The following is a 72,089-nucleotide window of genomic DNA, read 5'->3' as shown; positions in this document are numbered from 1 at the left end:
AAGATCACCTCATTCATTTGTACGCAGCATACGACCTACGTACGGACTCAACCCAACTAGTGACAAAATGCTTCCATTAATATGCAAAAGGGACAACTATGGTAATTTATCTTCATCAGATTACATGACATCAGCGGGAGAGTCTGCACCGACCTGAAAGAGAGGACCGATGTCGACGTCAAAGCCGAGGTCGGCGAAGCTGGTAGCGACCACCTTGGCCCCTCGGTCGTGGCCATCCTGTCCCATCTTGGCCACCAGGATGCGTGGCCTTCTACCCTCCTTCTCCTGGAAGTCCTGCCAAAGGGACAGAATTAGAGAATTGTTATCCTGTTACATTACATCTTTCACACTTTTGGGATTCTTCTCCCTTGTCGTCTCCAAAATATGCACAGTCATCGGAGCATAACAGCCCTGATAAAAGAGAAAAACCAGGCTACATCAACTCATTATATGCTGGTGATTGTCATTGGTATGGGGACAGCTATGGGGGTAAAGGTAAGTAAATACAAAATCATCATGGCAAAGTAGCCTCAATTCTCATTCCCTAACCCCTCCAGAAAATAAAACCACCCCACAACTACAACAAAGAAAGATATTCTTCAAACATACCTCCATTCTCTAATGTCCCTCCCCCCCCCCCCCCGATTCTCCATGTCCGTACATTTGTTCCCCCCCCCCCAATATATCATAATCATGCAGGTGATCATCAGTGTAATTGGGACAGGAAAGTGGCTAAAGAAGATGTGGAACATCATTCTTGAATCTTTTCCCGTTGCTCCTCCTTACAACTCATCCCCACTCTCCTAATGCCGGCTTGAGTTTTTCACAATATTTGCTGCCCCTGTTGCTGATGCACTGGTAACATCTGCCATCACCCAAGGGGACAGGAAAGGGCTGAGAAGGGGGTGGGGGGGAGAGGATGACTACCTACTCTAAACACCTCCCCCTCATTCCCCAACACCTTTATCTAACCATGGACCTAATACACATGGACATTCATCGTATCGTTAATTAATTCACGCACCCGTACATCTCAAAAGCGCCACAAAGACATTTTTAGCATGCTTCACTGCTTTGATCCCATGATCATCACCGCCAGCAAGCCGGGAGAAGAACAAGACGGAGATTTGAGAAATCTAAAATTATATGCGCAGAAGAAAATAACTCACAAAAATCAAGTAAAGTGAATGTGCAGTTGTGGTGTATGTTAGGAAATCTTACCTCAAACAATTTCGCTTCGGAGAAGCATGCAGTTTTTAAAAGAAAGCTAACATTTTGGCAGAATGATTGTCATTTGTGATCTCAATATTTCACTTTTCTCCAGCATATTCCAGAGCAAAAAGGTACGGTGATGGTAGAGAACAGATATATCTTGCCATTAGGCAAGGTCTTATGCGTGGGCGAAAATGTGCGAATCAGCAATTACCCATCTTTTGACACAAAATTTGTAATGATCTCAGGTTTGCTGCTCCTCATCATCTGTATTTATTCTAAGACATTTCCGTCTGAAAAAGGCACATCAGCGAAACAAGACTGAAATGAGGGAAATGATTCTTTTCTTAGTAATGATACATGATTACACAATCGTTATTGTCAAGACACCTGAATGTCCTCATTAAGATGCACATAATCATGTGTAGGTGACGATCATTACATCAAAGAAAGACTGCCGTGAATAGTCCATGTGTATTAGGTCCATGATTTAACCTACCTCCACTCTCTTGATACAAACTCTAGTTTTTCACTATGTTTGCTGCCCCCATTGTTGAGGGGCTAGTGATAACTACCAGCATCAAATGGGACAGGAAATTGGTAAGGGGGAGGAGGAGAGGAAGAGCTAGGGGAGGGGTATAGAGTATGTATACCTTTGCCCCCTCCCCCATTTCATTTAACTTACCTCCACTCTCCTGATGCATGCCTGAATCTCTTCATTCTCGCCGTACTCTGACTTGTAGGCTCCGCTCACCATCCTGTCGCTGGCCACATGGCGGGTAAAGACAGCCTCCATGGCCGAGGAGATCTCCTCCACAGTGCATCGGGCCCGAGCAGCCTGGGGTCATGGGGGTCAGTCATAAAGGTAACTTTGGACAAGGGGGGAGCTACAACGGCCACAAGTAGCATATGGCTCCATATTTACGCACCCTTATTAGACCCAACGAATACTTTTTAGATGTGCAAGACAATTTTATTCACAATATCTGTGTAATTTGCTTCAGAGATCATACTAAATGGGAATTTTTATGAAGTTTTCCTTGTGTTTTGTTGATCAATGGCATCTCATCTCATCTCAAATCTAACTGCAATTTTCATGAGTGAATGGAGTCTTGTAGCAGGAATGATAATCATACATCCTGATTTTTTAATATCTTATTGTTATAGTCTCAAACATACCCTTTCATTTCACTAGTATTTCAGTCTAATTAGTTACAATGTACCGTTTGGTGATGTGTCGAATTGTTAATTGATTATCATGTATTTATATGTGCATGTGCATTTATATGTGATCTGTTTGTTATTCTTGTGTGTTATGCTCTGTTATCTTGCCAGTGGAGGAAGATTTTCTGTATTTTTTAAATCAGACAATAACTGATTGAATCTTGAATCTTGAATCTTGATTAGGGGACATAAGGTCATTACACTGACAACGCTCATGGTCACACAGCTGCACTTCTCACTACATGACAAAAAGGGTGAAATGTTCTTCATCTGTGCACTATGCAAGTGCCAGAAGACCTCTTGAAACTAGACACGAACTGTACATGCAGGGAAGGATGTCGAAAGTCAAGGTTAGTGCATACTGTAAAACCAGAAACATTATTTGCGAATTGGAGCTCACAGCCATTTTTTGCGGCATACCAATAAACTTTCGCAAACTGGCGAGTGGTACTCAATGCAAAGTGTAGACAAAACTTTCATGTGCATTTTCCTTTCCTGAATCTTGGCTCCTTGCAAAATTTGTGAAATTTTCATGCATTGGAAAATTTCTGGTTTTACAGTAATACACTGGTTCCTTAGATTTGAAATTATCAAGTAGTTGCAACCCTGACTAAAGACTATAATGACAAGCATGGCCTTTTGTAAATCACAATGCATACATACTAATGCTGAATGCAAATTGTCAGAGCTCAACCAGCAGAGACACCTCCATCACATCCGTACTGACCTGCACACAGCGATCCAGAAGGTTCTCATCTCCTTCGCTGGCCTCCGTGATTGCAGACAGTGCCGCCTCGACCTACAGAACGAAACAAGCAAAGTGCACATGTGCAATTCAAAGACACCACCTAAAGAAGACTTCATGAAAGTTCCAGATCTATTCTTGGCCAATGCTTTGCCAGGCTCTTTATGCATCTTACTGTGGTATGGCAGAAAGGTCTATGCTGGTAGAAAATATCATTGCCTTCATTTATCATCTAATCACACAAAGGAATATATTTCTTCTGCTTAGAGTTTGTGTTCATTTGTGAAATCGTTGGTTGTACTTTCAGACCCTGAGGGATGTGCAGCATTTTTCTGCTTTGATGTAATTCGTGACGTTCTCCTTGTGTATGTAGAGGGTGAGAAGAATTTACTTAAGGTGGTGTTAGTACCATATTTATGGTATAAGGTTGTGGTGATGTTATTGATAATAATGATGAAGATGGTGATAAAGATGAAGATGATGATTGTGGTGACTGATGAAGACAATGGTGATGGTGATGACGATGATGATGATGGTATTTGGCAATGCATGGCAAGAGACTGGCCAGGATACAAAGCTGAACCTCCTGTAGTGGTAAATTACAAACCTTTCCCCAAAAGCATACCTTTTACTACCAAACCTGAGTAATGCTTTTTAATCATCTCAGTAACACAATCCCACAATGCTAGTGACATTGCCAACAGTAGTAAAAGGATTAAGGAAACATTGTCTCACTGCTTGAGGGTCTCTTGTTTCCCTGATGCGCTTCAACTTGTCGATCTGTTTCTCTCTGACCTCTGTGTTATCAATGGACAGAACTTCCACTGGCTCCTCCACTTCTAGCTTGTACTTGTTGACTCCAACAATCACTTCTGCATGGCATAAAAGATATGAAAAAGTTACAGTGTACAGAGAATGAGGAAAAGAAGTGGTGTTTCAGGAAACATAGGTTATCATTGAGAGGAATATTACACACAATAAGTAGTGATTTTTGTATTTCGATATAGAAATTGGAAATACAGATGTTGAGGTGCTGTTTCTACTACAACCAGAAGTACAGCTACTTCTACTATGTACTTACTACAGCTCCAACAACTACTGTTACTAACTTTTATTGCCAATGCTACTATCTCTTCTACCACAGCCAGGGGGTGGATGGATGGGGGGGGGGGGGGGGGAGTGGCTGGAATCAATCTCTGAGCAGAAACCTTAGAGAGTCATGAGTTTTGTTGTGATAGTTTATTTATATTTCTCTTTTTTTTTATTTGACAAACCCCAAGTGTTCTATGGCCTCTGACTGCTACTACCAAGATTATCTCTTCTCCACATTCTTGAATGTTGGCATATCTCAACCATGGCCGACTATTAATACTGATTTCCATCATGTATATACACTGATTTTGAACACGGCCCAAGAAGAGCAGCTATCAAACCAGGCATTCCCAGTGTAGCTAGTCACTGAAGAGAAAGAAAAAGAAAGAACGTACCTTTGCCCGAGTCAATCCTGGCCTGTCGCTTGGCGGCGCATTCCTCAATCTTCAGTTTGCAGAAGCCCTCGGCCACTGCTTTGGCCATACCGCCCATATCCTCGATCTGCGATCCAACAGGATAGGTAAGAACAAACAAGAAAAAGTTAATGGAGTAACACTGATCAATTCAGTGCTTATTCACGTTGATGTAGGGCAATTTGTTAATCAACTGCAGTAAAAACATCTTGATGGAAGAATTTCATGAATTTGAAGTAGCCGCTGCAAACTACAAGGATTAGAACCAGCACTTGCTGTCGGGCGGTGGATAAGACGCCTGTCCGAAGATCAGGAGGTCGTAGGCTTGAATCCTGCCCGAGTTATGTATGCCCATGATTTCTTTTGTCATGGCTACCACTAAAACACTAATTACTGTAAAACATGATATATTCGCAGCAGGAATTTTTTGCGAATTGGAGCCGACGGCCTTTTTTGCGGCATGAAATTTTTGCGAACTGCCACTGGCATGCAATGCATATAGTGTGCAAAAGAACTGTAGCGTGCATTTTAATTTCGCTAATCTTCACGCTCGCAAAATTAAAATGCACGCGAACATTTCTCGTTTTACAGTAATTCAGTGCTTATTTATGTTGATGTAGGGCAATTTGTTAATCAATTGTGATAAAAACAATCAAAGGAAGAGTTTCAGGGATTGGAATAAAAACAGGACAAAGTTTAATCATTAAATGGAGTACATGATACAGAGTGTATTGGAGTTGTTTCTTTCTCATTCCAGAGAAGACCTCATCCAGAAAAAGTTGTGTGCTTAAATGGTGACAAACTACTGGGACTCTGGTCATGAAAAAACATGAACTGTAAGGGTGGAAAATTCCGTGGTGTTGAAATTTTGAAAACCAGAAAAAAGTGAAAAAACAAAAGCACGCATATATTTTTGCTTGCCATATGTTCCAGTATTTGATGTCTTGATTCCGCGGAATTAGAAACACGCCAAACTCTTGTTACCTGGCCGAATGCAAAAAATTGGTCACGCGAAAATATCCACTTTTTCAGTACTTACAGAGCCAAAATCACAAACCAAATAATAAACATGACAAAGGTGATGATGAGGTATAGGGATAGGAAGATCTAGTGACTACTTCAAGAGGAAATAATGTCTGCAGTAGTGGACATTATCATGGGGGATTTATCATCATCATTTGTATAGGCCTGATAGAAAGCAGTGCATCAAGTTTGTTGGAAAGAAATTTTCCCAGGGATGCTAATGATGGACATGTTATCCTGCCCCCTTCATCAACGATTCCCACACTTTCTTTGGGTTGTCAAAAAGTTTGCAGCATCCTGTTGCTATGGTAACCAACATGCTTTGCTTCTTTCTCCTACCAAAGGAGACAAAGTGGGTGTGAAGTGGCCTACCTCTTGAATGAGCTTGTCTGCAGCCTCGTAGATTTCATCTGTGAGACATTCCATCATGTGGGACCCACCCCATGGATCAACGATCTGGAGAGATGAGGAGAGTTCAAGGAAGACAGGTACATAGATGATCACCACAGTGTAGTAGATTATTCTAAACAAGCCTATCTCCATCTGATCCTACCAAATGTTATCAGAAACTCTTTTCAACATGACTGCAATCCAGTCCTTCCACTGGCACAGCACTTCAAAGCATGCAGCCGTTGTTATTTCTTTTGGAAATATATACTGTCGCCATCATCGCAACATACTCTGTCAGAGCATACCATCCCTTACCGCAGCATGGTAGAAACATCTGTTCCGAGCCATTCTAGTAGCTTTCTCCATGGCACCAAACACCTCTCACTATTCTGTTCCATCTATGTCTTAGTCTCCCTCTACTGTGCTTCCCAGGAAAATGGGCCGCAAGGACTCTTTTTTTTTTCCATTTCGTCATGCCTCATAACATGTCCAAAGTATCCCAATTCCTGTTTCTTTACAAACTTCAATAGCCAGTCAGTACGTCGCTCCCCCACCCCCTCACCCCCCCCCCCCCATGGGACTCTCAAAATCCTGCGGCAACATTTGTTTTCAAATGCAGTGATTCTCTGTTCATCTGCCTTCTGTAGAACCCAAGCTTGGGAGGAGTACGTGGCAATTGGGAAAATGCAGGCTCTGAGGACTCTTCAGTTTCATCTCCTTGTCTTGTCTTTGCTAAAGCTTCTTTATATCACTCAGTGCTTTTAATATACCCATGATATTCATGAATGGGACACCCATGTCGCCTTTATTTTGCCTTCTTATGTCGGAGTGCAGTGCTCAGCTTTACAGGAGGCCATTACAATTGTACAAGTGGTACAGCTGTATATTCTGTTACTTTTATTTCTATGAATTAAATGAGTTCCCAATAATCGCAAAAATTAACAATAAATGCAAATATTAGCAGTTAATAGTATGTGCTGCATCCAAGGTGGAAAACGGCTATTTTTTCACTTGAAAACTATAATACTTTTTTTTCATCATTCCATTAATTGTAGCCCTTGATCGTAAAGCCAACCAATTGCGAAATTGCCCCACAAGACCCAATTTGCAAAATATCACATTTGCAAAATAAATGCTGTAATAGCTGAAATTCTTATGCAGTCGGAAGTGTGATACAGTTAACCAGTAAGTACTAGGAGGTAGGAGCAATGCAGAATGCTAACATGGTGCATGCTGGAACTGCACTCATCTATACAATGACCTTTCAACCATCAATCCCTGCAGTGGCATCAGTTAAGCATGACAAATGAAAGGATATGTGCTAGACTCAATAGAAGCTCTTTGTTTTCCTATAGCAAAAAATCCAGTCTAGACTAAACAGGTAATAATTTTGTCCTTTCTTCACCTTTGGAAGACCACTCTCCTCCTGGAGAATGATCTGGGTGTTCCTGGCGATGCGGGCACTGGTGACCGTGGGAAGGCCCAGGGCCTCGTCGTACGAGTTGGTGTGCAGTGACTGGGTGCCTCCAAAGACTGCTGCCATGGCCTCGATTGTTGTTCGTATCACATTGTTGTAGGGGTCCTGGCAGAGACAAGCAGGAGTGAAGACTTTATTTCCAAGGGTAATAAATACAGAAAACAGAAGGCCACAAATGATAGTAGTAGTAGTAGTATAAATAGTTGTGGCAGCAGTACACTAGTTGTGGTAGTAGAGTGGGAGAAGTGATAAAAGATTAGTAGCAGCAGTAGTAGCAGTGGTGGTAGCAGAAGTGGTTGTACTAGCAGTAGCACTAGAAGTAGTAGTAGTAGTAGTAACAGTGATGGTAGTGGTTGTGATGGTAGTAGCAGTAGAGTTGTTGTAGTAGTATAAGTAGGAGTAAGAGTAGAAGAAGTAGTAGTAGTACAAATTGTATTAGTAGTAGTAGAAGTAGTAGTAGTAGTAGTAGTAGTAGTAGTAGTAGTAGTAGTAATAGTAGTAGAATTTGTAGTAGAAGTAGTAGAATTTGTTGTAGTAGTATAAGTAGGAGTAAGAGTAGAAGAAGTAGTAGTAGTAGTGGTAGTAGTAGTAGTAGTAGTAGTAGTAGTAGTAGTAGTAGTAGTAGTAGTAGTAGTAGTAGTAGTAGTAGTAGTAGTAGTAGTAGTAGTAGTAGTAGTAGTAGTAGTAGTAGTACAGTTGTTGGTTATGACAACTTCGCACTTCTACACAGAGGCACGTTAGCAGAGATTTGAAGAGATTTAAATCTGTATCTGACACAGTTTTTCCTACATCAAAGTACAGATGTCCATTAGAATTTTTAAAGCCGAGTGTTGCTGTGTCTTATTAATTACAATAATTAGCTCACCTGCTCAGTGAGAGACCAGCCAGAGGTCTGGGAGTGGCATCGAAGCATCATGGAGTTGGGCTTGGAGGGGTTAAAGTGCTTCTTCATCAGGTGCGCCCAGAGGCGGCGGGCTGCCCTCAGCTTGGCGATCTCAAAGTAGAAGTTCATCCCGATGCCCCAGAAGAAGGAGAGGCGGGGTGCAAACTTGTCGATGTCCATACCAGCTTTCAGACCTGGATGTCAGCATGACAGAAAGCACAAAGAATGGAAAACAAATTCTAAAATTCATTCATGCACTGGTGACATTATAGCTTGATTTCCTTTCAATGTCACTCAACACGAGATGGAATCAAAATATCCAACCCTTTGCATGCATAGTTTGTTTGTTTGTTTGTTTTTAAACCAGTTTGAAATGCCACTACTTTAGGATGGGGGGGGGGTGGGGAGTATACATAAGCTTGAAAGTATTGCTTACCATTGGGAGCAGTGATTTAAAAAATGTTCAGATTATCACACTTCATTCACTTGTATCACAAAACATCCTACCATATAAAAAATTTGCAATAAAGCCTAGAATATAAGAAAATGAATATTTTTCTCAATAAACCATAACTGTGGATGGTTTACTCTAGAAACAATTTTATTACAACTATTGTTCACATTTTGTATATCTAACAATACTTAACATTGAATATACTGATTGACATTTTTACATTGGATGTTTCTATCCTGACCTCAAATTTTAGAACTATTTTACAGCACTAAAGCTGGGTTGTTGTTTCATCTGGAAATGGTAAATAATGCCTTTAAAAATGGTTAATATCAACTTGACTGCTGGGGTATGCTGGCTTGTAGCCAAACAACTCCAACAATTATTTTGAATTCAAAGAACATGAACTATAGAGTCTATCACTTTGAACCTTACTGAGTCCTGTCAGACTATCGAAGAAAAGAACAATAATAGATAAAGACCGTGTAAAACCAGTCCCCCTTGTCAGTAACACACCTGTCCTGCAGTACTCCAGGCCATCTGCTATGGTGAAGGCGAGCTCCAGAATGGTGTCCGCTCCCGCTTCTTGCATGTGATAGCCCGAAATGGAGATGGAGTTGAACTTTGGCATGTGCTGATGGAGATAGGCATGGGATGGAGGTGTGTGAGAAATCAAGCGCATATAATTATATTAGTGGAATCAGTTCTGTTTTCCATTGCAAATGATTGTGAAAGGATGTTGAGTTAAAAAAGAAAGTTAGTTTAGTAATTTTCTGACAAATTCACTATTATCTCATGATGCAAAGGTTCAAAATTATCTTATAGGAGTCTGCCAACTTGATGAAAGAAAGTTTCAGCATAACCTGTCCCTCATTGAATCAAACATTCACCAAAATTTTAATTATCAACTACCATGGCACTTGTAACCTATATGAAGTTTTGTTTTGCTTTGTTTTCTTTTCAAAGTTATGATGGTAACTATAACAATGCATATATTGCATCACAAAGCCTTGAAGTACAAACAAATATATCACCCCAAAAATGACTTCTCTTTGGTAGTCCTAAATTGTTTAATTTTGCTTGGCTTTATTTCCCCCTTTCTTTTTAGGTCTTGAAAGGTGCCCTTACCTGTGATGTGTAGGCAAAGATGTCCCCAATGATTCTCATGGAGGGTGCCGGAGGGTAGATGTATGTATTGCGCACCATAAACTCTTTGAGGATGTCATTCTGGATGGTCCCTGTGAGCTGCTCTTGTCTGACCCCCTGCAGGAGGGAAGGAGGGCTTAAGGCTTCAAAACTCTGGGAATAGCATACATCATGGTCTTTAACTCATTCCAACAAAACACATCTTTGACTTTTCATGATGATTCTGAAATAAACTAGAGAAGCACTCTGAGAGTGCAGACCTCCGCCAAGCAGCTAATTTCCACCAATGATCTTGTTCTTCCGTAGAGATCAGTGATTTCCACCCATACATATGCATGCTGAAAATCGCCTGAATTCTCAATATAGAAGCCTTTTGTTACATCATCAACCCTCAGTTGCGTGGTGCGCCCTGCCCTAGCAGAAACTAGAGCATGCACTTTAGTGCACGTATGAAAACCTCAAAAATGGGCAGCTCGAACTCCCAAGTTCATGGACACTACCTGTCAAAATATTGCAAATCCTTCATAAAATCTATAAAAATATCTAGAACACTACAAAAATTTAATCATCTGTTCTTTGCGTCCTTCTCAACCTTTCCTGCAAATTTCATCCAAATCTGTGCAGAACTTTTTGAGTTATTTTGCACACGGACAAACAAACAAACAAACAAACAAACCTCAGTGGAGGTGATGATACTGCTCAACATGCCACAGAACCAAAAATACCTTTGATAATGCTGCTCAGTCAGTCAGTGCATAATCCCAAGAGCAAATCCAACTGCAATGGAAATGCCATGCACAGGTCTAAACTGAATACAAGCATCATCAAAATTAATATGACAACATTGAAATTAAAAAAATCATCTATAAATCATATAAGCAGAAAGAGATGGTTTATCTCACCTGCTCCTCAGCTGCGACAATGAACATTGCCATGACTGGCAGGACAGCTCCATTCATCGTCATGGAAACAGACATCTTGTCCAATGGGATGTCATCAAACAGAACCTTTATGAAGAAAATTGAAGGAAAAATTCAAGTTACAGCAAAGTAAAAATTCAGGCCGCGACATTATCCACTCTCTGTATTCTTATTGTTTATTTGTTCTGTTGTAATGAAATTTCGATATAACGAACGAAAATTGTCGGTCCTGAGGACTTCGTTATAATGGGAGTCCACTGTATATTCAAGCTGGACCAGCCTTCTCACTCCATGGTGTCCCCACATTACTGGGTCTTTAACTATACTTTTAATATGTTTTTCTGTGAATGGCAACTCATCTCACCTTCATGTCTTCCACACTGTCAATAGCTACACCAGCCATTCCTACATCACCATGAACTCTGGGATTGTCGGAATCATAGCTGCACAGAACAAGGAAAACAAAACTAAACAATGGAAGGACATAACGATCAAATGACTTGTGGTTCACAACGTTCACTCCACTATCACTGACTGCCTCATTTGCACACAATCTTTGGGAACATGGTGGTATACCATAAACTTCTCATCACTGAAGAGATGTAGCGGATAGAGAGGATTCAACATCATAATTTATGTACTATGTAAATTATGAAGGCCATTGTGATACAACAGATAATGAGGATTACCTGATAGGTAAATACTACAGAGTGACATTTACTCTCAGGATATGTGTGTTAATTGGAGCACAAAGCATTACAATACAGTAAAAAGATAGGTAGTTACTAGTACTACCTCTACTGACATTACTTTCACGACATTTGTGCTGATCGGAGCATACAGCATGAGAACAGAGTAAAAAGTAACAGTAAATGTTAGGGGAAAAAAAACAACAACTTGAAGACTATCATATTACTAGGGACAAACAGAGCCTTACCCTCTATGGGTGGCCAGGTCAAAGGCTACACTCAACCCTTGCTGGCCAGCCTTGATGTTCTGCTTGTAGAACTCATTGCTAGCTTCCACTGTACTGAAACCTGCATACTGGTATCAAAAAGAGAAAGTGGGCGGGGTGAGAAGATGAGGTAACAAATATTCACATCTGCTGCACATCCAACCCAGTGAAAGCAATCTTTACATAATGTCTCTACATTTTCTGTCAGCTAAAAAATAATTAACTTGTTGATTCATGTGTTACTTGATGACCAGCAGAATGTATCAGCCTAATTATTGTCTTGGAAAGTACAAAATTAGTGTAACAGAGACAACAAAACATTATAGCAAATGTAAGACTGAAATGGGCTGACTGAAGATATATGAATAAGAGACCTATGGAAGAGCCAAAAGTATGTTTTAGTGGGCATTAGAAAAAAGTACAAAGATATATGTACCAGTATGCAAGAACAATGGTAGAAAGCAGGGCTTAAGTTGTAACAGATCCATGATTACAAGCTCAACAAGAGACCCGCGGGTCTAGCGCTCACCTGAGTATCGCAAGTTCACCTTTCACGCAGTCACTAATCTAAATTATTCACAGCTCTACCAAAATTTGACCAGGCATTCTCAAGTAGAAGACGAAAATGTATAATAATGGCCCAATTTTTTTAAGATTCCTTAATGTGTGTGTGTGGGGGGGGGGGGGGGGGGATTGGGGCCCCTGGGGCCCTCTGGGTGGGGCATGGTGCCCATATTGATAAATTGAGATCCTGACCCCCTAGGGATGCTACATGTACCTACCAAGTTTGACGAAAATCCATCATGAGGTTTTCAGGAAGAAGATGAAAATTTACAATTCAGGCCCCCATTTGGACCTTCCCAACCCCCCACCCCCAAGAGGGGCACCCCTGGATCTGCTATGAACAAACTTGAAACTACAGTCATCAATGTACTAACTCATAGTATTAACTTAGCTCTATCACTTTTGGTTCTAGAGAAGAAGATTTTTACAAATTCCTTAATTTTGGGGAGTTTGGGGCCCCCTGGGGCCCCCTGGGTGGGGCATGGTGCCCATTTTAACAAATTGAGTTCCTAACCCTCTAGGGATGCTACCTGCCAAGTTTGATGAAAATCGGTCTTGGGGTTTTCAAGAAGAAGATGAAAATGTAAAAAGTTTACGCACGACGGACGCCGGACGCCGGACGCCGGACGCCGGACGCCGGACGCCGGACGCCGGACGAAGAGCGATCGCAATAGCTCACTTGAGCCTTTGGCTCAGGTGAGCTAATAAAAAGAGAATGCAAGACTGGGTAAGCAGACAATGTGAAGAGAATAGAAATGGATGACAGAAGGGGGAGGGGTGTTAAAGAGTAGTCATAACAGTGACTGCAGAGCAGGAAGGTGTGGAATGGATATAGGTGTGACAGAGACATAAGAGCATGCTAGACAAAGGAACATTGAGGTGCACAGAGGTACCTGAGATACACTGAAAACAAAATGCAAGATGGAGCAAAGTAAGCACACAAAGTGTAAGGAAATCGTACAGAAAATGTAATCTTATGAACGGGTAAAGAGATGCGACATATTTAGAAATGAGTACATGAAAACACCAACACCCTACACAGACTAGCAGAAGATTATATGGTGTGCTGAGGCACCTGACACAGACCAGCAGAAGAAAAAACAAGGCATACTGAGGCACCTGACTTACCTGTCTGATTGTCCAGGGTCTCTGTGAGTACATGGTGGGGTACGGCCCCCTGGTGAAGGGATACTGGCCTGGAAGATCATCAGGGTGGTTGGCGGTGTCCTGTTTGGTGTACAGAGGCTTCAAGGAGATGCCCTGGGAAAAATGAAGACCAAATATTTAACTCAATGAATACACTAAAATCAGATGAACAGAATAGTAGAAATTTAATCTAAACTGGAATTAAAGATGATATCTTGTTGGCCTAAAACTAGGTGGTGACGTGGTGTCGACTTGACTAGCTGGGTCTCCATGGAGTAACAAGAGAGTCAGACATGCTCGATTTTCTTGGAGACTTGTTCCAGTGTCCAGACTGGTCTCCAAGACTTCTCTGCCAAGTCTCTAAAATGTCTCCACAACTGAGAAGATGTCTCAGAGAAGTCCCTGCAACTGCCAGAGACGTTGAAATGACGTCCCCAGGACTTAAGGCCGAATATGTTGTCATCTTGTTTGGAGATGTCACGGATGTTGCACTGGAGCCACTTTCCCAGTGGCAAACCATTTTTGGTCTTTCAAGTCGCAGGAGTTGCACTGCAACTGGTCAGTTGCGGCAATCGCTGTGAGATACGCCATTTAGATATATTATCAAAATTATTCAATCAAAAGATTCACGTTTTCACCAAATAGTGGTATTGGTCATAACCACACACTCAAAGTACAGGAGGCGGTAATGTCATCCCCTCACTACTCACCCATTGGTTTCTAGAAATCACAAGCTGTTATTACAGAATATCATGTTTTGGTCAATAACCTGGCAACGACAACCCACTTTTTCCTGAAAGGGTACAACTTATCATTACTGCTTTTGTTTCTAAAAAGAAAATCCAGTGATAATTCATATGCAGGTCAACTGGAGACTTGTTAAACTGTGTTGGCATCATCACCTTTCTCCAATGTGTACATGTAGTTGTAGGAGACTGATATCAGTGCTTTGTAAACTATGTGAAATATGAAAATTTCTGAAAATTTGCTAATTACATCTGACTGACTAAATCTATCGAGTGATTCACAAAGCTCCCACCCCCCCCCCCCCCTCCCTTCCTCCCTTCTGTATAGTCATTGTGAAACAAACCTCTGGTGTGTGCCACATGAGCTTCTCTTCCGGATCTCCTCCTTTAAGCTGCTTCTGCGCCAGTTTGGCCCACTCTGGGTGCAGCGGTTCTCTGTGCAGATGACTCACACAGGTCACTGTTGGCGTGCCAACCTGCAAAATGATGGGTCAGGGGTTACTAAACAAACTGGGGGTATTGGGTAACTCTGACACATTCCTTTAAGATAGTTGATTTTAATCGAACTAATAATGAGACTTTGAGATTTTATTTGTGCATTGAGGTTTTAGTTCTAGCAACATGGTTAAAGGCGCTGCTTCTGGTGCCAGAGACGTAAGTTTGGACACCAGTAGGTTTGAATCCCACAGGATACAGTTCTTGTCCTTAAATAACTGACAAAACTGCACAATTTCTTTATGTATTGCTTTATTCTGACAGCCTGATTTATGTATTGCTTTATTCTGACAGCCTGATTACACAATAATCACCCTTTTTGTGTGTGAGTGTGTGTGTGTGTGTTTGTTTCACATTTATCGTACCTTTTAAACAAGCACAGAAAATATCTTTATTATGAAATGAAGCAGTCCAGCATTATTTGATTTAAATGGTATGACAGTAATGAAATAAGATTGTTAAAGTATGTAACATGAAACACAATTCCTTCATCATTGTCATTCTCCTCATTTGCATCATTGATCTTGTTATCATGGCATCATTGTTACTACAGTTGAACCTCTATTATCTGGCCTCCCTTTATCCGGATCTCTCTATTATACGGACGCAATCTCGCAGTGATTTTAAAAAAATTTTTTTTTTAATAATTACGGGAGGAAAGGCGGATTCCCAACTCCTTGAGAACTCCTACACAAACACACATGAATTACATATTACTTCCAACATGATCAACATACATTACATCAAATTTCCTTCCATATTGCTTACCCTCACACATCCAAACATCCCCAAACATCCCCAAATGTAACAATGAAAAGGTTGCAGTATACACATTACTACATGTGGTACTACAATGGGCTACATCAATACATGTATATGTATATGTACATGTATAAAGCATTGAGTCTCCCGTATCCGGCCAATAAATCCCTTATCCGGATGAGCCCCGGTCCCGACTTGTCCGGATACGAGAGGTTCAACTGTAGCATCAATGTTGTTATTAGCTAATTATTGTTTCTTTATTAGCATCACCATCATCTCCATCATTATTTTCATCACTATCATCTTCAACAGTAATCATTATCACCACATAATTCATATTCCTGTTCCTGACTCACCTTGCAGAGGTGTGCCAAGGAGTACCATCTCCCTCCTTGAGCTGAGACAGCTCTAAGTCGCCACATCCTGGTCCTGCCATGGGAGGAGTTTAGAGTGAACATTGATCACCATAGCACTCTTCAGCACAGTATACTGTACAAGCTGTTATTGTCACATTTTTACAGATATTTTCGTGAATGAGGAGATCATGGATATTTTCGCGAGATCTTGTTTTCACGAATTGACACCAATGCTATCATAAGTGCATTATTATTCTAGCGCAGGGCGACAATTTTTGCTTGTTGTTAAATTCGCAGTCCAACAGTGATTCGAGAAATTTGTGAAAATTAAACCCTCACGAAAATAACAGCTTATATAGTAAATCAAATTAAACATGCCAACATTCATGACTTCATGAAACATTGCTGAAAGATGAGAACGCATATAATGTAAGCTGCCCATAATTTGACCACAACGCTGTCCAAAATTGACCGCCTGCTACATGTAGAAACCTCTGCTTTTACACGAGGTTGAACCTTGGTGCAGATGCCGATAATCTCTCAGAAGCATCAGAGCAAACATTTGATTTTGGGAACCAAGTGATACGGTAGGTAGTGTTTGATAGAAATCATGTAACAAGCACATATATTTCTGAATGATTGATTTATATTCCTTCTCTTACCTACAGCTCCAGGAAGAGCAGCATTTGGTAGACTAGCAGTGAATGAATGTAACATCATTAATCCTTTAAAAAGGCACTATCTATAGCTAGCAGCACAAATGTGTGCCTACAACGTGTATGTGGGACCATACAGGACAGTCTACATGCAATGCCCGACGTCCCTTGCAGAAGGGGCCCAGCTGTACAGTTTGTATAGACATCTAGAACTAAGTCTAGATGCTATCTGGTGCATGGTGTGCTGTTTAAAGCCTTAACATAACACATGGGAGAAGCCAGAGTCTAGAGAGGGAAAAATTTAAACAGAAGCCTGCAAGAGATGCAAGAATATAGGGAAATGGCCGCAAAGCCAGAGAGGTCACGGTCAGAGCTCTCTCCTCTCGATGGCATGACAGACCTTGTTTGAAGAAAGACATGTTTCTGTTTCATATCGTGAGAGCCTAGTTGCAGGTGAGCACTGGTGAGTAAAAATACCTTCTCTTTTAGATCCTATAATACTAATTTAATAGCCAATTGGTTCATATTCATTTCTGGTCAGTTTCCTTCTGTTTGTGTTTAACAATAGAACTCATTCTAACGTTAGGTTCTATTATCAATGATTATAAATTCAAAATTAACGTTGGATAGACAACCAAGGCTAGACTCTTACCACACCAGCAACCCCAACACGTACCGTACAAGCACTCCGCGCCAGGGTTAGGCCGGCTAGACTCTCGACATATCTAACGTTAGACCCCTAGCCTAAGCCCTAGAACCTCTGCTCTAGTAAGTAGACCATTCTACCCTACCCTGTATTTCTACTCAACACAACAGGTCCCAGGGATGAACACCAAGATCTATTGCCCCACTGATAGTTTCTACTTTGTGAAAGTGCGCTGAAGCAGAGTCATGTCATTTGAACCCACAGTCCGTCCTGATCCTGGTGGCCTGCCCGATGGCCTGGCACAGCGCAGCGCAGCACAGGCCACAGCCACAGTCACTCGCAGCGAAATCTCGCTGAACACTTCGCTAACTAACGATGGCTGATTGCCCCGCCGTAACTCCGGGGAGCGATGCGGGCAAAGTGCGGCCGGTTCAATTCTAACGTTACACTCTTCCTCGAACCTCTCGATCCTCTCACGGAACTCACACTCATGACGACAATTTTAGACCATAAAATGTTTTGAATACAGCTACTAACTTATCTACCCATTGTGTAATACTCGTTATATTCAACTACCGATAATGAAAATAAACTTACACGCTTAATCAAGCTTCGTCAACAGTGGTGTTCATTCCCCGTGGCGTAGATCGACGACGTGTTTTTTGCCTTGCGTAATCATATGTGTGTATCGCAGTTGCTGTGATTATTGATCGCAAAATTCAGCTTGATACCAAGGTCCGACCGAGTGTTGAATAGCATGAAATATGCCGACTTATGCATTGCCAGTACTGCGTCGTCAAATACGTAAAATAAATCGTGATTCCTGTTGACAGTTGGCAGTGGAGATACAATCATACAAAAGGTCTGACATGAGAGCAGCTTAGCTTGAGATTTGAGGAGGAAGCGACCGAGCCGAGTCCCTGGTTATATACCAAGGAGGGAAGAGATCAGTGGTTCAAGATGTAAATCATGCTATCTTGAGCATTCTAGTAATAAATATTCGGCCTTATTTTTTGAATAAAATGTTTCCAAATATGACCGTTTTGGAGGTTGGAAAGCCATATTTTGTTTTGTTTTGTTTTGTTTTTGAAAGGTAAAAGAGTCAATGCCCCCCATGATTTAACACCGGTATTTAGGTTTTAACATTTTTAAGCTTATAATTGCGTGATTTAGTGGATCATAGATATTCTGACTTATTTTTGTAAATAGAAATGTTTCAAAATATGACGGCTTTAGAGGTTAGAATGCTGTATTTTGCTTTGTTTTGATTCATTTTTTTAAAACAGCTTATTGGGCATGTGAGTGTCATAAGACCTCAGAGGCAAAAGCCCCACACCTAATGTGTGAGCCTTGATAAGTCTGGACTGGCGTAGTCCTAGATAAAACTAAAAATTTTATTTCCCCCCCCCCCCCCTTTCTCCTTGGGTTATCCCAATTTCGCAGAGCTTCTACAGGAATACATTTGTGTGAATGTGTATGAGATTACTTCCTACTTCACTGAATAGTATTGTCATAAATCATAACTACCATGTGTTGGCAATCTAGGAAACAATGTAGGGTAAAATCTTATTGGATTTCTTGGCATGAGTAGGTGTGAATTTATCCTCATTTATTTCTGATTTTTTTTTTTTTTTTTTGGGGGGGGGGGGGGGTAGCAGCCCTCAAGCCCCTCCCACTCATATTCTTCCCTCACTCGTATTGGTGTATACTCATCACACAAAGCTCATTAACCAGAGAGATGTACAAACAAATCCTGTGTACTTATGGAAGTCATGGTCATAGCCTCGATCTTCCATCCTTCATTACCATGTTCTCATTGTTGTAACTGCCACCATCATCATCATTGTCATCGTCATCATCATTGTCATCATCATCATCATCATAATCATCCCCACTTGACTTTGGTTTGTTTGGTCATAGGCAATTTCATTCAAAAAGTTTTGAACAGGTTTAGACAAAATTTGCTGGGAAGGTTAGAAAATGGACAGAGGAAAATGGTCAAGGTAGTTTTTTGTGGAAGTGAGATGCCTTGGCAGGGGCTTTTATAATGCTTTCTCAGCACTATAATCATCATAATCATCATCACCATTATCACCATACTCATAATCATCTTAATCATTATCATCATCATCATCATCATCATAGTCATAATCATCATCACCATTATCACCATACTCATAATCATCTTAATCATCATTATTATCATCATCATCACCATTATCACTATCATCATCATCATCATCACCATTATCACTATCATCATCATCATCATCATCATCACCATTATCACTATCATCATCATCATCATCATCACCATTATCACTATCATCGTCATCATCATCATCATCATCATTTAAGCACACTGGTCTATCTTTCACTTATATTGACACACAAATAGAAGAAATGAGACAAACTGACAATAATTATTTCATGTTTCATATGGCATAAATGTATTTCTTTGACAAGTATACCTTCAAACCTATTAAAATCTGTGTATTGCAAATACATCAATCAGGCCTTTCCATTCAAAGGTAAACAAAAACTCAAAGAATGTCAGCGAAAGTGAGGCAGCGAAAATGAACAGATCATAGCAATATCACTGGAGAAGTTGGACTGCATTCAAATATCTATTGTCTATCAAATTTAGAAAAGAATGTCAGGTGAATTTGAAATGGCATTGGCAGAGATGAGGGTTGCTTCATTCCAGGTAGTAAAAAATTCAATGATTTCATCAGGTGGCTCTAGAATGGTTTACTTACTGGCAAGAAAAAAAATACACACACAAAAAAAAATGAACTGGTCCCAAACAGATGCAAAATATTTCCAGAGTGACAGTAATAATTGCATAATTTGCTCAACTTTTTTTTTTTTTTAGCAAAAACCTTGAACTGAAATTGATATAAATTTGGTAATCTCTCTTTGATGCAAGGAATTCTGGATGAATTCAAGAAATAATTACATTTTGTGGAACTTAATTTTTCTTGTTGTTTCATCTGAATCAATTTGAATTTGGAAAAGAAAATCATTTTGACTGGATTGTTCATCCTTATACTTCATCAAGTAGGCCTACATGTAAAAGCAAATTGGGATTCAATATTGCAAAAGTACTGCAATAACTGCTATGTTTGAAATGCTAAATGTTGAAAAAAACATGTAATCAATAGTTCAAGGGACAAATTCACAGAAATCATGTGGTTTAACTGGCCCAAACATAACTTTCCCAATCTGGATGAATTTTGAACATCTCTTGAAATGAAATTTTTAAAAAGAGACAAAAGGTCATTGATTTTTTTCTTTTTTGCAACAAAGTGCAAGTATTAGTAATCAAATCTTCCCTAATCTTTAATTCCTCAACAATGTTGTTCACAACATTATTGCAAACAGAATCAAAAGCTGAAGAATCAAATTACACACTTACAAAACTGATAATGATTAAAGGAGAACAAGTCCTGTGGAAGTGGCTTGGCTCAGATTTGGGAGCACAACGAGATCTTTCTTCATTGGATCTTGAATACCGTCCAAGTCGTAGAGTATGTTTGCCACTCTGAAAATATTTTTGACCTGTATCAATATATGGCAAAATACATGTGTATTGGGGGAAAAATCTGTAATCATCTAATACTCCAGAAATAAAGGGATGTATTAAAGGAAGCAGTCCAATATAATCAAGCTCCTCAAATGTGTCTGCATGTCTGCCAAAGTACAGAGCCTCCTGCCTCCTGCAAACTTGCCAGAAATGATCAGACATTCTTTGTGTTATAAGTTTGGGGAAGGCTACAAATAAGATTTTACACTTAAGAAACTCATCATGTGCAAATGCATTCATAGAACAAAAGAAATAATTGCACGAAAAAAGAAATGAATGAATACTTCTGTTCATCAAATGTGCGTGGCACAGCACTTCAGCAATACATATGGAAGAAAGTCATTGAGAGTGGTGTACATGTATTTTCTCTTGTTTTTTTTTTTTTTTGGGGGGGGGGGGGGCAGATGGGAGGTTTATTCACATATTTGACATCTACAAATCTAACACATCCAAAGAAATGAATGAGCTAAGTTTTGGCTTATTTTATTGACGCATATACACATCTACCAATAGTTGTTTGGAAGCGATGCATAGGATGGGTAATACACATGAATAAACTCTTGATAATGGGAGGAATACTTATTGCTAGGGAATACACAACTTCAAAATGATTTCCTCCCCCCTCCCCAATCAGATCTGAATTCTCAATTGACAAATGGATTGGGGGGAGCTGTTTTTACTGATTGTGCTTAACTTTCACTGCAAATGGAATGAATATTAGCAGTCACGACTCAATAAAGCACAACTATGTTCAGCACGCGAAAATAATACCGAGCAAGAATGAGGCGGGCAGAGTGACAGAAAAGGGGGAATGTAAATAATCAGACAGGCATGTGAAGTTGGATCTGAAATAGACTGTATAGTGAGGGAGGAAAGGGGTGATGAAAATAGAAATGCAAATACATATTTGGTCTCTCCAAATAACCCAACATATAACTTTGTTGTTCTTTGGAACTTAATGATTAAATTGAATTGAACTGAATTAAATTGAATTAGAAATTAAATTGATTTAAACTGTATTAAAAATTGAATTGAACTGAATTGAACTGAATTAAATTAAAAATTCAATTGAACTGAAATCAGATTAAATTAATTGAATTGAACTGAGTTGAACTGAATTAAATTAAAAATTCAATTGAACTGAAATCAGATTAAATTAATTGAATTGAATCAAACTGAATTAAACTGAATTGAAAAATTGAATGAATTGAATTAAATTGAATTGAAATAAAATTAATTGCATTGAACTGAACTAAACTGAAATGAATTGCCTTGAATTGAATTGAATCAAGTTAAATGAAATTGAATTGAACTAGATTGAAGTGAATTGAATTGAAGTAAAAGAAAAGTTAGTAAATTTTAGGGTGAATGAGAAAGGAGTGACATCAAACCGGAAAGACTGGATGGACAAATTCTGCTGGCCTTTTGGATGAAGTGATTTCTGGAAGAAGTTAAGACAGCTCCAGTGTAATAACAGCTGACTTGTGTTTCAGCATTTCTTAAGGACTGAAGTTAGTGTTTGTCGTTTCTCTCATCGAGCTGAAAGGAAAGAGTGAAAAGGCTTCAATGCAGGTCAACAATAACAGAGTCAACACAATGCCAGAAATGATATCAAGGGTGGGGCACCTTCAGTTTCCATGACTATATAACAATAAAAATGACTGGCTAGGTCATTGTTTTTTCTTTTTCATGAGAATTTCACTCCAATCTCAAAATTGTGAATGAAGACAAAAAGAGATGAAGAGAAGAAGAAAAGGTAGATGACGAAAAAAGAAGAGAACAAAGAGAAACGAAGAAGAGGACAAAGAAGGAAAGGAAAAATGAAGACACAGAAAAAGTAGAAGATGAAGGACAAAAATGTGAACGATGAAAAAGGTTTAAAAAAACAAAACAGCATCAGAAGTAAAGGTTGATGCAGTAGCAATGAAAGCACACTTACATAGCACTGACATTGTAGTAACAAAAGAGAAGCAGCAACTGTATAAACTGAGAGCCCAGATAGCTCACATGTGAATTTGAGGTACTACATAGCAACTGCTGAAATGCTGGCCACACACAAAAACATATTGGTGTATAATCCTCAAAAGTGGAATACAATGACCATATCTTCCACTGTTAAAAAAAAGAAACCTGCACAGGAATCAGTAATTACATGGGCAAGATATAAAACATCCAGAAAATAGTAAATTGCATCTACTATGTCTCAATTAAAGTACTGATCAATATGCATCACACATTAAAAGCACTGTAGTGTTTTGCCTTCAGAAAAATAGAAAAGCAAATATGCACATGTAAAAAGTGAGATCATAAATCAATCAATGAGACATATCTAATGCATTAGCAAACTGTAGATTACCCATCCAAATTTAGACACTCGCACTGATTTTGCCAACAATTTCATCATCTTTTCAGACGACATGATACTTTCATAAAAATTCACTTTGCATTCAACATATGACGATGAAGGGACAAAATTCACACCATGAGGCGTGAAACTTTGCAAACCATGCATCTTCCACTTTCTACAACAAAGCAAAATATATGAGAGCCATACTGGCTCAACACTGCCTCGTCATGTTTTGTCAGATGAGAAAAAGAAACATATTACGGAATAGAAAGACCAACAGAGGATGAAATCCAGTTAAATGTTTCCAGATCAAATTCTCTACAAAGCTGAGAACACCTGTACCAGTAAATAAGTACATTCTGTTATCTACAGGATTCACTTGGAAGTTCAAGGCCTATCATCACACAAAATCATACAATATAATCAAAGTGAATAGAATTTTGTAGAAGAAGGTATTGCTGTCCATGTCAATCTTGAAATCAGAACCTCACCAAAAACTGAAAATACTGATACAAAAACATATCACTGGGAATCCACTTATTTTACAAGGCATGTTGGCAATTTGAAGACATATTCTAAAGAAATCAAGATACATACTCCACTTCTGTCTTCCCCTTCACTTTAATAGTTCTAGTTAGTACTGGAATGGGGGTGGTAAACCACATAATTATAACAGAAAGTAAGCCTCAGGCTTTGCAGCAGTGCCTACAGTGCATGTGTATCAGAAAGTTAAACATTACATTCAGATTGCAGAGTTTGCAATTTTGTTTTGAAGTTGTCTTTACTTCTTTTCATGCCTCAGTCTGTCAGTTTATATACTCAGTATTCATTGTCTTTTTCTCTCTTTTGCAAAATTTAGTGTTCTTGAGGCCAAGAATTGTTCTGATCTGAGTGATATGAAGAGCTATACCTTCTTCTTTAACCTGTGGAGAAACGATAGTAGTTAAAATAAAAGGTCTTCAGAAGCCCCATGGTCCTGTAACCCCTACTTGTAATTTTCTCACATAAATCTATCTTCTGATCCCATCAGAAAAATTGAAATTTGAAAAGCCACTTCTCATAAACTGTAAATAGGAAACCTTACATGTGCTACTGTGTTTGTAGTGCACATTCTTTGTAATCATAGTTATAATGCCATTTTATTTTTTTTTTCAAAATCAATTCTATTTCAAAACTTCCCCAATTCTTCCAAAAAGAAAATAAAAAAAATCCAGTACTATTAGGGCAATGTGCAAGACATCTGTCATGGAAGCAGCATTTTATAAAAGACAATTGCACAGTTATTCTACATTCCAAAGGCAGTAAAAAATGGATTGGGAAATGGAGAAAACAGGCCCTCACAAGTAGTGTCTGTATTGGCAGAGAAAACATGTCATCTACGGAGACACTCTTTTTACCACACTCGAAAAAACGTGAACCCTGATTTGTTGCCTTTGCGGACAAGACACTGGCACATTATCACCTATTCTACACATACAAACACAAAATCGCATCATTTCATAATGGAGAGCACAATACATTCTGGGAACAAACACTTGCAACAAATATCTATGGACTACCACAGGGCTTTTTTTTTTTCTCAGCACTTTGGAAGGTTACATTACTCTACGCAAGGTTTGGCAATACAGTATTGCAGCTGGAAATGATTAGTTTGGTTAAACCGGAATTGGTCAAAATGACTTTGGCAACACAAATAAGAACTATATTGGGAAAACCTGTGATTTTTACAAAGGCAAGGTGGTAGGAGAACAACTCAATATCAGCTATGTTTCATCATTAAAAAAAAATTAGAACAACACACAAAAATGCAAGATTCTATGATTGCTCTAGGAACACACAGAGGAGAGTCAACACAGCCAGAAACTCAGGAAATATTAATGGTCCCACTAGCCATCAAAACGCATTGGTTTTTACACCAGAGAAAATAGTGCCCGGCTTGTCAGCACAGTGGCTTGTTTTATGAACTTTCTGAATAAAGGATTAGGTGATGTGATGATTGCTGTTGCATCCTACTTATCTTCAAATTTGTGAATTGAGGACACTGTAACGATATTCAAGTTCCAGCTACATTGTACATTTCATTTTCCATTACAGTTCATATAATGTAGGATTGTAGCAAATGTACATTGATCACTTTGAGAGTGTCTTTGGTTTCCATCCCTCCCTCATGAGCCTATTAGATTAAAGGCATAAAAACACTGGCCTGATTACACACGAACTGTACCACAGCCCACCCCCCCCCCCCCACCCCCCAAAAATGTTTTATGACATGTGGTGTCTAGAAATGATATGAAAACTATTCTTTCTGCTAAAGGCAATGAGGCAATGACCTTCACTGGCCGCCAACACTGATATGGGTATGTGGGGTGCATTGCCGGGTGTTATCTATTTCTTTGTTTTTGGTTGCAGAAAGATGTCCAAAGTCCTTGGCACAAAAAGGGTTAAGATGCTTCCATCTAATCTTCATCCTTTATGCAGGGCTCAACATTAACTTTTTCTCTAGTGGCCTATTTGAAAACCCAGCCACTCGAAACATCCTTACATCTGAAATTTTGGTGGCCTGAAATACACAGAAACATAAAAACCCTTTTTAAATCTTCAATGCCCAACTGGGGCATCAAAAAGGAAGCCTCTTTGGAAATTTGGCAGCCTGACATCAATTTTCAGTGGTCCTGGGTCACAAGGCCACCGCTGATATCGAGCCCCACTATATGATACAGTGCATATGCAGGGACAGTCAGCGGTGGCAATCAAATGATGACAGGATGAACATTCCTGTGATGAAATGTTCTTAGGACTCGATGTGCTAAAATATGCTCTATTGCTCATGTGATCATGCTCCCACAGAGTAATGTTTGAATTTGTATTGTAAAGTTCCTACAGGCATAAATATTTGACAAGTGCAGGAAATACATTAAAGAAAAAAAACACACCCACATATGACATGAAAAGAAGGAAATCACACCATGTTGACTCAGCTCTGCGCCTATTCCAGCAAATAAACATATATAATCATTAAGATTCAACACAAACAGTCATTTTTACTAAGGCAACAACTGAACAATACAAACAAACAGAAGAAAAATTGTGACATTCAAAGAGACTACTCCATTACATCAGCAGGGATTGGGTGACTATCACCAATATGGGTCTATCAGGGGTGTGAGAGTACTTGCAGAAAAACACATAAAAAAGCATTTGAAACTTATGAAAAAAGGTCTGGCATGCATAAAACTGTGAACATTTCACTGAATGACACACGACAGATGCCAGACAGCGAGTGATCACAATTTAGCTCAATTGAGCCTTGGCTCGGGTGAGCTGAAAAGCCAGAAAAGTGGGTGTGGAGCAGAATAAAAAGGTATGAATTCAGATAAAACTCTTAACTCTCACATCCCCGGTCCACACCAGGTACTGTATTTCTAAATAGTATGGAATGTTTCTATTGGTCCTCCTAAATTGCAACTAAACGGTCATTTTGAATAAAAACATGAAGTGAACTGAAATGAAATTGACAAATTATAAAACAAATTATAAAATTACAAAACAAATTCAATTATGAACAAAGAGAAAGAAGACACATAGGAGATGACATAAAGAGAAGAAATAAAAATGAGTAAATGAAGAAGAGACAGAAAAAGACAGAAAGAACAGGAGTATTGGAGAAAGGCAATGAATGAGACAGGGAAGGAAAGACATATAGAAAGAGAGAGCGAGAAACAGAGTGAGAAAACAGAAAGATAGACAGAAACAGAGACAGAGGAGAAAAGAAAAGAGAGAGAGAGAGAGAAACAGAGAGGAGAGATAGAAGAGAAAGAAAAGAGAAAGAGAATAAAAGGTGTGTGTTGCTGTGAGCAAAAGAAAGGGGAAAACATAAATGACACCTGTTCAACTAAAATTAAAAAAAAAAAAAAAACACACCACAAAAACATTTTCAGCACACTATAGAAAGCACAAGATGGATCTGCAGGTGCACAAAAGAAAAATTAGTGAATATTTTAAAAAAAATTAAACAACACACCAACCAAACTATATCCTGCTACACAAGAGGATTAAGTTATAATGTCTGTGTTGACATTGGTGCCGAAGATAATACCCAGTCAGTGTATTAAAAGATAGTACCCATGTTTGGCGATGTAGCTACCTGGAAAGTCACCACTTGGCATATACATGTATAACTTCACAAAACAGATATTACATGTACCACAGAATTGTACACAATGGCCAATCATTGCATACAGTGGCAAGGATGCTGCATACAGTAATACTTGTTGACTGAATTCATCTAACCTCATGGGTATCAAATTGGCAACCCTTTACGTCAGCACATGAAAAACGGCTTGCATACGAGTACTTCAGTCTGAGAATTTCTTTCATGTTAGTACTGGAAACGCGATTATACATATCGCCAAGGCAAGTTGGAATAAACAAATATTACATCTGAACATATGAATATGAAAAAACACCTCAATATACAAATTTGTGTTCAAAATTTGTGCGCCTCGGCTGTACAAAAAATAAAAATGCAAATCTAGAATGACGGCAAATTTCAACTGAAAGTGAACACAATGCTTCTATACAAATAACTAGCAATTCAACCAATTTCAGCGCGTACATTTGCTTTGGCATACATGTCTAATATAAGCATTCAATCCACAATATCTGCTTGTTGTCAACACATCCATTTAAAACACACTATGAATATTTCAGCACCTTCCCATCAGGAATATTTCCTTGATGACTACTTACAAGTACAATGGTAACTTCCTGTAAAGTTTAGAACACTGTTATTTAATCAATGTCAAATGTAAGAGCCAGAGGTTCTACCATAGTTAGGCAGATATTAATGTGGAAGTCAATGGACAATTGATTCCCTTAAAGACAAAATTCATTCACACAGAGTCATACTGTTAGAGAATTCAGAACAGTTTATCAAAAGCATCTGCATGAAACCAATTGTTTTGCAAGATAAAAATAGAAAGAAATTCATTGATTACTTCAATATTGCTCTTCCGCACTCACTGGCAGCTTGTAGGTAGACTTTGACATATGCCATTCTAGTAAAAAAAAAATGGCATACCATGGAAGAAAACTTAGACACACACAAAAAAATGCTGTCTTTTCACATCAACAGCATGTAAAATGGAAATAAAAAATGTGTTTCAGGAATGTCTTGCCTTGTTCCCAATAGAAAAAGCATGGCCGAGTAGAAGGAAGATAATAGATAAAGATAAGAAGACATCTAGACATGTTACTATGATCATGGACTAGGAAAAAAAAAAATGGCTATCAAGAATATGAGATGGCTGCTATTCATGTAATATAGTGTTCCAGACATGATCTGTACATCTCACAGAGCTTAAATTGGAGATTAATTTTATACCAGCATGATGATGAATACTGTGAATGGTGTTTTTTTTTTTTCTGAAAGATATTTTCTAGCATCTTAAATTGCACTTCTCTCTTTCATACATCATACAGACTTCACACAGACTTTACACCTCCAACATACCTCTTCCACAAAGGAGCAGGCACAGAATGTTTCATCATGCACAACACTATTTGGCTACAGTAGTACGGTACATACTGATCTTCCAACATACTGTAAATACACACAGTACTTCACAATGTCTCCTGGACATAAAATCAGTTTACCCATGTCCTTCTAAGAACAGGAGAAAATAGTAACTAAAAACTGCTCTATCTGAAGTAGATTTTAAAGCTGTGTGTTCATTGACATTTGTGAAATAATATTGAGATGTGGTAAGTTTTACCCCTACTGTACTAGTAAGTCAAACACAGCCTAAGTTGGTGGTCAGCAAATCACAAATTCTCTTTGGTACTACAAATACAGATTACTGGTAACTAGTGAAGAGGTAAAAGTTTATGTACATGGAAGTGCCTTTCTCAAATTGATTGATTTACACAATGCTGATCATTTCAGATACTAAGAGCACTTCTTGCGGAAGATCATTGGTAAAGACACAAAATACTTTGATAGCAAAATACACTAGTCCTCCTACCATAGAGAACTACACTGTCTTATGTACATCTTCCCTTGAATTGAGAATTATTCCAATGATATATTAAATTTCATTTCATTGTTTATCTATGATTTTCTTTTCCCCAGCACAGCCCAGTGAAGTTTGCCAAAATTTTGCATCACAATGCAACCTCACCGTAATCACCAAAGCCGAAGAAAATGTTTCACTTGTGACAAGTGCTGAAGTGGCTTGGCTACCAAATATTCTATTGGCCAAAGACTGCTAGCTAACTACTCACCTAAAGCCACTCTTGTCTTAAACTGTCTCTTAAAAAAAAAAAGCAAACAACTCTAGAACAAGCCACATGTGACTATCTGCCTCGCTATCAGGTTGGTCAATTTGTATGCACGAAATTTACCCCTAGATATTTTCACATTCTCACATAGAGCTAAGCATTTGTTTTTACCTTTTCAATTAAACAGGAGTGATCACACTCATTTTTTTTTCTCTGCATGTATCAAAAAATGTTTCGAAATGCCTTTCACATACATTTCTGTAGTTCTAGAATATTGACCGTATTGGGTATGAGATCACTCATGACATCACTGAACATTTTCAGATCGGTAGGTACTGACAATGGATCATTGAATTTGCAAGTAACATTATGGTTTCTTTGAACAGATTAGTGTTAGTACTAACTAAATCATTTTTCTGAAATGTAGAGAAATGACATCATTCATATCATGATTAAAGATTAATTTTTCACCTTTTCATACCATGTATTATATTTCAGAAACTGGAAACCTTGAAGAAAAAAAAATGTGTGTTTAGCACACAAACAGCTTGACTTCTATCAACAAACAGAAGAAAACTATCACCTTGCACACTTTAACTGGTTGTGAACAAAGTCTGGGTACCAGTTAACTAGTCTGGGCTTCAAAACTACCTTCCATGTCAACATTACACTGTCACAGGTAAGACATTTCCTTCAGCTTGGCAAAAGTTGAGGGAAGGGGTTGGGGCATGGGCTGGGATGTGAGGTGCTGTACACCTGCAATACTTCCAGGATGTCTGTTTTCAGTAGCAGCTAGACACATCGCAGCTTTATACTGAGTAGATAGCTGTCAATGCAACGTTACACTGCAGTAAATAATACCAGTATTCAAGTTGTATCTGTGGCCAGGTGACACCCTGATATGATATTGCCATCAGATATTAGCCATACCACATCACAGAAAAATAGTACTGCAGTGTTTTCTAAAGTTAAGTTGGCATAGCACCAATACGCTGCACTGAATTACCAACACATGGCATGCAAGTCGGCCCACTTCATTGTGATGTCTACGAACCAATCTTCCTTTACGTTAAAATAGCACTGTCATTTGTAAACATATCACATCAGACAATGTGAGCAAGGATATTTCTCAATCACAACCATACCGCTGCATATCTGGATAAAAAGGCACGTGAATTCATTGTGCATCTATCTAATTCATACAATATTCTTCAAGAGATGTCAATTTCTTACATTTTTAATTTGTAATCATCCCTCAATATGTGGCAAAGAAGAGCTATCGCTACGATGCATATAACTGGGCAAGAAGTATGCACTAAACACGTCTCTTATACACACTCAAGTTATCATGATATTCACAAACTCTTGTGAAATTTTAATTTCAAAATATGCACAAACATCATAAACAGGGACATCATCCATTCTTCTCAAACAAGTTAATAAGAAAACCTGATCATACCTACCAACTTTACATACCAGCATGTACAAGATTGTACTCTAGTTTTCACCTCTTGTACAACTCTCAACATAATCTTCCACGGTTGCATAATTTACTAGTATTATACAAATGCAATTTTTTTTTGCATTTACTTTACTGATATAAAAACCCCATTATTACCAGAGAAGTTTGCAAACTCACTCTTTTCCCTAAACTTGAAATAAAGTCTAGATTCTTTTTTCTTTTTTCTTTTTTGCATATCAAAGGTGGACTTTGAACACATCAAAAAATTTTATGAAGGATATTAGAGTATTACTTGGGGCCCGAACATTAGGATTTGAAATTAATTGTAAAATTGTCCGAAATTCTATATTGGACTGTGATTGATAACAGCCTTACAATTAATTGCAATCATTAATCATGCAGGTTCTTGGAAGGATACATTAGCGTACCACTTTGCTACTAGCTTAGCATTGGAAACGTGATTCATTCCATTTTTCCAAACATTTGATTAAAATTTTGATTGATATGACAGGAGGCCCATATGCATTCTAAATTCACCTGGCTGTTGGAAAAACATTCAAATAACTCTCCACAACAATAGGGGAGAAGTTAGAAAGAAAAAAGAAATCCTCTCTATTTCTCATTATCATCTAGACAGATTTTTGCAATTTCTGATGACCACAATACAATCATTAAAAAAGGTAACAGAACGAGAGACTTGGTAACAAATACGCTCAATTAAAAGCATCTAAAAAGGTCAAAAGAGCAAATACTGGAATCAAATGACTAAAACACAACATCTGACAAAATCATCAAATAGCGATTAAGAATCAACAATTGAAAGTCATAAGCTACGTCTGAAGTCTCTAAAATCTCACCTAATGCTTTCTTGAGCCCACAGCATCTACCCTTATCAAAGTACAACAAAGATACCCTTCTATATTACAGTTTAACACCTGATGCACATAGAAGAAAGGACAGCTCTAGATCTGCAAAGGAATATATGAAACACCCTCCAATAATTTAAAGCATTCTGAGTATGAAGTGTTTTGCAAGCACATTTTGTTCAACCTTCACCCTGCCTTGGTTTTCAGTCTGTGTGTTTAATATCTGGCTACTTAAATTGAACAATGATTTTGTTGTTACATTCAAAAATTTATGTAGCGACAATGGATTAAAAAAAAAAAATGCCCTGTAGTATCATAATTGGTATAAAGGATTATTTACTATATCATGCATGCACTATAGGTGAGGATTTAATTGGTACTGAAGGTCATACCTACCTGACAGTTTGACAGATTTGCAAAAAACTTAATCTAATGATACACGCCAGCATATATTCCACTGAGCATGCCCTAGTTTGATCAAAATGTACCATGGGCATATTGTAATGACCATGATCCTTTAGGAAAAAGAATACCAACCAAAACATCATATAGAAATTGAATCCTAGCAAACTGGTCATTAAAATTCATGCATTCAGAATTTAATTTGGAAAAAAAAAATGTCAGCTCTTCAATTACTAAGATATCAGTTGAAGAAAGTGTAAACTCCTTTTTCCCAGGCAACCAAGAGATCTACTCTTGTAGACTGCAATTTTGAAGTTTTGATAAGGACAGCGAGAATTCTTGTTGTATCACTTTCTGTGCTGTCTTTCAGGAAACCGAAAACAGAGTGAAGGAGATTCCAAATGTGCAGTAGAGTTTGCAAATATACATCATCAAAATCATCATATCATTACAAATTCAAGAATTTTTCCTTCAATTCCATCAATGTCTTTTCTCAGTCAGTAATGAGAAATTTAATCTATTGAAGTTGAAGATGATGTTAATATTTTTATGCAACCTGTTTATATACAACTGAAACACCATCCACTCAAGGCATGAAACCTCAAACATTTTGAGAACAAAATTGTCAGTTGTGAGTAATTCATATTTTCAGGGTCAATGCCCCTATTTCATATAGTGGCAGATTGGCATAAATGTAAAAGTTTCATTATGCTGAAATATAAAGCACAACCAAATGATACAGACACTTTGGCAATTAGATATTTGAAGGTAAACAGTGTAATGATGAACCAGAATAATTATGATAATTGCATTGACGCCAATGATGAAATAGAATATCAGTGGCCTCATGAGTACGAGTAGATACATTTACAATATAATTATCAAGCCCTGAATTTGGAGGACACATGTATTTCAGTCGGGTGAATTCTTTTGGTATGCAATGACATGCTCTTTTCTTCTATTCACTTCTTAACTACATGTAGTTCGAGTGTACCCCTTTAAATCACAAAATAGGAGAATGTGGTATTCACAAACATGTGACATTCCTCTAAGACTGACTGAAAAAAGAAAAAGACATGATACTACAGTGCACTCCCGTTATAAAGAACGCGATTATAATGAATTTCTGGTTATAACAAAGTAAAAATTTGGGCTGCAATGTTATCCACTCTCTGTATTTTTATTGTTTCTTTGTTCAGTTATAACAAAATTTCGATATAACGAAAGAAAACTGCCGATCCTGAGGACTTTGTTATACCAGGAGTCCACTGTATTTGACATACAGTTCGATCTCGATTATCTGGCCATGTTGGGACCGGCACTCATCCGGATAAGCGAATTGGCCGGATATGGGAGACACAATATTAATGTATATACTTGTAGCTGCCGTCCAAGCTGCTGTCCCAGTGCACTGGCAGGTAGGCAGGTAGCGTACCCCGCAACGGTGGGGTAATCTATGCTTGCCTGCGTAAAATTGTAGTCCCCTCTTCACAAAAATAAAGTATATCTTTATGTGAAAATCATACATGTTTTACCTCGTTAAATATTGAGAAAGCTATCATGCACATCTTATGAAATTAGTAACACAGATCCATGAAAAGATGTTAAAGTCACTGTTTTTTCTCAATTTTTGGATGAAAAAATAAGTCCTTCACTGCGTGAACGCGTCCGGATAATAGAGATTTCCGTATAAAAGGAGGCCGGATAATCAAGGTCGAACAGTAGCTCTAGTAGTCTTTTTGACCAAGTGACAGAGTATTGTGAAGGGTATTCCTTGCATAAGCTATACAAGCTACAGAATTGCACTTCAACTCAGTCACCATGCAAAACCACAGCTACCTGCTTTTGTGGAAATGTACATACACAGTAGCACAATTTAGACCTAGCCCTAAACAGCTGAGCCCTGTATTACAAATAGAGAATGCAAATAATTGTAAGTTCTCCAAATACTGTATATGGCATATATTTCCTAGTGGTTTTTAAATTCACAAATTCCATACGTTTGACAACATGGCCAAATATTGCCTCTCATACTACAAATGCCAAGTATATGACCTCCGGATGTGGAAAATTGCTAACTTTGCTCCTTGAAAAGAGATTAATGTTTATTTCTCATTCCGCAACGGTGGTTCTCAATCATGAATTTAACCACTTGGTAAAATTATCTTGCAAATTCTGATCTTATCTTATAATCAACTGCCATTCTTGATAACACAGGGCTCTCCTAGAAAAGGTCTGAACACTTCACATACAGAGTACTTAGAATATTGAAAGTGACTACATTACTAAACAGTAGGTAATAATGATATGCATTTTGAAAAAAGGGCTCTGACCAGAATCCTAAAACTAGTACTTTCACAAATACATACAATAATGTAACGATTGAGTATACCGTTTGTATGGAACATTTTAGAGATTCATCTTGACAGTCTCTTGAAAGTTCTCTTGAAGGTGGCAATCATCTGTTTAAAGCCACGCTATTTTCCATCAAAGTTGGCATGAAGAGATATCATGAGGAAAGAAACTAATAGTACCTGTTTGTAATCTCACTGGTGGTGTGAAATGCTGGAAGTGAAAGTATTGGGCAAATTTTCTGAAGTCTTTCGAGTTGTACAGCATCTTCACAGTGATTAGTATTATAGTATTGTTAAGAAGGAACAAATGAATTCAAATGTAATTAATTTCTTCCCTCAATCACATAAATTTTCTTCTCGACGTCTCAGATTGTATGTGAATTGGGAGTCCCACCTGCATATCACTCCACTACAGCTGTATTCAAGGACTGGAGGAATATTCTTATATCTCTAATCCCTCCTGCTCAACACTGAAACTGAATTCTTCCCAAATCTTGTTGCCTTCAACACTGAGGATTTTAGTAAGAGATCGGTGAAAAGAAATCGATTCAATTAAGTGTATCATCAATCTTTGATTACCAAGAATCTGTCTCGTCCTTATAATTTGGCAAAAATTTATGTCAGTGTTTGTGCATGGATTGCTTTTATGGGCAAATGTGTTTGTGCCTTGTCAGTTAGATTTCTACTTGTGTATTCAATGATGAGTGCAAAAATCTCATTAACTGAATACTGAACATCAGCCGTAACCCTCACAAAATATAAACAGGAAAATAGCTGAAAAAAGAACGAACGGCAAAAATGGAAGGCATGCGTGAATGTGCAATCATATGTTTAATTACTGTATTACAAAACATTTGATATGATAGTTTGATAATTGCAGGACTTGTCTGAAAAAACCCCCCACAAAAAACACCATTACCATTAAGTAAGAAGTTTAATCATGTGTCAATTTGTATTTCCTCCAGTAGGAGGATGCTTAAAGGGATGGTACAGTATTGGTTGAAATGAGAATTGGGCTTTTAACTTTTTGCGAGATACCAAGAAAGCATTTATGATATAGTACAAAGCCTACCATTTTAAGAGAAATTCAAAGTTTATTTGATGAAAATCTGGTTTGGAATGACTGAAACATCCAAAAACAAAGTAAAACAAAGCGACCGTAACAAAGTGTGGGTCCCACACTTTCTTAGAATCGCTCTTTTTTGGATATCTCAGCCATTTCGAAACCAATTTTCATCGACTAAACGTTGAATTCCTCATAGAATTACATACTCTTTCATATTTCATAAGAGGTTTCTCATTATCTCACCAAAAAATGTTGGAAACCTGAAATTAGGTCTCAACCAAAACTATACAATCCCTTTAATACTTCTATTCTCTCAATTCTTATTGAAGATCACTACCAGTTTCCAATTAACTGATATTTCACACAGATACAATGTACATGTAAGGTTAATTCTTGTATCAGAACTGGCTGTGTGGAGATATTTCATGATCTGCTAATATTTTGTCCCATGTACATTCAAACTGCATCAGAAGTTATCAGTGTGAACTGTAATGACACAATTATGGACAAGGTTATGTTCATCTTACCTTTAAAATTGGACATGATGTGATCTTGTACTTATGTGCTTGATAAGTGGATTTGTAGCCATACAGATGTTCAGACACTCATTCAAAAAAAAAAAAATTGTCAAATTTCTCTGTTGCAGCTTCCACAGAAATATTCAATTAAAAATGTGCACATTGGCCTACAGTCCTCTTTTTTCATCTCTTCAATGTTTTTTCTATGGCAAAGAATCTGCAGAAGCGATACTCGTAAACCGGAATCGCAACTCAGTTTTACTATTAAATCTCAAAATCTCTTTGGGTTACGAAAAAATACCAGCAAGGCTGATCTTGCTTTGTGGTAAATGTCTATGTGTGTTGAGCAAATTACTCAAAACCAAAAGCTTTAGTTTTTCAATGTTTCTTGCCCGAGAACTGACCATGTGTGGTGATTATATCACTTGCGTTCTAAAAATTGAAAATTGAAATTAAAAAGGGACAAAAACCATTACCAAATAGGAACGAAAACTTTCATGAGACTGTCAAGGTGTATCCCTGCCTCTTTAAATTTCAGAGAAAACCTTTTTTCTACATTCTGTTTTTGGCTCATAAGATGCTGTGGGACTTGGACTGTATCACTGAAATGGTACATTTCTAAACTTACACTTCTTGTAATGGAATAGTAGCTTACTACGCCTCTCTCTCTATGATATAATCAACTAAATACTTACTGCAGTGGTCTGTAGTACAAATACTGAAATGTCCCTCTTGTCAAATGCAAGAGTGTCTTTTGATATATTCTAATGTCTTTTCAAAGTCTTTCTTGTCTTTTCACAGTCTATGTAAATTTTCAGGGGTAAAAAGTTACATGATCCACTTTCTGGCAGAACTGTCAAGATTCCTTGAGGAGCGAAATGAACAGCATCCATTCATGACTGGTCATCCTTGCGTAGAATACTTCCAATTTTCCCGATCACAAGGTTGAAATTCAAACGTTTTTGTTTGTTTCTGTTTTACAGACATTATGCCGAAACAGCAAAAATACATGTTGGAACCCTGCCCTCCACATAGCACTTAGACTGGAGCAGTCAGGGCAGGGTTAACAATGGAAATTCAAGCCTCCAATCTTATATCATGGGTGCATCACATGCCCAAGCCCTTTGGTACAACTTCTCTCTGTCAACAGTCTTCAAGGGCATGATCTTTGGAGGTGGTAACAACAATCTGCTGCTACAGTGACATCATCAATGACAGTACCTCTTATTTACACTCTTAACATCACAACTCTTTACAATCATTCAGTGGGTAGAGCACAGTGGCAGGGACTCCGTGGAAGAGTTCACACAAAATATCCTCACACTGACCAACCCACAAGCGATAGCATGTTTGATGGACATACATCTCATACTTGGGCAAGATGCATCCTACTTTGCATCACCATGGCAAGTACTTGAACAGCAAACTGCTAGCCCTGCTGTCTCGAGAGAGTGAGCATTTGTTACATGCATGCAACACACTGGTCGTCCTTTTCGTGCAGAACTGATGCGAGGCGACTGCTTGTTGTTGCCAAGGGTATGATGGTGCTTTGCTGAGATGAGGAGGCGGTCTTGATGATGATGATGGGCACTTGTTGTCATGGCGATTTGAAGTGCTGGGTGAGATGAGGCCACTCATTGGGTAACATGCACTGACGGACAGACAGAGGCGTATTGAGCAGCACCATCCCTTCATCACAAACTGTGCTCGCACATGTACATTGTATTTACACCAATTCTAAAAATGCACACCACTGTACACGAGTACCATTGACAAGCAAACACCGTATCTTGCTCATGGCATTTTTTACATTCTGCATAAAGAGCACACACATATTTAAACGATGGACATTATTTGAATGCTACCCTTGGTTATACTCCAATTATGACCTCTGACCTCAAAACACCTTAATGACCTCTTCGGGAGGAGGTATGTTTGGCTGACACTTTCCAAGTGTTCCATTCCAACATTCCAGTCTATGCTTTCTGGTCGCAAGGTAAAAGTCTGCCAAGGGAATTATGCTGACTTGTTCACATCACACAATAGTCCTGTTTGAAGAATGAAAAATGCGGCTCCAGTCGAAGAGTTCTTCCATGTGCCAGCACACCTACTTCAGATTTCAAGACCAACTGCTTGCCAGTTCAAGAAATGTCACAGTCACTTCAGCTTGCATCTCTGCCAATGTTTTACAGTTTGTAGGGGATGCTGACATGATGCACAGCATAAAAGTTTAATGTTTTATGATTCCATCAGAGAGAAAATGACGGAGCATCCATGAGCAAGTTGTCCACTTAAAGCTGGAGTAAGAAGATCACCGCTGTCAGTCTGTCCTCCCTGATGCCCACATCATCCGGCCCTCTGTTGCCATGGTTACCTTGCATTCTCTGCATGATGCCTAAATAGAAATGTCATCTATCCTTCATTGGACAACTGGGCGCCTTGTTTCCTGTCATGTTATATAAGCTTTCAATGAGGAACACATCAACAGAGGAATACATCATCTAAGAATAAATTTGTTTTGGGCATCCCATGCTCTCTGTAGGGATGGAAAAACGTCTTCAAGGCTTCAGCCATACCCACATACCTTGAACAAAATAATGATGACTGTGTACACATCACACACAAGGTAGCAAATACCACAATATACTGTGACACACATCACGCCACTCTTTGGTGTTTACAGCCATGGGTACTTTACACAAATCTACCCAACCAGGGCATTCAGATTTTAACATTTTCAACAATGGCATTTTGACGTTAATTTTGTTACAAATAACAATCATGGTGTAAGAGGCGGGCATGAAAACATTTGATGTACTCGAGAGCTTCCAGCTCAGCTCGTAGAGATGATAAGATGACGGACACTTCACACACAGCTGCAAGATAGCCCCGTTAGACCAGAATTCAGCTGATACAGAGGTTAAGCTTCCGGAAGACACTCCTCACCACTGCCTTCTGATAAAACAGGATCTTGTCACCGGAGGGCGCTGCTCTATCTACATCCTCATATCACCATGACGTTTATGTGCGCCAAGTCAATCAAATGCCTGGTGGAGGAAACAAAAACATTAACAGAAATCCCACAGATGAGCAGAGGATAGATGTACTGTATCAGTCCTGCCATTCGAACAGAAAAGAATCTCCTTGACTTGACATTTTTATTCATTTACTTATTTTTATTTTTTTTTGTCAAGGGTACAACATTCAACATCAGCACAAACTTCCTCAACATGTCAACAATATCAAACCGACTAAAAAAGGAAAGTTAGAACCATTTCGATGTATGTAAATCAATGAGCGATGAACATGTCAATTATAAGCAACCTTGGTCATGTGACTCCACCCCATGTATATAAAAACAGCCCATATGCATTTTGTGCTTTGAAAATGACTAATTTAATCTTCCATTATTCATCATAATTGAATTGAATTGAATTGAATTGAATTGAATTGAATTGAATAAATTACTCTACAAACATCATACCCAATAACATTCCATACAATAAGTATTTCTTTCCTTAAAGTTCATTAGAAATAAGGGTTTTAAATCTCTATATGTCAATTTGAAAACATACACACATGCATGCATACACCCACAAACACATAATCATAATCAAGTAAAATATTACCTGTGGAACTTCAGTTGGAACAGCTGTGCATGTTGTGGGTTGGTGAAAGTAGCAATAGCCTTCCGTTGCTGTCCCATGAATTGCAGGTTCTTCACAAGATGAGAATGAAAGTACAACAACAACAACAACAAACGCACCATGTCAACTTTTAAGTAACAAAAGAGGTCTATGTAAATGTAAATGATATGGTATGACTTAAACCATTTGACTGCAGTCTATGACAAAATAATTGCCTCTGTCTCAATTTCTATGTTCGCACGCCATTCCTAATTTTACATGTAGATCAAAAATTTATCTCTCGATGATTAGCTGTAGTTTAGCACTGTGTGGACGCACTTGAAAGTTAGCACTTAAAGTTTAGTTGATGATTAGAACTACAAGACATCTTAGGGTTTACGCTCTATCCATGAGCCATGGGGGGTCCCCACTTGTTGTTTTGCTCCATGTGGATACAATAATCAATGAGCCTGTGAGTTAGCTTGAACCTCATTTCTTGTTTGCTTACTGGTCAACCTCCAGCTGTGCTACTTTGTCGAGCGAGATACGCTCGTAAGTTGTATCTTAAAGTGTAGGTGCACATGTGAACTTGCATTGTGAATTCACAAGTGGAGCTAATCATCGACAGTTAAGTTTTCGGCCTAAACTTCAAGCTTGGCGACTGCGCATGAATGTAACTATTGAGGTTATCAGCTTATTACGACAACAATGTTTAGGGCTTTGAACTTTGGCACAAAAAGAATTAAAGAGCCTGGTAGCATAGGGCGAGGAAGTGGATTCGCTGCCCCCTGGGGTACCCTAAAAAACCATGAGTAGTGTAAGGCTGCTAGAATAAAATTGCCTGTCAGTGAATATGTTCATTGAAGCATAATAGTAGTGTTCGACTCCAGTCAAGACTCCTCAGCTGTGTGTGTAATAGAGATAAGTGGTCAAGCTGTACACAATCTGTTATAGGGATTCCCAAATATATTGAAGTCAGGTCAGCTTTTCCATTGCATGGTACACTGTATTCCCATGCTACCGGCACACTCACCTTGATTGGACCGACGGAATGAAGCATGTGATTGATGCTCTCCTTGGTGGTGGATGCTGCTAGACCAGTGATGGCCACCGAGACACATCCTCCTCCTCCTCCTCCTCTGCCTCCTCCTCTTCCTCCCCTTCCTCCTCCTCCTCTTCCACCTCCTCTCCCTCCTCTTCCTCTTCCTCCTCCCATGGGATGGGAGCCAGGAGGTATTATCGTTCTCTGCTTGCCTCTGGTGGGAGGCGGTCCGCCACCGGAGCCTTGAAAGCTGTTTAGCAAAGAAGATCATTTCCAGCTATGACTTGGCTCATGCCTATCAAGCTTACTAGTTAGGCTAGTGTTATTATCTAAAGAAGGAGAAAATTTCCCACAGACTTAGTGATTAAATGAAGCCACCTTTTTTAAATTTCTCCCAAAAAAACACAAAGTCAACCATACTGAAGCCCAAAGATTATCACTGTTTAGGGATGCAACATGCATGTTAATTTCATTTCGGCAACTTTTCAACACTTATGTGAAGAAGCCCTAATGTAATGCAACACAGACACTCCATCGAACCAAGTTTGTTACTTCAATGTGTAGTGTGGGAATCAATGTGCGCTGCTTATTCAAATGTTTGTGTTTTATTAAACCCTGATTTACAAGTTTCTAAATCAGTTTTTTACACTTTTGGACTTTCTTTTCGGGCAAGTAAAACTCATGTTCGGGCCAGTGTTCTGTAACAAAATAAAAATCTGCCTGTCCGACCGGGTAAGTAGTCAAAAAAAAAGAAAAGAAAAAAAAGAAAAGAAAGGTATGCAGCACCCTGAAGCTATTGGGAGCACTCTTTTGAGTAATGCAAGCATACTAAAAATTCTTGTATCCAGGAGTACCTGGTGCTTCTTCTTTCTTTATAAATTCTCTTCTTGTCAAAATATATGCAGAAAAATATCTTGAATTCAGATAGACTGTAAAACAATTTGAAAGAATAAGAACATTGCTAGACAGCGGGACTCACTGACTCCATCCATCCATTCACTTACAAGATATAAAGACATTTGTCAATTACTGCATTACTAATTGCACTGAGAGTATATCACAGCATTCTTACTTGATGACAGTCCTTTCAACTGGTTGCGCCGACATGTCGCTCTGATGTTGCTGCTGTTGCTGCTGTTGTTGCTGGGGAAACGACAGTCTGTTGTGAACTGCACCTCTACCCCCGCCCTGTCCCACCCCTCTCCCTCTACCAGGCTGCATTGCGCCCCTCCCGCCCCTCATGGGTCCACCTCTGGCATTGGACGGACCCCCTCTGCCGCTTTGCACGTTCCTCATATCACCGGCTCCTTGTATACCACCTGGTGGTCCATGCATTTCACCTCGTGGTCCCTGCATTGCGCCCCTCTGCATTCCCCGGCCACCTCTCTGTCCCCGCATCATGTTCCCCCGGCCCCTCATCATACTCCTCCCTCTCTGACCGCCTCGGAAACCACCCCTGTCCCTCGGCCTCGCAACCATTTGCTCTCCAGGGAAAGAGTTTCCGCTTTGGTTTTGGGAATGGTCATCTTGCTGCATGAACTCTCTTTCGTCTTGTGGCATCATCTGGTATTGGTCCTCCTGGTGCTGGGGTGGGGGCCCGTGCATGAAGGTCTGGTCGTGTTGATCTCTGTGGGGTGGGGAGCCCATAAACGGACCCTCCTGTTGGTGTGGGCCTTGCGGCTGGTGCTGGAGTTGTTGATGGGGAGGGGCGGAGCCACCCTGGGGTGGCCTGACTCCGCCTCTTCCCTGAACGTTTCCACGACCTCGCCCTCTCATCCTACCGCGACCACGTCCCCTGGACATTTGTGACTGACCCTGTGGAGAAAAAAGAGAGGAATACATATTCATTTTTATATCTTTTATGCCAAACAAGAAGAAGTGCATTGAATATCAATGAATTGCATGTACTGCAATATACAGATCTGTTGCAGAACATTGGATTCTGGCAATTAAAATCATACTTATATCATTTTGAGGTAGAATGAAACAAAATGTATGCATCTGCATGGATTCACAAAAGTCTGATCTTAACTGACTGAACTCACATATAATCCTGTCTATCATAAGGGCTAAAAATTTCCTATGCCATCTTTTTCAAGTCCAGTAATGAAACAGATCAGATAGTTGAATAACCATTCCTTTACCATGACGTGTAACATGAACATACTGATACTCATCATAGAGGCTGTTGAGAGATAGCCCCCACCCAACCCCCTACCTCCTTGAGCAAAAAGCACCCCTTTACAGTAAGAATGGAGCCATGTTCAGTATGAGTAGTTTACAGTCATGGTGTATGGGCGTGTTAACCTATAGAGGGGAAAGAATGGACGCTTTGTTCTTACCCTTCCCCTGTGCACCTGGCCATGTCCTCCTCTGTTTGGGGTGGGGCTCATCATACGCTGGGAGCCCCCCAGGGTGGGGATCGGCTGCCCCTGGGGAGGGGGCTCGCGGTAGGTGTTTGGACCCTGTGGGTGGTATTCCTGGCTCAGACCAGACAGGACCTGTTTAGAAAACGAAAAGCTCAAAATAAGTAAAAACATCTTCATTATCATGAAGCATTTCAGCTGCACAAAGCATAACCAGACTTTGTTCACAATAGCATTCACAATTTCACAATTCACAATTTCCTTTCTAGTTGTTTATATGCATGATCTTAGTAGTTATACTAAAATGTAGACATTCTCAATTGAAACTGAATCAGTTCACTTCCACACTACATCTGTTTACATGAACAGAAACACAAAGATTTAAATAACATTCATTCACAGAAAAAGGCAAAATGCATAATTTACATTCTGATTGGCAGACCATCTACTAGGTTTCATGCATTCAACTTTCAGCTCCTGGCACTTGAACGGCTTAAAATTGAGGACAGATTCACTGGAGTAATGTTAACATTTCTCCAAGTCAACTAAATGTGGGTGGTTTTCACAGAAAAGAGGAGTACACAGATATCAAAACCACTTTCACCTTCTGCTAGTAGACAGCAAGAAAGTGTGCGTGGGGAAGTATCAAATCACTACTTAAATGAAATCTGACTTCTTCCAGGAAAGAGGAAAATAACGGCTTCCGTACTCAACTTGAAAGGTGCAGGAATTGGCTGGATGATCATTATCAAAAAGCTGATGTTGGGGAAAAGGTTCTCATTATCAAAGAAGTGAAAGTGGACCTCAAAACAGGAGGGGTAAAACTGCCTGACTGACCTTAACATTGCCTTGGTCTGTCCACTGCTTCGGAGGCTGGTGGTACCCGCCTCCATGGTGATGAAACGGAGGAGATCCTTCATCTACGAGGAGGAAGAGGAGGGGATGCAGGAATCTTGGATGAGTAAACCATTGTCAAGACACCAAGGAACTCTTAAACCGCTGAGGACGAGTCCGAGTATACTGGGAAATGCGTGTTGTAGCAAAATCAGTCCATCCTCAACAGGTTAAGAGTAACTTTACCATTATCATAGACCTCCCAACCTTTCTGACTGAAAACTAAGGGATGATTTGGCTCATAAGTAGGAAAGGAAGAGCAGTGTGTAGTAAAATTATCAAGTTAAAACTAGGAAATACCTATTGAAACAAGAGCTGGGAATGGTCAAAATTAAGATTCTTCCCTCAAAATTCAGAATGGTTCAGAAGTCTGCTATCCTCTCTGTGATGTGATTCATCACTGGCCTTGCATCTACCTGTATGAATGCCTGAAATACACACTAGAGGAATGGCTGAAATACTAGTCCTAGCAACCAGTTATCGACTTTTTTTTTTTGTCCCATGCACTTGAAACACTTGACTGACACTAGCTGAAGTTCAAGTGCTGAAGTAGGACATCAAGATACAAAACATATTTTGAAATACCTATATTTTTCTCTTGTGAGGTTTTTCGATAAATGGCAAGCATGAAAGAGAATAAAGATGACGGCATGTGTTACGAGATAGATATAACGACAGATATTCAACCTCTTCAAGGAAGGCATATAATGCATTACATTACCATGGCAAGCATTCTGGTTCGTGTTGTACACAACTTGTTGCTGTGGTTGCTGCCACTGCTGCTGGTGCTGCTGGTGCTGCTGGTGCTGCTGGTGCTGCTGATGCTGCTGATGCTGCTGTGGCCCTTGCTGGTGAAACTGCTGGGCAACTTGTGGCTGGGGAGGCGGCCTGACCTTCTGCTGAATGTGCCCCGACTGCTGCTGGCCAGATCCACTCCCGAGTCGCTTCTTGGGAGGGCTGGGCTTCTTGGCAGGGGGGCCCTAGGGGACACAATTAAAATGAAATAATTTACTCCTGTATACGCCGAATATTTTGCGAGGTTTTTATTTTCGCAAATTTCACGAGTCGGGTGCTATTTGTGAATTTAAAGACACACGCAAATATTGACTCTGATATCAATATGAACAACACATGCACATATACAATTTCTCTGTTCAGTCTAACCACTCACAAAATCGTTAGGAAATCCTGATTTGCGAAACTTTAGATTTGCTAAATATATAGCATATACAGGAGGATATGTTTTTGTCGGCATTGGTTTGTCTGTGTGCAAAATAACTCATAAATTTGCTACAGGATTTAGATGAAACTTACAGGGAAAATTGATAACGGTAAGAGGAACAGATGATTACATTTTGGTTGTGATCCGTTAATCTTTATGCATGTTTGAAGGATCTTGGTATCTCTTGGCAAATAGGGTCAATGAACTTGCAAGTTCACACTGCACGTACTTGAGATTTGCATATGCACAATAAAGCGGATGCTCTGCTCAAGGCACCACCCAACATGAATGTGACATGCATGTGTACATTTCTCTGTCCATTGCTGTACTCCATGATCGTGAATTTGACCACTCGTAAAATTGTCAGGAAGTCCCGATTCACAAACCAAAAATTAGACTCCCTAAATATATGGAGTATACAGTAGGCAGACTACTGTAAAAGTGAAATTTCGCGCAAACCAGAAGCAAGCGCGAAAATAAAAACATGCAAATATTTTTTTGTTTCATTAGTTGATGTCTTGATTCTGCGGAATCAAAAACATGCAAAACCCATCTTAACCGGCCGAGTGCAAAAAATTAGTCACACGAAAATATCCACTTTTACAGTATTGTTGGTTAGTATCAATTCACCTCCTGTACTTGCTGACCACCCTGCGCAGCCAGTCTCTTCTTGAGTTCAGCCTGTTTCTGGATGGCCTGCTGCTGGCGCCGTTCCTCCTTCCGCTTCATGATTGCCTCGCGGAGCTTCTTCTGCTCATCCAGCATCACGCGCAATCTCCGTGCCTCCGCATCCTCATTCTGGAGATGACAAAATGACAATATGTATAGCACTTTGGTCTGATGATATTGGCAACATATGTGACCAACTACAACAAAAGGATCCAAAAGTCCGGGAGGACAATTTTCTGAAATTGACATGACATTATCCCTTACTCTTCCACTTCAATTTCATATATAACACGAATAGTAAATTGTTACCATTTTCATCTGGCCCTTGACCCTAAAATTCATAAGATAATTACTTTCAGGTAGAACATGCATAATATGTACTAAGTTTCAAGGTAACTTGAGCCACTTCCGAGATATGGAGGAAAAAGTTAGTTCAGCACTTTCACTTGATCTTTGACCTTTTGACCTTTGACGCAAAAAGAGAAAAAAAAAAACTTTCCAGAGAATTTCTATTAGGTTACACACGCATACACCAAGTGTAAACTAGATATATCGCTACGGCTACTGATATGCCTCCGCCATAATGCATGGTTCTCCTAATAGGTCTATAGTACAATGTCTTGACAATGTGTGATGACAGTTTCACACAATTGGCAAAATATTAAAATGACAGGTTTGACACAAATGTGCTGAATGTTCACTTTCCTAGAACTAGGTTCAATTGGATGAATGATTAAAATGTCAGAGTGCAGGTATTTGGGGAACTGATGATTTTTACTTGACTTTTGACCCTTTTATAAGTTTATGCATTGAGTAATTTTCAAGGTATTGAGAAAAAGTATAATTTCAGTATCAAATGGGAAAATAGCATTATCTAAACCTGGTCTTTGACCTTTGACCTCACAGTTCCACAGAGAATCACTGTTAGGTAGAACATGCATAAATACCTTATACCATAAAAGACCTTTGACCTTTTGGCAAGAAACTTCCCCAAAAATATATATTGGGTAATACAAGCCATACATCAAGTTTTAAGAAAAAAACCTTCAGGCATATTGTATTTTAAGGAAAGTAGTGATACTGTATTTTGAGGAGTTGACCTCGACCTTTGACCCCCTGACCTTTGACCCATGACCCCAACTTCCCTAGATAATCACTGCCCATCGGTACAAGCATATATACTAAGTTCCATGAAGATACCTTGAACCATTTGCGAGATATGGAGAAAAACATGAAATTTCAATTTTTTTTTCACAAAATAACCTGTGACCTTTGACCTCTGACCCTGTGACCCTAAAATCCACACAAAGTATTATCCCCCAAGGATATACCCTCATACCAAGTTTGATGTAAAACCACCACACGGTTCTTGAGATATCGACAAAAACAAAACGGGACGGACGGACGTACGGACGTACGTACGGACGTACGGACGGACGACCCGAAAACATAATGCCTCCGGCCACTTCGTTGCGGAGGCATAAAAAATAACCCTGCTGGCATTGCATAAATATGAGGGTAATAGTAAAATTTTGAAGTCTTGCACTTGACCTTTGACCCCTGACCTTTGACCCCATGAACCCTACATTCTCTAGATTATCACTTCCAGTCAGTACATGTATATACTATGTTCCATGAAGATACCTTGAACAATTTTCCAAGGTACGGAGAAAAAAAAGAATCTTAATTGGGTAATACATGTATACACTAAGTTTCAAGAAAATATCTTCAGGCATTCAATAGATATGGTGGAAATAGTGAAATTTTATGTATTTGACCCTGACCTTTTGACCTTTGACCTCATGACCCAAACTTTCACCAGAGAATCTTAATTGGGTAATACATGTATACACTAAGTTTCAAGAAAATCTCTTGAGGCATTCAATAGATATGGTGGAAATAGTGAAATTTTATGTATTTGACCCTGACCTTTTGACCTTTGACCTTTGACCTCATGACCCAAACTTTCACCAGAGAATCTTAATTGGGTAATACATGTATACACTAAGTTTCAAGAAAATATCTTCAGGCATTCAATAGATATGGTGGAAATAGCGAAATTTTATGTATTTGACCTTGACCTTTTCACCTTTGACCTTGAGCATGTGCACCCAAAAGTTGATAGGCACAACTTCACCCCCTAATACACATACATGCCAAGTTTCATTAGGATACCTCAACAGGTTTCGATAGTTACCTTGTCCACAAAATTCATTACGGACGGACGGAAGGACGGAAGGACGGACGGATGGACGGACGGAAGGACGGACGGACGGACAACCCGAAAACATAATGCCTCCGGCACCACTTCGTGGCGGAGGCATAAAAAAAAAAGCAAAAAGGTGGTTTGGTTATTCACTGTTTGAACAAAAATATGAGGCAAATGTGCAAAGGCCATATTTTTCAGTCAGTCCGCAGCACCCGATAATTCGCTCGTATTTATTCAACTCGTATGCAAGCCCGCTTTAGGCTTGCATACGTAATGAGCTGCGTAAGGGGATTTTGTCCTTGGGCTTTCGGCTACAAAAATACACCTTATGTTCACAAATTTGGTATCAAATTCAAGGAAAATATGTAAACTATCGTCACATGTTACTCAAATTATTGTAAATGAAAAATATCATAGCGTAATTTGAGCTTGAAAAATGATGAAAAAAGTAATTCGTGCAGTACACTTTCAAGACGTCAAAAAAATACCAAATTCACCTTGCGTCTCAATGAAAATGCTGTATTTGGTAGTCCATCTCCTAATCTTTGTATCCATGTAAATATCTTGACAATTTGTTGCTTAATCCGGTCAGGAACCAGTAAAATATACATCGATGTCAGTGCTGATCAGCTTGAAACCGTGCAATCTCAAGAGTAAGCTCTCTCATTGGACAGCGCCTGCACTCAGCGCTTGCATTACGTCATTACGCTGCTACATAACGGTTTCATGCCACTTGCGGTTTCTTGGCACGCGTGTAGTTCAAGCGCTGAACGCACGCACTGTCCAATGAGAGAGCTCTTTCGCACCACTGTACACTTTGCGCGGAGCATACTTCTGGCTTAGGAGTGAATTTTACAGACATTTCAAAACGGAAAAACTAGCATAAATCATGCTTGCGTCTCCTTGACTCCAATATATGATGAGTATCTAAGTTTCCCCTCTACGAAAAAGCCAAAATCAGAAACAACAGTTTCTTAATCCGGTCAGGAACCAAAAAAGAACTTTAGATGACAAAATCTTCCGTGAAAAGCAGGTAAAATTTACGCAAATTCAACTGATTATATAGTCATGATAAGATCCGATGTTACAGGCAAATTTAGTATCAAAATAAAGATCAAAGTCTGGAAAACAATTTACCATGACTTGTAGCCATGACGAATGTATGTACAAGTCGCTACACTGTGAAAACCATAGCCCTATCAAAGTCTCGCAAAATCTCGCACGACGAGACACCTTTTGAACGCAAAGATCGTCAACGAGAGTGCTGAATAAATCTTGCCGGATCGGCTCATTAGCATACGTGCTGCGGACTGACTGTTTTATTTTTTCAACCTTTGAATCAGTGGACTTGGAGGCAGCAGCTGTCTTGCTGGAGATGACCTGGCGGAGGTCACCAGTGGCCTTCTTGGCAGCTTGCTCAATCAGCTGACTTGGGGGCGCTACAGGTTTCTGGGGTACCTGAGGTCTGCAAGGATACCAAGTGCAGTAAAAAGAGCAAGGGCTTCTATGACAACAGGTCATGATTAAAGCACTTTACTTTGTGATAGTTCACATTTGAACAAAAAGGAATAAAATGCTTGACTCAATGCTTTCTATTTCATACACAGGATAACACAAGGATACACTAAATTGAAAAAATAATTCAAATTATGAATCCCCTGAGACATAGCAGTAGCAGAAAATAAGAAGACAGGCATATCAAATTTTCTTTCAAAATCAGACACCAGATAAAACAAAGTGATTTCATAACTTTTCCAAAGAGCAGGCACAGATGATTTGGAAAGATCAGTCCTTCAAACTTTAATGGTTCTGAAGTTTTGACCTTAAACTGAACTTAATGTAATAAACAGGCCAATGTCCTTCTAAAATGACATATTTGACAGCAATGAATATGTCTCCTATGAGTACACCACAGGAAAACAATTTTCTTTTTCAATAAACAAAAAATTCCATTACACCCAACAGTATCTTGACATCAATCTTTGGACTTATGGAGCAACAATTACAAAACAACAAACAAAAAAAAATCCAACAACTCAAAGTCTGTCACTTCTAATGAAACAAAACAAGGTTTAGAGAAACCAGCAGATGTCAATTCAGACATACCTTTGTTGTTGTGGTGTTCCCTGTCTCTGAGGAGTTGGTGCACGCTGCCTGTGTTGTGCGCCTGTGGGATGTTGCTGCTGAGGTTGCATAGGCCTTGGGCCTCTGGAGAGGGGGTAACCACACAGCAAAAATGTACAAATTCAATTCTTACCCAATCTACTCTATTCTTGGAACCACAAATATGGGTGGACAAAATAAATAGGATGTCTCATGCACTCATGAAGTAGGAAGCAACAAACCAATAGCCTTGCTTGCTCAAAGAGAAATTATCATGAGGAAATTCAGTGTCTATACAAGGCAAGTGCCAAATTGTGTCTCGCCAATTCGCGTACAAGAAATTAATATTTTTCTAACTCCCAGAAGTTCATTGACCTGCCTATGACCTTTGACCTTGTGGTGACCTTCAACTCCACAAGGGACATTTACCATCCAAGTTAGGTCACAAACAGACATAGGGATCAAAAGTTATGAGCCACAATCGAAACGCGCCCTAAAAACTTAACATTGGGCCCTAAAAGTTCGTTGACCCCTGTCTGTGACCTTTGACCTTGTGATGACCTTCACCTCCTCAAGGGACATCTACCATCCAAGTTTGGTCACAAACGGACAAAGGGATCATAAGTTATGAGCCATAATCAAAATGTGCCATAAAAACTTAAAGGGAAGATAAACCCTAAACGCAATGTGGATAGAGTGAAAGCAGCTCAACATTAGTAGAACACATCAGTGAAAGTTTGAAGAAAATCGGACAATCTATGCAAAAGTTATGAATTTTTACAGTTTTTCCTCCATGAGAGTACTGTAAAAGTGGATATCTTCGCGCGACCAATTTTTCGTGCTCGGCGGGATAAGAAGAGTTTCACATGTTTTTAATTCCTCTTTTATTTTCGCACTAGTTTTGGGTTGAGTGAAATGCGCAAAAATTTAAACACTGCGAAAATTTCCACTTTTACAGAATGCTCAATCCTACAGATAAATACATAAGCACGTATACATAAAACACACAAGGACATAGTGTACATTTGTACATACACATACACAGGCACAGACACAGACACATGCAGGGGCCGCGGAGACGGGGGGGGGGGGGGGGGGGGTGGTTAAGGTCCAATTTTTTCATTCTTTTTTATTTTTATTTTTGACAAACGAAAAGTGTGGGGGGGGGGGGAGGATGGGAACCTCAGATAATAATGCCCCGCTAAATGACTTGGTTACAACCACGCAAGTCTACCAAAAAGAACTCTGCAGCCGATCACTGCTTTGAGCTAATATCTCACCTCAGTTGCTGGGGAGGGTGTTGAGGTCTCGGCTGTTGAGGTCTTGGCTGACCGAATCCTCCTGGCCCCGCCTGACCGGGGTTGGCTCCGTCAAACGGCCTTCCCTGCTGCCGGTGCTGGGGAGGGGGTTGCTGCTGCTGCTGCTGCTGCTGAGGAAATTGCTGCCCCTGTTGGTTGGGCCCGCCGGCAGGGGGCGGGAACTGCTGTCCCTGAGAGTGGGGAGGAGCTGGTCCCCTGAACTGGTGGGGTGGCTGTTGATTGGGAGAATGTTAAGATTTGACAATGAGCTTTGCAGTTCACCAGATCTATCCAGTGGTGGATCCAGGGGGCGCACTGGGTGCGTGCCCCCTCTTTATTTTTTGCTAAAACAAAAGAAAAAAAAAAGAAAAATGGGGGGGGGGGGCCTCTTGCGCCTTCCCCTTTAATTTTTGTAAAGGCGCCTCCCCTTTACGGAAATCCTGGATCTGCCCGTCTATTCTCAAATCGAAATAAGTGAAATGTTTTATGGTGCTTCATTCTTCTACTCAGCACTTCATCATAAGCTTAATACCAAGTGTGATCTCATTCCTACAATTGCTCTTAAATTCCTACCAGGAATGGTAATCTTATCCCTCTGTAACAACACAGGTCAGATATATGTATATATAAAAAAACTAGAAATGTCGCTATGGCGACTGATGCCTCCGCCATAATGCATGATTCTCCCAATAGGCGTATAATACAATGTCTTCACAATGTGTGATCCATGACAGTTTCACATAACTGGCAAAATATTGAAATGACAGGTTTGTCAGAAATGTCTTGAACTGGGTTTGCTACAATTTTCTAAGTGTGCAGGTACACATATTTGGGGAATTTTGGGGAAGTTTATGCATTGAGTAATTTCCAAGGTACAAAGAAAGAGTGTGATGACGGTACAAAATAGATTTTTTTTTTTTTTTTTTTTTTTGGGGGGGGGGGGGCATTGAAACCTGGCCTTTGACCCTTAACCTTTGACCTTTGACCTTCTGGTTGGAAATTTCCCAGAGAATCTCCATTAGGTAATGCATGTATTAAGTTTTGAAACTAATAATGCAAGCATTGCATATACTAGTATATGAGGGAAATAGTAAAATTTTGAGGAGTTGACCTTGACCTTTGACCCCCTATTGACCCATGACCCCTAAATTCCCTAGATAATCCCTGCCAGACAGTACATGCATATGTACCAAGTTCCACGAAGATACATTGAACCATTTGCGAGAAAAGTAATATTGCAACATTTTCACCTAACCTTTGACCTTTTGACCTTTGACCTTATGACATGAAACTCTCTCTGCAGAATCTTTACGCAGTAGCACATGTCCACACCAAGTTTCAAGAAAATACCTTCGGGCATTGTATAGATATGGGGGAAATTGCAACGTTTGTAGCATTTGACCTTGACCTTTTGACCTTTGACCTCTTGCCAATGTCACTAAAATCTACTCAACTAATTGTCCCATCATACATCATCCTTGGACCAGGTTTGGTGAAAGCTGCTTCATCCAGTTTTGAGTTATCACGTAAACAGATAAATTTTAGGATTTGACCTTGATCTTTGACCTTTGACCTCTGTCCGATTTCACTTAAAAACTACTCAAGTAATTGTCCTATCATACATCATCCTCCAACAAAGTTTGGTGAAATTTGCTCCATCCAGTCTTGAGTTATCGCGTAAACAGATACAATTTCATATTTTGACCTTGACCTTTGACCTTTAGCCGATTTCACCCAAAATCTTATCAAATAATTGCCCCATCATACTTCATACTTGGACCAAGTTTGGTAAAATTCCAGTACTGTAAAAGTGGATATTTTCGCGCGACTAATTTTTCGCGCTTGGCCGGGTCAGAAGAGTTTCGCGTGTTTTTAATTCCGCGGAATCTAGACATCACACACAGGAACTATTGGCAAGCAAAAATATTCGCGGCTTTTATTATCGCGCTAGTTTCTGGTTGCGCGAAATGCGCGAAAATTTCAACACCGCGAAAATTTCCACTTTTACAGTACATATTACTCAAGTTATCGCGTAAACGAAAGCGGACGGACGGATGTACAGACGTACGTACGGACGTACGTACGGACGTACGTACAGACGTACGGACGTACGGACGGACGGACAACCCGAAAACATAATGCCTCCGGCACCACTTCGTGGCGGAGGCATAAAAAATTGCAAAAAGCAAAATGCTCACAAGCAATCAAATTACCAAGAAAACTGTATAGTCTTGCAAACTACTAATGTCATAGAGTATACACCATATATTTAGGTAGTATAATATTTCTCAAATCTATAGACTTAGAATCTATAGAATCTATAGATGGAAAAATGTATGAGTGCACATCACATGCAGTCAGAGTCAGAGTTCATATTTTTGCGCATTGTTAAATTTGCAAATAACACCCGACTTGTGAAATTCCTGAAAGTGAAAACCCTGCAAAATATACACCTAAATTCCTGAAAGTGAAAAACCCTGCAAAACATATTGTGTATACGGTATCACAGCAAGATGGAGAAGGAAATCTGAAAATGGTCGTAATAATTCTTATCATCATTACCTGCTCCTGATGGGGGAAAGGCTGCCTTGGTGGAGGTCCTCCTCCCTGCTGCTGGTGTTGGTGTTGGTGCTGTGGGTGAGGATGAGGTGGGGCTGCAGCTCTGGGGGGCTGGTGGTGCTGATGATGCCCAAGCTGATGGGGTGGAGCATTGTGAGCTGCTGCCGGAGTAGTGTAGATTGGACCTGGGGAAGGAGGCACATTTCAATCTCAATATTATTGTGTATGTCTTTGCTACATGTAATATGTTTTTCCTGACCATTACTCAAGATCACACATAGCATGCTTTCTAAAAGGATTCTTCTCACTTGCATCAACTTTGTGTGCTGAACTTGAGCAATGCCTGCCTTTCATTTTCAGTCTCAGATGTATGTCAATTATGAATTGGCATTTATTTATCAAATATCATATTTACAACATGTATAAAAACCAACAGCATGGCATCCAACTAGCTTTTTCTACACATATGCGTTTGGTTTTTAACTGTGACTGTAAATTGAGAATACATGGGAACCTTAAAGAAGCTCTTCAAAACTAAAAATATCCGTCTGTGTGTTTGCTCTGGTAAGGACATCTTTACAATTTCCCACAGACTTTGACATCATACATGCCAGATACATGCCAGATTTTATGTATTTTAGCAGTGTGTTTTGTTTTGTCTTGTTTTGCTGTTTTTCAAACACAGATCATTTCGTTCTTATTAACCTCAATTCATAGTCTTGTCCATGAACCAGGAATATAAAATACTACTCATGTCCATGTTCACCACAAGTGACTTGCCTTGCTGGCTCTGCAGCTGGTTGCCCCACGTCCCCTGAGATGACGAATGCTGTGCCTGAGAGTGGGGATGTCCCCACCCAGGGCCTGATGAGGGTGGGGGACCACTACGAGGCAGGGCTGGCTGCTGGGACGAGTGGACCTGGGCATGGGGTTGGGGCTGGGTGTGAGACCAAGTCTGATTGGTCTGTGGCTCCTGGAAAAAGATAAAATAGGATGGAGGATACATCAAGAAATTACGGTGCTATGGTATCTTCTCTGAATGGAACAATACAGGTTAACCCTAACTAGGCCTGGGGGGGGGGGGGGGGGCCTCACTTGACATTCCACGCGATGTATTACTCATGCGAAAAGCTATCGCCGCAACGTTTCATGACTTTTTTCTTTCGAGTCTCCCGCATCTTTTGACAATAAAATAGTTAAGAAATTTTTTCTGATGACACAATTTTTTTCTCTTATATTTGCTCAAGACACTAAACAGAATATTTACACAAAAGATGTGCCCATTTTGAGCTTTATTTAGTGATTTATACCAAATTGTCTGATTTCATGCATCATTCTGCATAAATTAGCGTAATTTAGCATAAATGATAATTTTCTTTTAATTCAACTTCATGGTACTTTGGATTACGTCATAGGCAATGTGTGTGCTAATTTTCGTCGCGATCACACGGTCGACGGCCGAGATCTGGAGGGGGCCTGGGAGGCCCCCCCGGCTCTATGATCTACCTAAATAGCCCGGCCTAGTTAGGGTTAAGTTAAAATGGACTGAAAAGACTATAATTGAAAGGTTCATGCATGTGAAAATTTCTGGATTCACAGTACTTTTGATTTCATATGGTACCTGGTAAGGCTGCTGTCTGTGTGGAATGCTAGGCGGCTGAGTATTCTGTTGCTGCTGCCCTGGACCTGACTGTGGGGGCGCTCCAGCTAAATATAATGGACACAAATAACAAATTTCACTGTTGAATCATCAGCTGATCAGCAGAGTATAGACATGAAACAGCACTTAAGTTTAAATCTCCAAAGATAGGATATAAGAGTGTGAAATTTGCCACAAATTGTAGATGTCTCATTAGTACCATGTACATCTCAAATTTCTTTCATCTTACTTCACGGCTGATACACATAATTCACACAATCTTGCTTGTGACGTCCAAATAGTACAATGTATGAATGATCACCACTTCAGAATAGCTTCAGTTTAAAATTGAGAAGGCTCCCATGGACATCAATCAAATACAGTGCACTTCCGTTACAACGAACACGGTTATAACGAAATTTCGCTATAACGAAGTAAATCTTCTGGTCCCAAAATTATCACCATTAAAGTCTATGGTACAAAATTCGCTTATAACGAACACAGTTATAGCGAAATTTCCGTTATAACGAAGTCTTTTCCGAGCGCCACAGACAAAGAAAAACAAAAGAAATGTGCTCCGTTATAACGAAATGCGAATTGCTTTCGAAAATATGTAGCGGAACAAGCATTTATAGCGTCTCTGCATGGGTGTTCGGTCCTTGTGTCACGCACAGTTTCTGAAGGGAACTTGCGTTTATTATTGTATTACAGTTATCCCATCACACTTCACATAGCTTTCCAGTGTATGATGAGTATTCAGCAAACATATGTGGTTCCTTGTTTTCGTTATATATTATTTTTGTTCGGTTATAACGAAATTTCGTTATAACGAAAGAAAACTGCTGGTCCCGAGCATTTCGTTATAACGGGAGTGCACTGTAGTCAACATTTAGAGGTGATATCAAAGTCAAACTATCAATCAAACAATGATCTGGATGCAAACGTTGGTTTCTTCCAAAGTGTTCATTCCAAACGAGATAGCTCTCACATCCAATTAATTATCATCTTGTGAAGTAATGGGAGGATTTGACAGAGAAAACTTAGAGATGGGCTAATGCCAATGGCAAGGCATCACAAGTAGCAATATTCAAGGAAAATGTTAAAACTACAAGAGACTTACACTGACCCAAAATTTGGTCAAAAGTTGATCTGACATATCATATAATCTTCAAATCAATTTTATGTCAGAGTACTTGTGGGGATCTTATGGAAAGATCTTCTCCACCAACAAAATACACATGGCCCATAGTCGCAAGTAAAGGATTCAATAAAGAAATGTCTTGTCAAATGTGCAGATGGCCAAGAAAATTGATGTCAAGATGTCCACTTACCAGACTGCGGTGGCACTTGCACTTTGCCTTTGAAGTGCGGATTGATGTGGATTTTCTTCGGCAACTGGGAAGCTGATGATGATGTGGGCTGTTTGGTGGCAGGCTGTTGTTGCTGTGGTTGCTGCTGTTGTGGCTGCAGTTGCTGTGGTGGTTGCTGCTGGGGCTGTTGGTGTTGTTGTTGGGGTTGTTTGTGTTGCTGTTGTTGAGGTTGGTGCTGTTGATGTTGTTGCTGTTGAGGTTGGTGTTGGTTTTGAGGCTGTTGTTGCTGATGCTGTGGAGGCTGCTGCTGGTGTGGTTGGTTTTGGTGTTGTTGTTGGTGCTGGGGTGGTCCATCCTGAAAAGGCGGGCGTGAGCCTGGTCCCTGGAGCTGCAGTACTGGCTGGTGTTGCATGAGATGTGGCCTTTGAGGGCGGAGTAACTGTTGCAGTGGTGGCCTACCACCCCACATGGGCCCCGCTCGACCCATCATCAGCTCGGGCCGCTGCCCAAAGGGGGGCCTCATGCCGGGATGGCCTAGGATGGGGATCACACCACCGGGTCCCATCTGGAGTTGGGGGTGAGGTGGGCGCATCATGAGGGGCAACCCTCTTGGTCCTACCATATCACCCCCAAAACCACCCCTACCCCGCCCCCTGCCCCTCCAACCACGACCCCTCTGGTGTCTTCCCTGGCGCCTCTGTCTCTCCTCTTCCTTCTGCTTCTCAAATGCCTCAATTTGCTGCTGCGCTTCCTCAGATATCTCTGCGGACACAAAACCAATGTGTGAGTCACATGAGCGCTTACACTGTACTACATGAGATCAATGAACCAATAGGCAAGATAATCATGGTATATCATGAGTGGTAAGCCAACCGCTTAAGACAGACGTTGAGCTTATATCATTATGTAAAAGCAAAATCAACAACTGAACCACGCATGGGAACTGCTTGGCTTTCTTTAGCAATTTCCTAGTAGACATTACAGGTGCCTACAAATTAATGAATATGCTTTCACTTACCCCTCCCCCCCCAAAAAAAAAGAACTAACAAACCCCTTCACTGCTGTCTAATATACAGATTAAAAAAGACCCTCATGCACAATATGATTACACGGCAAAAATCATACTTTATTTTAAAAATGGAAATCTCACCACAAGCATATCAATTTGAATTTCAGAAAAAATGAAAATGCATATTATATTGAAACGAACATTTTCTTACTTTAAAAAATATTTAAAAAAATAAAAGAAAGATACCAGTTGGCTGCTCTGCCCTCTAAGCCCCCATAATGCTCATCAACAGTGAGCTTTAGATATAACACGATAACATTTACAATGCGCTTCCTTGCGGGATGAACAATGGGAACAGCTGTTTGCTCATGTCCAGAACATCAATTTTTGCCTAACAGCCACATCATAGATTAGCATCACAGATCTGAAGCTTGGTGTAATCCCTATGCACAAAAACCTTGTTGCATATCTCTACAACTGATTTCCAGTCAAAAAGAAAAGCCAAATGATCATCTCAACTATAGAACAATACCTAGGGTGTCTGGGATGTTCCTTGTGCGTGTGCTCTTTAAGGATACCACGGCTGACTGTCTCTCGGACCGAAAGCGACCCCTCCTGTCTTCGTCGTCCGCTGTCTCCTCCTCACTCTCGCTGGAGTCCTCCGTTTCCTTGGCGACCTAGATGGGGAAGAGTAGCATGGGTAATCTTGTCAGTGCGAAGTTTGAGACCAAATCGTGATAGAGTTCCACTACTGAGACAGTCATAAAGGATTACCACATGATACATAATATGCTGACAGTGATATCGGGTTGTAGGTATATCATTTCAAGTCCTGTAATACAAGTAGTAAGTGAATGACTACAACACATTTACCTAAAAATATGTATTTGGATAATGAACATATTCCTCTCAGTACACCTTCGAAAATCTTCAGCAAGATTTAGATGTGCTACTCAACCTTGTCCCATAAAACACAAGATTTGACAGTATTGTACATTCATAAGAATGTATCCCTCATAGTATCTCATTTTGAACACAGACAGTGTACATGATGTGATGCACCTGTAAATAAAACACAAGATCAGCCTTACAGTGTACAATGTATGTTGATGTGCTCCTTTAAAATCAACACCAAGTATAATTTCCATTGAGCTTTCTCACACACACCCACACACAAATATATTATAGATTGCATGATTCACATTTTGTCACAATAACTACAAGGAAACTGAATTACAAAACAAGCAATACATGTATGCCTGTTGTTCTTTGTAGCATAACACAACACAGACTGATACACCATATCAACACTTTGTGGGTCATACCCTACAATTACACCTCTGTAGCAACCTTTGAAATCAATTTCCCACCACATGATACGAGCCATTTTACAATATGCAAATGAGTAGTTCATCATCAGATTCGTCTTATGCTATCTTATCACGTAAATTACAAGATACATACTTGATCATGCATCACAAAACAAACAAAAAGTCGCACCCCTTGATTCTACGTGAAGGTACATGTAAAATGGGTCAACCAAGTCAAGTTTAAGTTTTTCATAAATTATAATCTGAAAGAGCTATTCTTTATCCATTATTCCTAAGTTTGGGGTCATAATATGAAAAGGAAAAAGTGTTTTCAGCAGTTTTTGTACCACCCTATTTTGAAGAGTTGTGAGATCAGGTAAAGTTCCCTTAAATTTCTTGAAACTCCCTTTGCCCACCCTTCAGTTTCAACTCTAATAACTTTTGAAAAGATAGTGCTACCTCCTTGAAAGTTTGTATTACTTATGAACTGAATGTGTCAATTCATGTCTGAGGACTTTTTGTTGGTTTTGTGATGCAGGGTCACATATTCTCCTGGTATTGGCTAAGACGAAGTCTAGTAATGGGTATACAATGTCTACCTCTGGTTCATTTTCAGGTTCTTCATCATCATCCTCTTCAACTTCCTTGGCTGCTGTGGTTTCGGCGCTGTCCTTGGGCTTGTCCTCGTCCGTCGGGGTGATCATTTTTGGCTGGTCCAGCTTTGCAGTGGAGAACGATGTGGACACTGAACCACCTGCATCTCCCTCAGATGCGCCAGGTAGGTTCTCGCCCGTTGTGTCAAAGTCTTCCACCAAACTGTCATCGGGTATATCAAGGTCCAGTACGTCGGTCGAATTGTCGAAGAGCTCTAAGCCCTCGGCTGCCTCGGCATTCTCTTCTTCTCCAAGTCTGGAACATAGGTCATAAGTCATATAAAATATACTGGTAATTGTTCAATAAAGCCACAGGCTACTGTATATACACAGTTATATTACCTACGATAATTTGCACCTTAATGAAATTGTAGCTGAAGAAAAATACTGGAAATATAAACTGGTTTTCAAAAATGTTGCTTGACTTATAATGACAAAGATAATGGAGTCTGCTCTAAAACTATTTTCTGCAAAGATTCACAATGAATGAAGATTTTAAACAATGTAAGATTTATAGAGATGCTTATGACTGTGAATTTTTACTTTCTGTCAGTCCATTATATGCTTTTAAAGGAATAATATCAAGACTGGGTTCCTGAGAACATTTACCGGTAATCATAATGTATGCTATACTACAAAAGGGTGTAAAAGGCAACAACTGTGTACCAACACCAATACTCATTTATTCCAATTAGGAACAGGCACAGCAAAAGCTCATCATCTCCATGACGGCTGAATATTGGTCCCAACTCGTTTCTTAATGTCAATTCTAAATGCTTACAATAAAACAATACAGTGCACTCCCGTTATAATGAACACGGTTATAACGAAATTCCGGTTACAATGAAATGAAATTTAGGGTCGCAACATTATCAACTCTATGTATTTTTATTGTTTATTCATTCGGTTATAACGAAATTTCGTTATAACGAAAGAAAACTGCCGGTCCCGAGGACTTCGTTATAACGGGAGTCCACTGTAGTTACAACCACAAGACTGCTAAAGCTAAGCAATTAGCATCAGCAATAGCTAAACATTTTCCTGTTTTCTGAAGTTTACTGCCTACATAGAGAATGGAGTATTCATAATTCACTGCCGACAAAAACAAAAAAAAAAACAAAAACAAGTTCTGGTATGCGAGGTTATATGAAGAAATGGTTTAGGTGTGACTGCCGTCAATGCAAAAACAGGTGTAAAGTTGAAGGAAACAAACTTACCCCTCCTGTGCCTCTTCCTCTCCTCCATGCTCCTCCTCTTCATGCCATTCCTCCGTCTCCGCCCCTTCTTGCCAACCCTCTTCCCCCTCTCCACCATCCCACCCCTCCTGCTCCTCCTCTCCAGCTGCCTCACCTTCCCATTCTCCTCCAGCTTCACCATACTCCTCGCCCTCTCCTCCCCCTTCGTACCCCTCCTCCGCATATCCCTCCTCCCCTCCTTCATACTCCTCGTCGCCTTGGTATTCCTCTCCTTCCAAATACTCTCCCTCCGCGGCGTACCCTTCTTCCAGTTCCGCGTACCCCTCCCCCAACTCTTCGCCCCCTTCCTCCGCCTCCAACAGCTCCCCATCTTGACCCTCCTGGTAGGCTTCCCCCTCCAGACCCACCTCATTTCCCAATCCGTACTGCTGGTCATCGTAGTGCTCCTCTCCATCACTTATGCCCAAGAGGGCGTCCTCATCAAGCTCTTCCTCTTCCTCAGCAATGTCTTTGACCTATGGTAGAATTTGCGAAACAAGTCAATCAGACAATGAAAGTCTCACGCCTATGAGTCCTAGCTACCTGTAGTTTTGCAAATGCAAGAATGAAGTCATAAAAGATATTTCATAATCAATAATAATAATACTAGCTAGTTTTTCCATAGCACATTGAAGACTTCGTAAGAATTTTGATGCACTGTACAGACTATTATTACCCCAGTCACTGGATACATTATTTCCAAACAGCACTCATCGTGCTCACTCTCCACTCCCTGGGGAGCATTCCAGCCAGTCGCCATTTTACAGGTGCGCACATGCTGTTCAACCATCATAAACATTCTCATCCTACCCGGTACCAATTTATACTCCTGCGTGGAGACCAGCAATGTGGACATGTGGACAAAGTGATTTGCAGAAGAGCAAGTGTGCCAGGCTTCTCATAGGCCCAAACCCATACCACACTCGTGTGATTCATAGACGAGCACTCTTATCCACTCGGCCACGACACCTCCAGATGCAGCATGCAACGCTAAATCGATGACAGTTGTCACCACAAAGTAAAGTTGATATATGAAATATAACCCTCTTCCCCTCCTCCCCCATAACAAAACAAAACAAAAAACTAGAAATGTCGCTATGGTGACTGATATGCCTCCGCCATAATGCATGATTCTCCTAATACAATGTATGTTCAGTTTAAAAAATCTGAGCTGCATGGTCCTAAATGCTATCAGAATATCTGATAAGGTGTAAAAAAATGAGCTGTGAAAATATTTTGCTTCAAACTTATCATTTAGTACTTCAAAAAAGTAAAAATTTGAAATCACCTCTATAGACTACTGTGCTAGAATTATTTTCGGACCGAAAATAAATGCAATTATCATAGATATCTTCATAGTTAATGTGTTACTTTCATTATTTTTGCATTCTTGTGTCATCCATCTGAACATAATTAGACTGGTCAGGCAGCTCAGTTTTAGAATTTTTTAAATCGATCAAACACAATGTTAATCAGTGGCTTTCATGGGTCTAACATCTGTAATATTATAAAAATATTTTATTTTTGTTATATCATAAGGACCTTTGTGACCTTTGACCTTTGACCCCAAAATACAAGTGAATATTTGTCTTGTCATACTCTACCCTCACACCAAGTTAAACGTTCATGTCTCATAGTATGTAAAATACTGTACCAAAAGTTTTTTCACAAAATAACCTGTGACCTTTGACCCCGTGACCCTAAAATCCAAACAAAGTATTATCCCCCCAGGATATACCCTCATACCAAGTTTGATGTAAAACCACCACACGGTTCTTGAGATATCGACAAAAACAAAACAGGACGGACGTACGGACGGACGGACGGACGACCCGAAAACATAATGCCTCCGGCCACTTCGTTGGCGGAGGCATAAAAAAATACCTTTTTGGTCGGACTCTCCTCCTGTAAGAGCTCATCATCATTGTCCCATGAGGCATCCTCTGACCGTCTTTTCCTAATCCCTTCCGCCATGGCTGGGAGACTGGTTCTGGGCTGGCTCACTACACTGTCTCTTCATTCACACTGCAAATCACGAAGGTGACACAATTCACAATTGGTTTGAAACTGTCCGGGTAGGATTTGAAAATGGCATCCATAGTTGCATACTTGAAAATTACTTTTGTGACCAATTAAGTGTCATTTTACATAGGTCAATTGCCAATCGTGGGGGTCAAGAGGCCATGTTGAGTTGCATTTGTGTAATCTCGCAAAATTATGAAAATATGGATATTCTAGTTCACAGAATGGTAACCCTTTGTAGGACCTATGCTTACATTTCAGCATCTCCATGATGTTTCTCTAGCTGTACACTGTAAATGATTACATCACTGTCAAAAACATTGTACTGCATAATGGATGCTTAAATAGAAATTGCACGCAGCCCCATAAGCTTATCTAAAAATAAAAACAAAAACAAAAATGCACGTTCAGTTGATGATACCATTACATATTATTAGCCCCAGCCCGCGATGCTGTACCCTGGCCCTGTGTACATTGTATGCACATGGCTGTGCCTGTGATGAGTCTTCTAGCTCAAGACACATGTAAAATGGGACTTGAGGATTGAACACATAAAATGCACCTGTAATCGTGTAACTACGTACTAGATGGTCTAGATCTACAATAATGTTGCAGTTACACTTACAGAAACAAAGCAATGGCTTTGTTTCTGGGCTTGTGCCGAAAGGGTGGGTTGGGTGGTGGCGCGTCGCGTTGACTGGAACCCCACCCTTCGTCCAAAGCCCCCCCCCCCCCCCCAGTTTTGCCAAAAGGGTGCGTTGGTACTTTTTCTCATGTAATATTAAAAGTCCAGTTTTAAATTTCTATCTAACCTTCAAACAACCATTTCAAAGAGGCTATCGTCCGGATCGGTTTACACTCTATTACCACTTGGTCTACAGCCAGTTGGTCTAATAGACTGTTTAATATCAGTTGGTCTAATAACCAGTTGGTCTAGTCATCATTTCGTCCAATTACTGTTTGGTCTAATTGTTATTTGGTTTAATTACTATTTGGTCTACAGTCAATTCGTCTAATAATAGCCATTTGGACGAAGGGTGGGGTTCCAGTCAACGCGATGCGACCCAACGCTCCCAACGCACCCTTTCAGCAAAACTGGGGGGCTTTGGACGAAGGGTGGTGTTCCCATTAACGCAACGTGCCAACACCCAACCCACCCTTTCGGCACAAGCCTTGTTTCTGTAACTGCAACATACAACAAATTTAGTTACAACTACAAGTACAAGTCTCTTCTTCCTTGGCCGTTGGGCCATAAAGGCAAAACAGAGAAAAACAGTAATCATGTGGAGGTTGAATTAGTTCTACACTAAATTTAGCATTCATCAGTTGTTTAAGGAAAAAGACCACCTTAATATGTTACATTGTTATTAAGGTCTATTTATCTCAATGCAGAACATCACAAACAGAAACACATTACAGAGTCTAACGTTAGACTATTTCTTAGGCCTAACATTCGTTACATCTCTCATCATGATCATACAGGACTCTGAAACTCTCTCAGAGAGTAACGTGTCGTTAGAGTTTCTAAAGCAACAAAATAGAAAACCTAAAATTCACAAAAGAAAAAAAAATCCAGCTGTGGTATGGTAGATCGGAAGATCTAACGATTACACTCTAACGTTTGTCTAACGATAGATCTAATTGGTAGGTACCTATTCCATGCCTAATCAAATGATACTGCCCTGTGCCTGGCATGGCGCTGGCTGCATTGCAGTGATTTGCACTGCAACCACTGCCCTGGCCCCTGGCCTGGCAGCGTTTTTTTTAAAGACGGCACAGATTGGGGCATGGCGCGTGTTAAACCTATGGGAAAAACGTTGGGTTAGGGTTTTTGGTTAGGGTTAGGGTTAGGGTTAGGGTTTTGATGGTTAGGGTTAGGATTAGGATTAGGGTTAGGTTTAGGGATAGGGTCCCCGATAAATTTTTAGTTTCCCCAATCTGTGCCGTCTAAAAAAAACACGCCGGCCTGGCACCCACGCACTGGATCGCCTGCGCCTGAGCACAACTCAAGCCGGCCTGCCTTGCCTTTGCCGTCCTTTTTCCACAAAATTAAAGCCATTATCACGGCAAATAGATATTTTCTACGTGTAAAATTCCGTAATATTGCCATTAGGCCTACTAGGTTAATCTATGTCAAGGATCGAAATACGATTACGAAGTCTCTCGTGCAATGATGCACGGGGTCGAGTCCGGTTTCTTCACCTTCGACTTTCAGTTCAACCTACCACATTGACAGACGTGTGTTTGCGCGTGTGGAGCTCGAGGTGATGCTGGTCAGGGAGGCCGAAAACCCGTTTCGAAGTCAGGTACCAAGCGTCTCCGATCCGGTTTCGTCAATTTACTTATACAGGCACTTAACAACTTAGTCCCTAAATAGACCAGACAAAGAATATTCTAATGATGACCTAAGAAATAAATTTGTAGAGACATCTTGTTTCTGAAGAAGAACAAGTGTTCAGCTTCCCTTGATCACGCCATTTTCCGTGCCGATGAGTGAGAGCGGTATGGTGTCTTTTAGTCGAAAACAAAACAAAAGGAAAAACTAAAAAAACAAACCACGATGAATGACATGCTGTGGCATAGCCACCTCTGAAATTTTACCTTTAAAGTGCACGTGTTTCTTTGAATAGCTAGTCATTAGCATTATTTTCTCCTTTTCGCCCGAAATGCATCTTTCTTGATGAAGAATCAATCAGATTCCATTCGTATGTTAATTGAATCAGTGAATGTAGAAAATTAATATTGAAACACTCCGTGAAAGCTAGTGCAAGGAAACTCTCTCAACAAGCAACCCGTTCAAGAGTTGTGCATTTCGAAAGTTTTAAAAAATTCCGTTATGCTGCTCTTTCTAGACGGAAGATTGGCAGTGACTTGTGAGTGACGTCACAACAGCAATAATAATGTAAACAGAATTTCACAAATTTAAATTTTTCTATAGGACACTGCAACCTCCTCAACAACTTACCTTCATGTCTAATGTCAATGACAACTTTTGTGAAATTCTTTATTTTTTTTTTACTTCACTCTTGCATACCCTTCCTTATAAAATATAAGATATTTCTGATTATATTACTTTCTTAACTGCAATAAACTTATCAATTTTGACATCACAAGTTGCTGCAAAGGTTTCAACATGGCCTATCATCTGGTGCTGCACTATTCAGAGCTCTGTGTGTTTCCCAAGTACATGTAAAAAGATCATCGTAAAATCATTGTATGCAAATGGTTTCAGTGTTCAGTTATTAAATTTTTATCAGAATCTACTTCAAAGTGTAATCAAAATTAACGGACAAAATTCAATTGCTTTTTCAGTTATCTTATTTTGTGTATTGATTGCTGCATGTAAAAATCTTAAAGGTATTAGCCCACATTTCTAAACCTGCAGCAATTGGTCTCATAGTTAGCATGGAGTTTAGGTATGACACCTGTGCAAAATTTCGTTCCAATTAATCCATTACTTTCATAAAAATAAGTGAAAATGCACCGTATACATGCGTATAAAAACGCTCGCTAGCTCCGGTCCACGCACGTACTACATGCATGCGATACATGTGTAAGTTAATGTGCGTAGCTAGTCCGCGCTCGTAATTCGATTTTGGGTCGGGTTGACCCGTTTGAAAATTGATTTTAAAACGATGATTTTCTCTCTTTTATCGAATGGTATAGACAAAGAGCAACAGGTGAGGTATGTTACTGTTATAACTTGTACTCGAAGTCATATTGGACCTGTTTTATGCAGTTTTGATTTTCGTGGGTTTGCAAATGTGGGCTAGTACCTTTAAAATTTTAACTGATTTTATTTCATTCAGCATTCTTTTTAAATGTATAATCAATATAACACAGTCAATTGAAAAGAAATTATGAGTGCAATATTTTTTCATCTAACTATTGAAGCAGGTTCGTGATTAATTCAAAATGTACTACGTTATTCAATGATATGCAAACTAAAGAATCACATGTACCTGCCGTTCAAAAGACAAAGTAAGCAACTCTGAAATAGAAATAGAGGAGACCTTGACGAGGATAATGATCTAAGAAAATAATAGTTGTCTACATGGCCGGCGGAACCGTGGGGGCTTGGGCCCCCACACTTTTTGTGCACCATACAAAGGTCTACCGTCATCACTTTGGGCCCCCACACTTTTTTAACCCGGACGTGGCACTAAATAGAAATAGATACAAATCTTGAAGTGTGAGCGCGGTAGGATTATGTTTTTCCACTAAAGATTGTTTTGCTTGTTAGCTCATGAAACCCGGAAACGCTCCGCCGGCCCTAGTCTATACAATACGGCAATTACAGTGGCGTAACTACGGGGGGGGGGGCATGGGGGGGGGGCACGTGCCCCCCCCCCCCCCCAATCCGCTGGTAAAAAAAAAAAAAAAGAAAAAAAAAAGAAGAAAAAAAGAAAAAAAACCTACCAAAATGGTAATTCAAGGGTTAGTAAACTACTTTTGAAATCGACATGAAAGGATGATCAAGAAAAAAGATATTTTTCTAAGATTTCTTTTAACCATATAATTAAAGAGGTATTATAGTGAAACATTGTTCAAAAAGCCCGGAGACGACAAAAGATTGTGATTCAGTGTGATTCCTGGTTGGCATTTTGAATACAAGCAGGATGTGCGCAGTGTGCTCAGAACATCGGAATGGCAAAAAGAGTCGCTGCAATGTTGCGCAATGTGATGTTTGATAGGTTGTACACATTTGCTATCAAAGCTTGATCATTGATTTTGCAGTGTTGCTTTACATACTAGTCTATATTAAAATGCCTTGCATTGCCAATAATAAGACTTGACCTTAGCTATTTCCTAACTTTTCCATCTATATGAAACACACACACTCACAAACACAAACAAATTAGGGGATGCTCTATATAAAGTGCAGATTTTGGACATCCTTCTCCCGCTTGGTCACTTCGACGCCCCCTCGCTGGTCATACCTCCCCCAATCATGAACATAAACCGACACCCTTGACTACCAGTGGCGGATCCAGGGGGCGCAAAAGCACCGGGCGCCCCCTCCCTCCAAAGCGAAAAAATATATATGTAGCTACAAACGACAGTTTTTTGACTGTAAAATGTCAAAATTTTCAAGCTCGCTTCGCTCGCTCGCATTTGATCGTTATGCAATTCTTCTGATGTTGCTGTCAGTAATTGCCAGCAGTTGTGCCCGGTGCGCCCAGGCCCTCTCCTTAATTTCCAAAGCGAAAAAATATAGCTAAAAACGGCAGTTTTGGGACTGTAAAATGTCAAAATTTTCAAGCTCGCTCGCTTCGCTCGCTCGCATTGAATCGCTATGCAATTCTCCTGATGTTGCTGTCAGTAATTGCCAGCAGTTGCGCCCGGTGCGCCCCCTCCCCTTAATTTCCAAAGCGAAAAAATATAGCTAAAAACGGCAGTTTAGGGACTATAAAATGTCAAAATTTTCAAGCTCGCTCGCTTCGCTCGCTCGCATTTAATCGTTATGCAATTCTCCTGATGTTGCTGTCAGTAATTGCCAGCAGTTGCGCCCGGTGCGCCCCCTCTCCTTAATTTCCAAAGCGAAAAAATATAGCTAAAAACGGCAGTTTTGGGACTGTAAAATGTCAAAATTATCAAGCTCGCTCGCATCGAATCGCTATGCAATTCTCCTGATGTTGCTGTCAGTAATTGCCAGCAGTTGTGCCCGGTGCGCCCAGGCCCTCTCCTTAATTTCCAAAGCGAAAAAATATAGCTAAAAACGGCAGTTTTGGGACTATAAAATGTCAAAATTTTCAAGCTCGCTCGCTTCGCTCGCTCGCATTGAATCGCTATGCAATTCTCCTGATGTTGCTGTCAGTAATTGCCAGCAGTTGCGCCCGGTGCGCCCCCTCCCCTTAATTTCCAAAGCGAAAAAATATAGCTAAAAACGGCAGTTTAGGGACTATAAAATGTCAAAATTTTCAAGCTCGCTCGCTTCGCTCGCTCGCATTTAATCGTTATGCAATTCTCCTGATGTTGCTGTCAGTAATTGCCAGCAGTTGCGCCCGGTGCGCCCCCTCTCCTTAATTTCCAAAGCGAAAAAATATAGCTAAAAACGGCAGTTTTGGGACTATAAAATGTCAAAATTTTCAAGCTCGCTCGCTTCGCTCGCTCGCATTGAATCGCTATGCAATTCTCCTGATGTTGCTGTCAGTAATTGCCAGCAGTTGCGCCCGGTGCGCCCCCTCCCCTTAATTTCCAAAGCGAAAAAATATAGCTAAAAACGGCAGTTTAGGGACTATAAAATGTCAAAATTTTCAAGCTCGCTCGCTTCGCTCGCTCGCATTTAATCGTTATGCAATTCTCCTGATGTTGCTGTCAGTAATTGCCAGCAGTTGCGCCCGGTGCGCCCCCTCTCCTTAATTTCCAAAGCGAAAAAATATAGCTACAAACGGCAGTTTTGGGACTGTAAAATGTCAAAATTTTCAAGCTCGCTCGCTTCGCTCGCTCGCATTTAATCGTTATGCAATTCTCCTGATGTTGCTGTCAGTAATTGCCAGCAGTTGCGCCCGATGCGCCCCCTCCCCTTAATTTCCAAAGCGAAAAAATATAGCTAAAAACGGCAGTTTTGGGACTATAAAATGTCAAAATTTTCAAGCTCGCTCGCATTTAATCGTTATGCAATTCTCCTGTGGCCCGTTGCATAAAACTTACCGTTGAATTTCAATGGTAACTACCGTCAAAATTAGGCGTCACAGCCAATCAGCATCAAGGATTATAAGCTTTACCGCTAATTTGAAGACTTACCGCTAGAAAGGAGCGGTAAGTCCAGCGGTAAGGGTTTTATGCAACAGGGCACTGATGTTGCTGTCAGTAATTGCCAGCAGTTGCGCCCGGTGCGCCCCCTCTCCTTAATTTCCAAAGCGAAAAAATATAGCTACAAACGGCAATTTTGGGACTGTAAAATGTCAAAATTTTCAAGCTCGCTCGCTTCGCTCGCTCGCATTGAATCGCTATGCAATTCTCCTGATGTTGCTGTCAGTAATTGCCAGCAGTTGCGCCCGGTGCGCCCCCTCCCCTTAATTTCCAAAGCGAAAAAATATAGCTAAAAACGGCAGTTTTGGGACTATAAAATGTCAAAATTTTCAAGCTCGCTCGCTTCGCTCGCTCGCATTTAATCGTTATGCAATTCTCCTGTGGCCCGTTGCATAAAACTTACCGTTGAATTTCAATGGTAACTACCGTCAAAATTAGGCGTCACAGCCAATCAGCATCAAGGATTATAAGCTTTACCGCTAATTTGAAGACTTACCGCTAGAAAGGAGCGGTAAGTCCAGCGGTAAGGGTTTTATGCAACAGGGCACTGATGTTGCTGTCAGTAATTGCCAGCAGTTGCGCCCGGTGCGCCCCCTCTCCTTAATTTCCAAAGCGAAAAAATATAGCTACAAACGGCAATTTTGGGACTGTAAAATGTCAAAATTTTCAAGCTCGCTCGCTTCGCTCGCTCGCAGTTAATCGTTATGCAATTCTCCTGATGTTGCTGTCAGTAATTGCCAGCAGTTGCGCCCAGTGCGCCCCCTCTCCTTAATTTCCAAAGCGAAAAAATATAGCTACAAACGGCAGTTTTGGGACTGTAAAATGTCAAAATTTTCAAGCTCGCTCGCTTCGCTCGCTCGCATTTAATCGTTATGCAATTCTCCTGATGTTGCTGTCAGTAATTGCCAGCAGTTGCGCCCGGTGCGCCCCCTCTCCTTAATTTCCAAAGCGAAAAAATATAGCTACAAACGGCAGTTTTGGGACTGTAAAATGTCAAAATTTTCAAGCTCGCTCGCTTCGCTCGCTCGCATTTAATCGTTATGCAATTCTCCTGATGTTGCTGTCAGTAATTGCCAGCAGTTGCGCCCGGTGCGCCCCCTCTCCTTAATTTCCAAAGCGAAAAAATATAGCTACAAACGGCAGTTTTGGGACTGTAAAATGTCAAAATTTTCAAGCTCGCTCGCTTCGCTCGCTCGCATTTAATCGTTATGCAATTCTCCTGATGTTGCTGTCAGTAATTGCCAGCAGTTGCGCCCGATGCGCCCCCTCCCCTTAATTTCCAAAGCGAAAAAATATACCTGAAAACGGCAGTTTTGGGAACATAAAATGTCAAAATTTTCAAGCTCGCTCGCTTCGCTCGCTCGCATTTAAACGTTATATGCCATTCTCCTGATATTACTGCCAGTAATTGCCAGCAGTTGCATCCGGTGCCCCCCCCCCCCCTGAATTTCCAAAGCGAAAAAAATATAGCTACAAACGGCAGTTTTGGGACTGTAAAATGTCAAAATTTTCAAGCTCGCTCGCTTCGCTCGCTCGCATTTAATCGTTATGCCATTCTCGTGATGTTACTGCCAGCAACTGCCAGCAGTTGCGCCCGGTGCAACCCCCTTTATTTCCCAAGCAAATATACATATATTATATATATATATTTGTATATATATATACATACATATATTATTATATATAGCTACAAACGGCAGTTTGGGGACTGTAAAATGTCAAAATTTTCAAGCTCGCTCGCTCCGCTCGCTCGCATTTAATTGTTACGTTATGCAATTCTGATGTTGCTGCCATGAGGTGCCCCCCCCCCCAATGTCTTGACCCACGGTACGCCACGGCAAATCAAGAGAATACTCAAGTCCACCAAGTCATCATTCACTGACTGAAGGAGGGATGAAGAAAAAGTGCATCGGCACATCATGCCGTACAAGCGAGTTTACATCTTCGACGCGAACGCTAAGACGACGCTAATTGGGCAACAACAA

The 72,089-nt window shown here is 40.0% G+C and overlaps 3 protein-coding genes across 3 annotated transcripts in view; all 3 read right to left on the bottom strand.

The window, feature by feature from the left end:
- Positions 1–17,943, bottom strand: part of LOC140243323 (methylmalonyl-CoA mutase, mitochondrial-like) — a 24,137-nt gene extending 6,194 nt beyond the window's left edge. The window contains exons 1-17 of the mRNA XM_072322996.1: positions 17,900–17,943; positions 16,001–16,073; positions 14,732–14,863; positions 13,624–13,755; positions 11,914–12,020; positions 11,341–11,419; positions 10,959–11,063; positions 10,039–10,173; positions 9,427–9,544; positions 8,442–8,653; positions 7,505–7,681; positions 6,082–6,165; positions 4,669–4,774; positions 3,917–4,053; positions 3,164–3,235; positions 1,898–2,050; positions 154–294 (exon numbers count right to left, since the gene is read on the bottom strand). Coding sequence (XP_072179097.1) covers positions 154–294; positions 1,898–2,050; positions 3,164–3,235; positions 3,917–4,053; positions 4,669–4,774; positions 6,082–6,165; positions 7,505–7,681; positions 8,442–8,653; positions 9,427–9,544; positions 10,039–10,173; positions 10,959–11,063; positions 11,341–11,419; positions 11,914–12,020; positions 13,624–13,755; positions 14,732–14,863; positions 16,001–16,066 — 1,956 coding nt within the window. The 5' untranslated portion in view covers positions 16,067–16,073; positions 17,900–17,943. The remainder of the gene's footprint in view (positions 1–153; positions 295–1,897; positions 2,051–3,163; positions 3,236–3,916; positions 4,054–4,668; positions 4,775–6,081; positions 6,166–7,504; positions 7,682–8,441; positions 8,654–9,426; positions 9,545–10,038; positions 10,174–10,958; positions 11,064–11,340; positions 11,420–11,913; positions 12,021–13,623; positions 13,756–14,731; positions 14,864–16,000; positions 16,074–17,899) is intronic.
- Positions 17,944–38,977: 21,034 nt separating this feature from the next.
- Positions 38,978–41,846, bottom strand: LOC140243526 (RNA-binding protein 33-like). Its single transcript, XM_072323197.1, has 4 exons — positions 41,830–41,846; positions 40,842–41,100; positions 39,812–39,900; positions 38,978–39,229 (listed from the first exon to the last, which is right to left on the bottom strand). The coding sequence occupies exons 1-4, from the start codon at positions 41,844–41,846 to the stop codon at positions 39,187–39,189; spliced, it is 408 nt and encodes a 135-aa protein (XP_072179298.1). The 3' UTR covers positions 38,978–39,186.
- Positions 41,847–41,918: 72 nt separating this feature from the next.
- On the bottom strand, positions 41,919–65,809 carry LOC140243525 (uncharacterized). Its single transcript, XM_072323196.1, has 17 exons — positions 65,574–65,809; positions 63,211–63,351; positions 61,309–61,802; positions 60,038–60,347; positions 58,661–58,805; positions 57,141–57,881; positions 55,792–55,877; positions 54,951–55,143; positions 54,174–54,355; positions 51,594–51,844; positions 50,317–50,418; positions 49,543–49,675; positions 45,963–46,130; positions 44,832–45,090; positions 44,042–44,136; positions 43,193–43,294; positions 41,919–42,665 (listed from the first exon to the last, which is right to left on the bottom strand). The coding sequence occupies exons 2-17, from the start codon at positions 63,298–63,300 to the stop codon at positions 41,919–41,921; spliced, it is 4,098 nt and encodes a 1,365-aa protein (XP_072179297.1). The 5' UTR covers positions 63,301–63,351; positions 65,574–65,809.
- Between the last annotated feature and the right edge of the window lie 6,280 nt (positions 65,810–72,089).

The sequence above is a fragment of the Diadema setosum genome, chromosome 20 (assembly GCF_964275005.1).
Source record: "Diadema setosum chromosome 20, eeDiaSeto1, whole genome shotgun sequence".
Taxonomy (NCBI): domain Eukaryota; kingdom Metazoa; phylum Echinodermata; class Echinoidea; order Diadematoida; family Diadematidae; genus Diadema; species Diadema setosum.
Note: the sequence above shows the minus strand (reverse complement) of the source record. Positions and strands in the feature narration are given on the sequence as shown.

Coding starts and splice junctions, on each gene's coding strand:
- LOC140243526 (XM_072323197.1), bottom strand. Junction 39,901..40,841: donor ATTCCGTCGGTCCAATCAAG/GTGAGTGTGCCG, acceptor CATCTTGTGAAG/AACCTGCAATTCATGGGACA. Junction 39,230..39,811: donor TTCCAACTGAAGTTCCACAG/GTAATATTTTAC, acceptor TTCCTCCACCAG/GCATTTGATTGACTTGGCGC.
- LOC140243525 (XM_072323196.1), bottom strand. CDS start 63,300: ATGGCGGAAGGGATTAGGAAAAGACGGTCAGAGGATGCCTCATGGGAC. Junction 55,878..57,140: donor GCAAGTGCCACCGCAGTCTG/GTAAGTGGACAT, acceptor CATTATATTTAG/CTGGAGCGCCCCCACAGTCA. Junction 51,845..54,173: donor CTTTCCCCCATCAGGAGCAG/GTAATGATGATA, acceptor CCCAATCAACAG/CCACCCCACCAGTTCAGGGG.